General features: G+C 37.6%; 5 protein-coding genes across 7 annotated transcripts; 4 read left to right on the top strand and 1 right to left on the bottom strand.

Annotated features, from left to right (window-relative positions):
• The first annotated feature begins 26,472 nt into the window (after nucleotides 1-26,472).
• LOC111907116 (3-deoxy-manno-octulosonate cytidylyltransferase, mitochondrial) lies at nucleotides 26,473-28,586 on the top strand. The gene is made up of 8 exons (XM_023902911.3): nucleotides 26,473-26,829; nucleotides 27,166-27,211; nucleotides 27,325-27,411; nucleotides 27,493-27,617; nucleotides 27,705-27,844; nucleotides 27,933-27,984; nucleotides 28,058-28,168; nucleotides 28,253-28,586. The coding sequence occupies exons 1-8, from the start codon at nucleotides 26,587-26,589 to the stop codon at nucleotides 28,343-28,345; spliced, it is 897 nt and encodes a 298-aa protein (XP_023758679.1). The 5' UTR covers nucleotides 26,473-26,586; the 3' UTR covers nucleotides 28,346-28,586.
• A 2,051-nt stretch (nucleotides 28,587-30,637) lies between these two features.
• LOC111907114 (uncharacterized) lies at nucleotides 30,638-32,191 on the top strand. The gene is made up of 2 exons (XM_023902909.3): nucleotides 30,638-30,961; nucleotides 31,640-32,191. Exons 1-2 carry the CDS (start codon nucleotides 30,718-30,720, stop codon nucleotides 31,951-31,953), a joined length of 558 nt encoding a protein of 185 aa, XP_023758677.1. The 5' UTR covers nucleotides 30,638-30,717; the 3' UTR covers nucleotides 31,954-32,191.
• Nucleotides 32,192-33,342: 1,151 nt separating this feature from the next.
• LOC111907113 (choline transporter protein 1) lies at nucleotides 33,343-36,949 on the top strand. The gene is made up of 10 exons (XM_023902908.2): nucleotides 33,343-33,666; nucleotides 33,953-34,311; nucleotides 34,398-34,543; nucleotides 34,725-34,908; nucleotides 35,010-35,083; nucleotides 35,161-35,274; nucleotides 35,476-35,832; nucleotides 35,917-36,177; nucleotides 36,250-36,477; nucleotides 36,566-36,949. Exons 1-10 carry the CDS (start codon nucleotides 33,482-33,484, stop codon nucleotides 36,749-36,751), a joined length of 2,094 nt encoding a protein of 697 aa, XP_023758676.1. The 5' UTR covers nucleotides 33,343-33,481; the 3' UTR covers nucleotides 36,752-36,949.
• Nucleotides 36,950-37,472: 523 nt separating this feature from the next.
• Nucleotides 37,473-38,738, top strand: LOC111907112 (uncharacterized). Its single transcript, XM_023902907.3, has 3 exons — nucleotides 37,473-37,643; nucleotides 38,289-38,375; nucleotides 38,459-38,738. Exons 2-3 carry the CDS (start codon nucleotides 38,297-38,299, stop codon nucleotides 38,548-38,550), a joined length of 171 nt encoding a protein of 56 aa, XP_023758675.1. The 5' UTR covers nucleotides 37,473-37,643; nucleotides 38,289-38,296; the 3' UTR covers nucleotides 38,551-38,738.
• A 146-nt stretch (nucleotides 38,739-38,884) lies between these two features.
• LOC111907111 (probable hexosyltransferase MUCI70) lies at nucleotides 38,885-41,968 on the bottom strand. Of its 3 annotated transcripts, none has more exons than XM_023902906.3 (8): nucleotides 41,556-41,968; nucleotides 41,005-41,360; nucleotides 40,653-40,910; nucleotides 40,378-40,591; nucleotides 39,988-40,297; nucleotides 39,612-39,903; nucleotides 39,349-39,548; nucleotides 38,885-39,269 (listed from the first exon to the last, which is right to left on the bottom strand). In XM_023902906.3, the coding sequence occupies exons 2-8, from the start codon at nucleotides 41,255-41,257 to the stop codon at nucleotides 39,060-39,062; spliced, it is 1,737 nt and encodes a 578-aa protein (XP_023758674.1). In that variant the 5' UTR covers nucleotides 41,258-41,360; nucleotides 41,556-41,968; the 3' UTR covers nucleotides 38,885-39,059. The 3 variants fall into 3 exon arrangements, with proteins under 3 accessions (XP_023758674.1, XP_023758673.1, XP_023758672.1); XM_023902905.3 differs by having other exon boundaries at nucleotides 40,653-40,913; nucleotides 41,005-41,378; nucleotides 41,556-41,967; XM_023902904.3 differs by having other exon boundaries at nucleotides 40,653-40,913; nucleotides 41,556-41,967.
• Between the last annotated feature and the right edge of the window lie 25,212 nt (nucleotides 41,969-67,180).

The following is a 67,180-nucleotide window of genomic DNA, read 5'->3' as shown; positions in this document are numbered from 1 at the left end:
TTCAACAAATATATACATATACAGACTTGTAAACAAAACAACTCGATGATTCATCTATCTTACGCCCTTGCGTCACTTCCTGTAATACAAATAAAACTGAGTGGGTCAGGCTTAGGAGCCTGGTGAGCATATAGGGTTTTCAACCCATAATAAATAAATTATATTTAATTTCACCAACCAATCACTATCCCGATTACCCATTCCCGTTATCCTCACTTTACGTCCCTAAAACAACATCTATCTCAAGGGACCTAATCTAGGATTTTCATCGGGACGGACATCACTGCTAAAGGGTTTCCTCAACAATGGATATCCTAAAGGCAACCATGAGGGGGATAGAGTACACCGGTGAACACATCGTTCACAACACCTACAGGTTATGAACCTGCTAGCGTTCCACTGGACTGTCTAGAAAGAGTCCGTGGTTGTTTTCCATACTCCGCTGAATAACTAGATCAACAACAGCAACAACATCGAGGCCTCACATCTGTTTATTACACACCAACTATCTATCCATGTTCTACCCAACATATTAGTAGATAAAAATATATATTTTTATACATAGTTTAAAACCTGTATAGCATTTACATCCGATATATATTCCACATAACAGATGAGGCACACCCACATAACACGTATTTCATAGAAAGCAATTCAGATCTATGAGATGGAAGTGAATGAATATACATTCACACACATAACAACAAAATTACACACATAACGTATTTCGTATAGAATACTTCATAATCATGTGTTAGAAGAAAGTAAATACGCACTCAAACATATAAACAACAATATACTTAATACGCTCGAACCATACTTGTATTATTATCGTGTTTATGAAAGGTAGTATACACTCACTTGATCAGAAGACGATCAGACAGCACTACGACTTGCAGAAGTAGTAATCCTCAGCAGATCTGGAAGATCTCTATAAAAATCGAACTTCTTACGGGCAGAGCTTCGGCTCGGGAACCGCACTTCTCGGGATCTTCGGGATCTCGGGACTTGCTTCGGGGCTTGAGAATATTACCGGGGCTTCGGGGTATTTTTGGCATGCAAATCGATGCAAAACGGGAGAGAGAAGAGAGAAAACGAACAAAAGAACCGGCTGCCCTCACATCCTATTTATAGGAGGCTGGAGCCTCGGAGTACGCGGGGCGTACAGGCGTACGCGTCCGAATTCGTCACTGCATGCGTCATCCGAAGAACTCGAGTGCGAGGTGCGTCATGCTTCGCGGTACGCGGGGCGTACGCTAGTACACTGGGCATACTTCGGATGAGTCCGATGACTCCTCTTCGGATAATGTCGGATTTAAAGATTAAATTTAAATACAAAATATTTAATAAACTTCGGAAATTCATATCTTCTTCATACGAACTTTGTTTTCGACGTTCTTTATATCCACGCGTAGGTGAGACTACGCTCTACAACTTTCGTTTAGACTCCGACGGCTAATTTTAACTTTATTTTTGTTATTTATTTTTAATAGGCCGGGACAGAAAAACTTCGTTATAAATTCATAACTTCTTCATTGACGTCCATTCTCGCCTAACTTTTTATCGCTTCGATACCAACAACGAGACCTTAGATCCTCGTTTAGATTGCTTCGGCTAAAAACCGCTCGATCTCAAATCGAGTATTTCAGGCTGCATACCGCTAAGCCGAAACTTCGATAAATCATAACTTCCTCATATGAAGTCAGATTTGGGCGTTCTATATATATTCGGAAACCTCGTTTCAACTACTACAACATTATCCAAAGATATCAAGTTTATTTTACACTTAAATTTTGATGCTTATTTTTATTCTTAATTAATCAAACCACATAATTAAGCAATTAAACACAAAACACATAAAACTCAAATAATACACTTCTATTATTTCAAAACGGGTTACAAAGGTTAACCTAGACTATTATATCAACATTAATGACAAGCCCATAAACACAGACGTTACATATAGTTATGGACTTAGACACCTTATCCAACAGTCTTCCACTTGGATAAGTCTAATAACTATATTTGTAAGTATGAGTTCAAGATCCGACTAGCAGTTGTGGTTCTTAACTACCTTTTTCGAACTTAGACGTACCGATTTAGATAAGTGATCATAGAATCCTCTGTTCTCAAGATAGCAGCCAGACAAACACATGGAACACAGACAATCTTATTGTCCATCAGTTTGTTTCCCGATTTCTAATTCACTTGACATAGAACTTAATCGAACACATCAATTTAGTTTTGACCAGACCCGACACATAAGTCAAAACAAAATCATCGAAGGGCCAAATATATCGCTTTTAATTTCTAAGGACTAAAAGGAACAGATAAACTTTGACAGTATATGCTTGTACTGACTATTCAATGTACCATGCATGACAACACGTTTTATAACATCGAGTTACCGGTGCGTTTTCGTGCTATCAATGTACGACCAACTAATATTCAACAACTCATATATCTTGGTTTGAAGATTATATGATATTATCGTCTCACGATCACTCGAGATAAATTCCATGAAGTGATACAAGTGAGTGTAGGTTAAATCCAATACTCAGACCTTATGAACATACATGAATGACATAGCAATGTCTAACCATTTCTGACAATCTACAAGCCAAATTCATGACAGTCTTGCTTCAAAACCTACTTCCAAAGTATGATCGATTGTGGATGGTTTGAATAATCAAATTATTCTGGAAGTCAAAACATGCAAAATGGAACAATAGTAAAACAATTGACATGAGACAGTACCATACTAGTAAATAAAAAACACCTTTTATTTAAGCATCAAATGTAAATTACATTTCAACTATTACAAGTTTCGAAAGCTATCTAATAATTAAAACTAATATCATCCCTCGGCCCAATGTGCCTCGCATGTTGTAAATGCTTAACCCTACTCAGTCCCTTTGTGAGGAGAACTTTCGGGTTCTCATCTGATGATACCCTCTTTTCCATGAGGAGTCCTTCTTTCTTGTGTCTTATGGAGTGATATTTCCTGTCGATGTTTCTAGACCTGCCATGATCCCTTGGTTCCTTAGCTAAGGCAGCTGCACTGTCGCTGTCACAGAAAATCTCCATAGGATCCGTTATAGTTGGTACAACTCCAAGGTCTCCGATGAAGTTCTTCATCCATATCGCCTCATTCGTCGCTTTGCTTGCTGCTATGTACTCTGATTTGCACGTTGAATCAGCTACAACCTCATGCTTGGAACTTTTCCAAGTAATTGCTCCTTCATTCAGGGTAAACACCCAGCCCGAATGAGAGCGGAAATTATCTATGTCGGTTTGAAAGCTGGCGTCACTATACCCCACCACTCTCAAGTCATCACTCTCACCAAGTGTAAGGACCCAGTCCTTAGTCCTCCGCAGGTACTTGAGAATGATTTTCACCGCAGTCTAGTGAGCCTTTACAGGATTCCCTTGATATCTGTTGATCACGCTCAAAGAAAATACCACATCAGGGGGAGTACAAGTCATAACATACATGATCGAGCCAACAACGGAAGAATATGGTAATCGACTCATCTCAGCTATCTCAGCCTCTGTACTCGGACTCTGAGCTTTACTCAGTTTGGCATTGCTTTGGATCGGTAAGTCACCTTTCTTTGAATTATGCATGTCGAACAACTTCAACACTTTGTCCAAGTAGGTACTTTGACTAAGTCAAATTAGTCTTTTACTCATGTCTCTTAATATCCTTATCCCTAGGATATAGGCAGCTTCTCCCAGGTCCTTCATAGCGAAACACTTCCCAAGCCAGGATTTCACCTCCTACAAGGTTGGGATGTCATTTCCTATGGGTAGTATGTCATCCACATATAATACCAAAAAGCTAACTATACTCCCACTAGATCTGACATATATACATGACTCATCCTCACTTCTCGAAACAAAACTGTTTGACTTTCTCATCGAAACAAAGATTTCATATGCGAGATGCATGTTTCAATCCATAAATGGATTTCTCAAGCTTACACACTCTATTAGGGTACTTAGCATTGACAAAACCCTCTGGCTGACTCATGTAAACATCCTCATCCAACTTCCCATTAAGGAAAACGGTTTTGACATCTATTTGTCATATTTCATAATCATGAAGTGCAGCAATAGCTAGAATAACCCTAATATATTTAATCTTTGCTACTGGTGAGAAGGTCTCATTATAGTCAACTCCCGTAGTTTGAGTAAATCCCTTCGCAACCAGTCGCGCCTGATAAGTGTGTACTTTCCCATTCATGTCAGTCTTCTTCTTGAAGATCCATCTGCACTCGGCTGTCTTACAACCCGATACATTGTCAACCAAGTTCCAAAATTGATTGTCATACATGGACTGAATCTCGTTGTCCATAACCTCTTCCCATTTAGCAGACTCGGGGCCTGCCATGGCTTCCTTGTAGTTGTTAGGTTCATCCAGATTTATCAGTGTGCTATCACTAATAAATGTATCCCCCTCAAATGTTATATGGAAACCATACAACACAGGTGGAGCACTAACTCTACTGGAACGCCTTAAAGGTACAGACTAGTTAATTGGCTCAACAGGAGTTTCCTCCTCAAGTTGATCGCTAGTGTTTGAGGTTCCATCATCAGTTAACTCTTGAAGTTATTCAAGGTCAATTTGTCTCCCATTATCCCTTTGAAATATGAGTTCCCTCTCTCATAAAACCCCTCTCCTCGCAATGAAGACAACATTGTCACTGGTCTGTAAAAGAGATAACCAAAGGAATTTTGTGGGTAGCTGATGAAAATACATCGCTCACTCCGAGGTTCGAGGTTGTCGTGAGTCTCGCGCCTCATGAAAGCCTCGCAACCCCAAACCATGATGTGTGTTAACGAGGGAACCTTCCTTGTCCACATCTCGTGAGGGGTTTTGGCAACCTTTTTAGTTGGGACTCGATTAAGGATATGGGCGATAGTCTCCAAGGCATAACCCTAGAATTAGATTGGTAACGAATCTCGACTCATCATGGAATGAACCATGTCCAACAGGGTCCGATTGCGCCTCTCAGCCACACCATTAAGTTGTGGTGTGTAACGCCCGCAGATCCGGGCTAGTCAAGTTAGAGGCAATAAGTGTCGAAAACGACTTTTCGACAAAAGATTATTTAGAATAAATAATTTGAACCAAGTTGTAGTATATGTCACAAGGTTTCCGTACATATAAAGAATGCCGAAATCCGAGTTATAACGAAGAAGTTATGGCCCGTCGAAGTTTTACGGCAAAACCGACACGACACCGGGAATCGTAAATAGTGAATTTATGATAGAGCAAGATTTAGCCTTATCAATCTAAACAAAAGTCGTAGAATATGTTAAAATAAGAGTGTCGATAAAAAGAATGCCCAAATCTGACTTCGTATGAGGAAGTTATGATTTTTGTAAGATTCGGCTTAGCAATGCATGGCCCGAAAACTCGAATTTTAGTTCAAGCGGTTTTTGGCTTACGCGACCTAAATGAGAGTTGAAGATCTCATTAATAGGAACTCAATGGTAAAAATATAGACGAAAACAGAGTCCGTATGAAGGAGTTACGAATTCTTCGCGGTCATTTAAGAGTCTAAACGCCTCCTACTGTTAAATTTGAGATCGGTCGAGAATTAGTCGACGGAGTCGAAATGAAAGTTGTAGATCTTGATTTTACCTACGCATTGAAAAAAATAACGTCAAAAACGGAGCTCGTATGCGAGAGTTATGATTTTTCTAAGTTTGAAGGCTGATACGCGATAGGGGGTGACGTGACACCACCAGAATTAGACACGTGGCACCACCAGAAGGCCACCACATGCACCAAATCGGCGAGTAGGTCCCCCTACTCGGCGATTCCATCATATATTTTCACTATAAATAGAGGTGTCGGGCATTCACTTTTCTTCACACCTCCCAAACTCACTTTCTCTCTCTAGTTTCTCTCTCTAGCCTCCCAAACCCCCCTAAAGCCTAGGTAAACCCCCTAGCACCCGAACGAAGCCCCGAGGCTCCCGAAGTCCCAAGAAAAGAGCCTTTTGTCTCGGGAACGCTGCTCCAGCGAAGCTCGGTTTTTGAGAAAACCCGCTGTAAGTGAGCTATGCCTACCCTATCTTTAGTATAGCTTATGTTTTAATATAGTAACGTTATTAGGAACTTATAATGAGTATTTGGGCTATTATTATGAGTTATATTGAGTGTTATTTAACGCTTATATAATAATAATAATATCTAGACTATTAATTTGTCGCGGTTATCATTAGACTAAACCCTAGTGGTATTGATATTAAATTTTATCGAAGGAAAATTGTTTTGAGAGTATCGAAGCGCTGTTCGAGTGCTAAGTCACCACCTTTCAGGTGAGTGTTGTGTTGTAAAACTCGCCGAGTTGGCCGATTACTCGCCCGAGTACTCACTACTCGGCCCTTTACTGAGGCAAGTTACAGAATCCGAGTACTCCTCAATCGGCCACTTATTAAAGCGAGCAATGTTGTAAAACTCGGCTAACTTGGTGATTAATATGTATAATATACTTAATGATTTGTTATTTAACACACACACTTTTGATTATTACTATATATATATATATATAAATTTTTTAGTAATTATTCATGAAGTGAGACCATTATGTGTTTCTCAGTTTTTGTGAACTCACATATATCTAATTTTGTTATATATTTCAATAAAGTTTTGATTTTAACTTATGATTTTGACATATATAATTTCCTTAAAAATATTTCTACATGAATTACCGAATCCGAGTACTCCCCGAGTACTCGCGAGTACTCCCGAGTACTCGCTACTCGGTAGTCGGCCGAACAGGTGCCGAGTAGTGAGTTCTACAACCATGGGTGAGTGCATGGTCCCCTTCAACTTACACATAGATATGAAGTATTTACTACGTGCTATGTGTGCATATTGTCTGTTTACTTGCTGTCTATGCTCGGTGAAAGATTTTATACATGTTTTAAATGATTTAAACTATATATGTATTTTATATCTACGAAAATGTTGGGGTAAAACATGGGTAGATATAATAGATGAAATATGAGTTGGACGATGAGTTGAGAGGTGATATAAACCATGAGGTATGGGTGAGATGTGTACGATGTGAGAAGCCTTTTTCCCAAACGATGTCCCCGTCATTCAGCAGAGTATGGATAACAACCACGAACTATTCTAGACAGTCCAGTGGAACACTAGCAGGCTCGCAACCTGTAGGTGTTGTGAACGATGTGTTCACCCGGTGTACTCTAAACCTTGGTGACCATGCAGACTTAGTGCCTAAACCTTGGTGATCATGCAGACTTGATGCCTAAACCCTGGCGACTATGCAGACTTAGTGCCTAAACCCTGGCGACTATGCAGACTTAGTGCCTAAACCCTGGCGACTATGCAAACTTAGTGCCCGTTGTGTAAACTATGGCAACGATGGACTTCATGCCGATTCCTTTGGATGATCCTTAGGAACGAATGAACGAGGAATAAGTTGATTCTTATGGTAGATCCTTAAGAATAAAGAGTATAATGGGGATGAGTAATGGGGTTTAATTGCTTGATTGTTTAAACATAATAATTATATTATTGTGGGTTGAAAACCCTGTGTACTCACCAGGTTTCCCAACCTGAACCACTCAGTTTATTTATATCACATGTGTTGATATGAAGTCACATTACACTGAGAGATTTAAAGAGATGTAGATCACTAGTGTAAATAAATGTAAGTTCTGTTTATGCTTATGTTTCTGTATTAACGATGACATCCCAAACGTTTTAAAATGAATAAAATACGTTTCTTCAAAAATGTTTTAATAACGTATTTATCATTTTTTCTGGGAACAAATTCCGTAACATTTTTATTAAAAGAAGTACTCTGATTTTTATAAAGCATAAACAAAATCGGTCTTTTCTGGCCGTGAAAATGGGGATGTCACATGGTGTCCTAGGTGGAGTCAACTGTGAAACAATTCCACACTCCTTAAGATAGTCCAGGAATTCGATACTAAAATACTGACCACCCCGATCGGATCAAAACATCTTTATCTTTCTGCCCAGCTGGTTCTCCACTTCTTGTTTAAACTCTTTGAATTTCTCAAAGGTTTCTGACTTATGCTTGATTAAGTAGATATAGCCATATTTGTTGTGATCATCACTAAAAGTCACATAGAAGCGGTTAACATCCCTTGTGGCGGTTCTGAAGGGACCACACACATTGGTGTGTATGAGATCCAACAAACCCTCACCCGTTTCACAAGATCCAGTGAAGGGTGACTTAATCATTTTTCCAAGCAAACAAGACTCGCAAGTATCATCCGACCTTAAGTCGAATGACTCCAAAATTCCAGCCTTTTGGAGTTGGCCTATGCGCTTCTTGTTGACATGTCCAAGACGACAATGTCACAAGGATGCCTTATCCAACTTATTAGAAGAATCGCTATACAACACATTATTTCCTAATTTGTCTACAACTATCACAGTTTCATACACACCATTACAGGGTAATGCTCTAAAATAAAAACACCATTATAATAAGTATTTATTGCAACAATTTCATTATCAAACGAAAATGTGAAACCTTGTTTGTACAAACCACGAAAGGAAATAATATTTGTGACAACCCGAAATTTCCATTCGGTCAAACCCTAAAAGTCAACCACTTCTTATCATAAGTTAATGTCATTATTTCTTATTTTTTAAGAAATTTAAAGTTCGTTTGATTATTTTAATATTATTTTTAAGCAAACGGGTGAAAAAAAGTGTCGTATCGGGTTTTGAATTTTAAAAACCGCAAACACCTCGTGTCTTAGAAGTTCCCGGACAAACTATTATGTTCGGGTCGAAAAATCATCTCAAAAACGTAAACTCATGCCTTAAGCATGAGTTTACTCCCCAAGGCTATCCATCTGTGTTTACTCCCCAAATACCAAAAGAGTAAACTCCAAAATATCCTTTCAAGTATCATCCTAAAACTTATTCAAGATCTTCAAACTTGTAAGTGTTCTAACCATTTCAAGTTGGTATAACACTTAATCTGGTGTTTGTGCATCTATTCATCCATTCCTTTATGTATTTTGTCTAGATTTCCAAAAACACCAAGAACACACACTAAGTGTTCTTGGACTTTTAGCTCAAATCAAGCTTCCTAATAGTAAGTACTTCCATCCTTGAGTCTTATTAAGCTAGTATTACATATAAACATCAAGAAAATATGAAAAGAACACAAGGTTTGAGGTGTTCACGGTCCAAGAATGTTCTTGGGCCGTAAACACCAAGAAAGGCACCAAAGTGTGCCTAAGTCCCTTATTTAGCCCTAGTTTGATGTTTAAGCCTTCCTTGATATGTTTAAACCTTCCATTGATGTGTTTAAGCCTTGAAAAACACCAAAGACCAACATTTTTAGGTGTTTACGGTTTGGGGATCTCCCAAAACCGTAAACACCCTAAAGTGTGTTTAAATGGGTCATATTCCTTCCTTAGGCCTAAAAACTAACCTAGAAAATTACCTTGTTGTGTTAAGGACTTGAAAACATGGCAATACCCTTTTCCATAAGGGTTTATGGTATTAAACCCAAAGGGAAATGACCATGAGGCCGTTAACTCCTCCAAGGAGTGTTTTTGTTGCCCTAGTCCCTTCCAAAGGCCAAACCACCAAGTAGAAGTGCTTCAAAAGACTTGTAAAACCTCAAAACAAAACATGGTTACAAGGAGTAGAGTTTACGACCATAAACCCTTGAGTTTACTGCCGTAAACTCCTTGGGTAAAGGTCATTAAAACCATAAAATCCAAAGGAGTTTACCCTTGAACTCCAAACACCCTAGCTTTGCCCTACCAACACTTGGATGCAATCCTTGTGATCTTTAACACTTGAAACAAAGTGTTTTCATGTTCTAGAGTGTCCTAACTTAATTTATTAGTTATATTTTGACTAATTAGTTATATATATGTTCATTATATGATAACCAGGCTCGTGCGTGTGTACAAGTCTTCATTTGTCACCTAGCACCGTATCCGATACATCAATCCAATCCACTCACTACAAGTGAGTTCATACCCCTTTATCTAACCTTTGAAATACTTTTAAATGTTTTAAATTCTTAAATGGGGGGAATACAAGTTAAATATTTATAGTTATTACATCAATCACATGTGATTAATAACTACAAAACCAATGATTTTATTATTGTTCAAACTGTTTTACTTCAAACTGCATTACAAACTCTTTTACTTATCAAATACTTTTACTTAAACTCTGTTATACTTATTATAAATTGCATGCCCATATATGTATAATTATATAAGTAATGTTTAAAAGGCTTAGGAAGGCCGCCCGCCCTATTTCCTTTTCGCGCTTGAGATGTGGTCTGGTGGGGTATCGGGTATCCGTCCGAAGGTCGTTTAACTATTAATTATATATCATGTGTACATATATAGTCATAAAAGTTCTTCCATATTCATACGTACCAGTTACATCATTAGTAAGTTACCATCGGGGTAGCACAGGATAATACTTATACTATTGCTAGAACAATGAGTCGGTTCATTCATGAGTCAGCACTTATTACTATGAGAGCATATACATTACATTACTATGAGAACATATACAACTATACTAGAAGAAGAACATATACAACTGTAACGACCCAAAAATCATAACTAAAAATTTCTTTTTAAAACATTACTAAAACCATATTTATAAAAACGTATCATAAGTCATAACATAACTTTCGAGTGTTAGATTCAAAACATAATCTCATTATCAGAGTATAACATTTCCCAGGCTAACTGACTATGGTGTGTGCACTGCAATCTCTCCGAGCTCCTCTTTTGAAAACTGAGTACCTGAAACCAAAACTGAAAACCGTAAGCACGAAGCTTAGCGAGCTCCCCCAAACTACCACATACCGAGCAATAACATATAAAACACATACTGGGCCTTGCCCACTGCATCGGACCGAGGTCCGGACTAACTGGGGCCTTGCCCCCTGCATCGGACCGAAGTCCGGACTAACTGACTGGGACCTTGTCCCCTGCATCGGACCGAAGTCCGGACTAACTGGGGCCTTGCCCCCTGCATCGGACCGAAGTCCGGAACTAACTGAACAGAACATAACATAAACATATCAACTAGCATGAACACACATATACTGCATACTGCATCGGGCCGTAACCCGGAACACATAACACATAAATCCTGTCTGAGCCACGAAGGCATCAAACATACTAACTACTGCATCGGACTAAAATCCGGAAACTACTGCTAGCTAAACGGGCCGACATTGTGGCCTTAGACCCGTTCCTACTGGAAGGAAACTCACCTGAACTGCTGAGCTCCGCCGATAATCCTCTTACTGCTGATCGACAATCCCCTGAGCCGCTGCTCCTCCAGCTCTCCGAGCTATCAATATCAATATGACACTTAGTCTGACAGTCCTCTAAAAGTCAACAAGGTTAACTCTGGTCAAAGTCAACCTTCCAGGTCAACCCTACTCGCCGAGTCCACCTAATGACTCGCCGAGTTCATATGTTCAGGGTCTTTTCTATTCGCGACTCGACTCGCCGAGTCAGTCCATGACTCGCCGAGTCCAACTATTTCCGAGTCCTGACCTGTCCAACTCGCTGAGTCTCTACCCGACTCACCGATTCGAAACTCAACTCGAAGGGATTTGGGTTTCGCGATATGACTCGCCGAGTCCACTAATAGACTCGCCGAGTCCAAGGCAATCTTCAACCAACTCGTCGAGTTGTTCTTCCAACTCGCCGAGTTCATGCTTAACTTCATCCGACTCGACGAGTTGTTCATCCTACTCGTCGAGTTCCTACTCATCTTTATGCTACTCGCCGAGTCCACTCGAAGGACTCGCCGAGTCCATTCAGATCTACATACATGCAGAGGACTTTTGAGTCATGCATGGACTCCAAACTGTAGATCCACTCTTCTAAAGCCTATTCCTTACGTAAAGTGGCAAACTTTACGTGTAGCTAACGAGATCTAGGCTCAAATCACTATAAACTAGGGTTTGAGACAAAGGGGCTCAACAATCAACCCATAGACTGATGCTTTATGATTCTCTAGGCCAAGACACACATAGATCTGAAGTAGCAACTTCAGATCTGGGCTTCTAACTCGATATGGTTCATAAACTTGTCCTAAAAGCCCCAAATCCCATGATAAAGGTTGATCTATATGCAAAAGAGGGAAGGTAGCGACTCATTACCTTCAAAAGCTCTGGAAGACCTCACAAACTCTGGATCTACTGCCAATTCTCGAATCCCCAATGTGTGCCTTCCTCCTTCTTCCTTCAAATCACCCAAATTGGTAAGAAAGCTTGATTGAGCAACAATGGAGGCTTAGGGTTTCTGGTTCTGGACTATAGGGCCGCAAATGAGCCCTAGGGAAGAGATTAAGATGTTTAAATAGGGTACCAACCCAGACCTGACTCGCCGAGTCCACTTGCCGACTCGCCGAAGTCGGTAACTTGCTTTACACCCGGATCCCGCTCCGACTCGCCGAGTTCCTCCCTGGACTCGACGAGTCAACCCTCTTTAACTTAGGGTTTTTCCTTTCCTTTCTAGACCTTTCTGATTTCGGGTGTTACAACTCTCCCCCACTTAAACTAAACTTCGTCCTCGAAGTTTGCTATGGCCAACTGCCCTGCGAACTGCCTCCAACTCTCTGTCTGGGAAAACTAACACCCTTTTGCCCATCACTCTAACCACTCCTAGTGCTGGTCACTATTGTTGGAACATACTGAATCCTTCTCTTTTCCATAATTTCCTCAACGTTACTTCCTCCGACTGAAAATCCTGTTGCCCCTCATCCGCCTACCGGATGCACTAAGACTACCCAGATCTAACTAATCTGCCGATATCTGAGTTACCGGACTCCCACCGGTCACTACACTCCATCGTAATCTCCTAGTCGCTCCTAGCGACTCCTGAAGATACTTTGACTATCTATAACTGTTCTATCCATTCTGCCATCCATACTGAATCGATGCTGCTGGAACCATCCTACTTATCTCTCATTTGACTACTCAATTCCTACTAACTCGAGCCTTCCATCCTGAAAGAAAAGCTACCTGGCTGGCTATCCTTACAGATCACTTATACTTGGCAGAAGGCTCAACTAATCCTGCTGAGAGGGACTTGCCATTTCCAAATCAACCAACTATACCGTCAGCACTTGCATTCCAACACAAATACTAATACTGTCCAAAACTCTGAAACTATCCAAACACTGAACTGCCTGCAATACTGAACATGCCTGAAACTCTAAACTGCCTGAAACATTGAACTGACTGAAACACTGAACTGCCTGAAACACTGAACTGCCTGAAACACTGAACTGACATATGGCTACTTCCCAAATATCTCGAGACCCTCCTGGTCTCCAGTCATTCGTCGGTTATTTGCAACACTGAGTTCCAACTCAACTGTGGAGTCAAAGGACTCCTCACTTAGTCGCTCCCACGACTTCTGAATGAAATCTTTTTCTGGAACTAGTTTCCACTATTTATCCTGTCACTGTGGCTCTAACAACCCTCCAATCCAACCGATCGGGTCCATACGTCACATCCTGACATCATCAACACCACGACTAACAACATGATGGCTCCCAGACTAACGGTAGCCCTTAACATACCCAAACCCCAACGGTCCACTGCTACTATGATCTCATAACTGATGTGACGATCTATAGCCAAATTGTTGACTTAGCCATAACTGAACCATTTAGGAAATCCGAAATCTAACCCGTGGATTCCCATATCCTCACTGCTGCACCCGAACGGGTGGGAACTACTGCTTTCTCGCGACCAACAACGTGCTCATGCTGCCTACCAATCTGATAAAGGCCACGGCTACACCCGCGGACTTACAACTCTCTAATACTATCTGGCTACTAATGAATGCTACGGCTACCCCCGTAGACTTACAACACTCCACTACTATCTGACTGCTAGTGAATGCTACGGCTACCCCCGTAGGCTTACAACACTACTACTACTATCTGACTGCTAGTGAATGCTACGACTACCCCCGTAGGCTTACAACACTACTACTACTATCTGATGACATCCTGACTATCCCTAGTCCTGTTAGGGATTCCTCATCCTGATTTCTCAAAACCAGCCCTCAGTCTTTGAATACTGCATCAACCTCGACATCTTATATCCTTGATATACTTAGCGCTTCGTCGAGGAATTCTTCGGCTTGGTTCCCAAACCAACCGTCTACTAATCCGGATACAAGAAGCTATTGTTGGGAAGTTTCCAAACTACCAACTCCTGAATCTACACAATTCTGCATGCTGACTCTGTCACTGGCTACTAATACGAAAGCATCTCTTGCTAACCGTTCTCAGGATCCTCCTTCCGACTCACTTGAGCCTTACAGGTGGCCCTCCAAACCTAGATTCCTAACCAGCTTCTAACCTTCTCGATTACATGAACTAATTGTTGGGAAGGTCCTCGAACTCCCAATTCTAAACTTATCAATCCATCAATCACTATGCTACTATCTTTTCTTCTCAGAGGCCGCACACTCATTCTAGGTCTACGTGGCTCTTATCCTTGTATACCCGGAGGGTTCTCCCCCACTTGGATTCGGCTAATTCCTTACTGCTCACTGGTCGAAAGGATTCCAAACCTTCCTTCCATTAGGCGATATGCTATCCGCCAACGTTTACCCTTGCCAGCGCTCCAACTAACTCTTATAATATCCGCACCCTTCGATCCTTAACTGTATTTGCTTTAGGGACTACATCCCGAGAACCTGCGTTTGGGGTGCGCATCCGCAACCCACTTCCTTACTGACTGCTAGCTACTCCACTAAAAACTCTGGATTATCGCTACTGAGAATATAACTGATCATTACCCGACTAACGCCTTCCGCAAGTAGTAAGGCACTACTGAATCTTACACATACATGATACAGTCACCGCATCTGAAGTAACCTGATCTAGAGGGAACAAACTCCAATTCACCATTCTAATCCCATGGTATGCAGATAGCATAACACTCCGTCACAAGTAGGTAATATAATACCCCCAACACATATACTTATTGATATCAATGCAACAACATAACAAATAATAACATGAATAATAATTGACAGGGAGGTAAAAGATACATACCTCCATCACTCAGCGCTGTTCGAATCCTTGCTGAAATCAACCGGAAAACTCGGCTCCGAGCCGTGGCCGCCCTTGCCCGGCCTCGGCAACCACCGACGGTACTTAAAGTCCCAAGGGCAGGAGCTGGCATCTGCCCTGCTGAATACAAACTCGGACAGTGGGCCTTTTTGTGGCCCCTCTGACTGCAATGGAAACATATCGGATCAAGTCCATGGGCGATGGTAACAGTACAATCTCTGCTAAAATGACCAATCTGGCCGCACTTGAAACATCCAGCATCACAACCACTTCTACGCCTGCATGAACCCATGTGCGTCCTACCACACTTCCCACATCGACTGCGGCTCTGATAGTTCCTCGTCCTCAAATCCGACCCCTTGGGCCTCTTGCCCGAACCTGCGGCTTCCTGAGTCTCATCCGTTTTCCTCTTCCTTTTCGATTCCCTGCCCATCGACTGAACAACAACTGTCTGATCCTGGAGCTTCGCAATCAACCTATCAGTGATCCTCACAACCATGTCGGGCAGATCCTCGCGAATGGCTTGCGTAACCTCTTCAACTATCCAATCATGCAAAGGTCTCTCTTGGAGACAGGGTGCCCCACTCACTCCTGTCCCCTGATGGCAAAAACTAGAAATGGGATCTCCTTTTCCGATGGATCCCTGAACTCCATAAGAATCAAGGTCTAGACGAGCCCCAATCTGTCCTGAAACTATCCCGGCCTTAAAGGCCTCAAGATGACTGTCCATGAGCTCCACAATGGCCTCTTTAACCGAACCGAAAATCACTGGAGTCTGATCAATGATGTTGCACATGATCTCTGTGGAAATGAAATCCCTCATCTGATCCTCAAGCTTCCCGGCTCTAGAGCCTGAGCCAGATCCCTCCCCGGCACCTGAACTGCCAACTGATATCTCACGCAACGTCTCCATGCTGAAAATATAACAATTCCTGATCAATTTACACACTACTGCTGAGGGATCTCTCACACACTCAACTAGATCCATGGTTTTGCCTTGTCCCCTCTTGAATCGAGTACGGATCCTCTGCTTTCAGTAGTACGGGCCCATACTACCTTCCACATCTATCCGTACTTTCCTCAAGAGTTACCTCAACTCCACCAAGTCCCCTTTTCTCCACTACTGATCTCTGCTATTCTCATCCTAGGCTTGCCCTAGGGAACCTCTGATTCCACCCAAACCAATCCTCAGCTGCTGAAGGCCTCCTCGTAATGCCAATTAGCCACCACCTGAATACCATCACATGCAATGAGGCTCGGATAATCCTTCGATTAAAAGTCTCGTCCCTACAACGGTTAGACTCAAACGAGAGTTGCGCAGTAGGGCCAAATCCAGCACTCTAAGATTATTCAACCCTGATCACATGTGATGTGACGTATTCACCTAATGGCTAACTCCCATCACTCAGAGTCCCACAAAGCACAAAGCAAGCAACATTTGGATAAAGGAAACATACTCAGGCAAAACTATTCTGATAACAAGAAACTGTACTAGCATACAATGCTAAGCTCATACTATCAGGCATAACCTACACAGGCTATCCTACTACTGTCTACTCAGTACTAGCATGGAATTCTTATCAAGCTGAAACATATAAAGCAGGCACATAAGGCATCCTCCTAGATCCTTAGTCCTATACTAGCATGCCGTTCTACTGAAACTGAAACTCAAACTGGAACTAAAACTGAAACTGAAACTAATGATCATAAACTTGTATGGGTAATTTGGGAGTACTTACTTGAGCTCGGCTGATTGCATGCACCACACCCTTTTCTCTTTTCAAAATTCTTTTCGCTTTTTCTAAAACTCTTTTCTTCATACTTTTTCTAAAATTGTTTTCTTTTCTCAAAATTCTTTTGTAACCATGGTTTTTCTCTTGAAAACTTTATACCTCTTCCTTAGTTTGAGTTCAAACACACTCGGGAGTGCGCCCGAATCCCTCAAACCCAAGGCTCTGATACCAACTTGTAACGACCCAAAAATCATAACTAAAAATTTCTTTTTAAAACATTACTAAAACCATATTTATAAAAACGTATCATAAGTCATAACATAACTTTCGAGTATTAGATTCAAAACATAATCTCATTATCAGAGTATAACATTTCCCAGGCTAACTGACTATGGTGTGTGCACTGCAATCTCTCCGAGCTCCTCTTTTGAAAACTGAGTACCTGAAACCAAAACTGAAAACCGTAAGCACGAAGCTTAGCGAGCTCCCCCAAACTACCACATACCGAGCAATAACATATAAAACACATACTGGGCCTTGCCCACTGCATCGGACCGAGGTCCGGACTAACTGGAGCCTTGCCCCCTGCATCGGACCGAAGTCCGGACTAACTGACTGGGACCTTGTCCCCTGCATCGGACCGAAGTCCGGACTAACTGGGGCCTTGCCCCCTGCATCGGACCGAAGTCCGGAACTAACTGAACAGAACATAACATAAACATATCAACTAGCATGAACACACATATACTGCATACTGCATCGGGCCGTAACCCGGAACACATAACACATAAATCCTGTCTGAGCCACGAAGGCATCAAACATACTAACTACTGCATCGGACTAAAATCCGGAAACTACTGCTAGCTAAACGGGCCGACATTGTGGCCTTAGACCCGTTCCTACTGGAAGGAAACTCACCTGAACTGCTGAGCTCCGCCGATAATCCTCTGACTGCTGATTGACAATCCCCTGAGCCGCTGCTCCTCCAGCTCTCCGAGCTACCAATATCAATATGACACTTAGTCTGACAGTCCTCTAAAAGTCAACAAGGTCAACTCTGGTCAAAGTCAACCTTCCAGGTCAACCCTACTCGCCGAGTCCACCTAATGACTCGCCGAGTTCATATGTTCAGGGTCTTTTCTATTCGCGACTCGACTCACCGAGTCAGTCCATGACTCGCCGAGTCCAACTATTTCCGAGTCCTGACCTGTCCAACTCGCTGAGTCTCCACCCGACTCACCGATTCGAAACTCAACTTGAAGGGATTGGGGTTTCGCGATATGACTCGCCGAGTCCACTAGTAGACTCGCCGAGTCCAAGGCAATCTTCAACCAACTCGTCGAGTTGTTCCTCCAACTCGCCAAGTTCATGCTTAACTTCATCCGACTCGACGAGTTGTTCATCCCACTCGTCGAGTTCCTACTCATCTTCATGCTACTCGCCGAGTCTACTCAAAGGACTCGCCGAGTCCATTCATATCTACATACATGCAGAGGACTTTTGAGTCATGCATGGACTCCAAACTATAGATCCACTCTTCTAAAGCCTATTCCTTACGTAAAGTGGCAAACTTTACGTGTAGCTAACGAGATCTAGGCTCAAATCACTATAAACTAGGGTTTGAGACAAAGGGGCTCAACAATCAACCCATAGACTGATGCTTTATGATTCTCTAGGCCAAGACACACATAGATCTGAAGCAGCAACTTCAGATCCGGGCTTCTAACTCGAAATGGTTCATAAACTTGTCCTAAAAGCCCCAAATCCCATGATAAAGGTTGATCTATATGCAAAAGAGGGAAGGTAGCGACTCATTACCTTCAAAAGCTCTGGCAGACCTCACAAACTCTGGATCCACTGCCAATTCTCGAATCCCCAATGTGTGCTTTCCTCCTTCTTCCTTCAAATCACCCAAATTGGTAAGAAATCTTGATTGAGCAACAATGGAGGCTTAGGGTTTCTGGTTCTGGACTATAGGGCCTCAAATGAGCCCTAGGGAAGAGATTAAGATGTTTAAATAGGGTACCAAGTCCCGAAATTAGGGTTTCCCAACCCAGACCTGACTCGCCGAGTCGGTAACTTGCTTTACACCCGGATCCCGCTCCGACTCGCCGAGTTCCTCCCTGGACTCGACGAGTCAACCCTCTTTAACTTAGGGTTTTTCCTTTCCTTTCTAGACCTTTCTGATTTCGGGTGTTACAACAACTATACTAGAAAGAGAACATTTACAACTATACTAGAAAGAGAACATATACAACGATACTAGAACGAGTAACAATACATTACATATACATGAATACGTTAACATAATTGTGATCCACTGTAGCGGAGCATGCCTTCAATGTCATGGCCCGAGTTGTAGCCAGAGTCTCTTGGAGGGAGAGCGTGAGTTTGCGTATAGATCTATACTGGATTGACTATCCTACACCTTGCTGCTAGCTACAGCCGGACCTGCAGGTCTGCGGGTGCCAAACGTCACACCTTTTTACGACCTACATTGTCGTGTTACCTAGTCGATAGTATGGTACAATTTATCACATAATACCTTAATATAAATTCGGTTTTAAGGTAGTTAGTACAACAGTAGTTCCTATTATACAACACTACAGTACTACATTAATTTACCCTTTACATATATTTAGTGATCATTTCACTTAAACATAAATGTACAAATTATATTTTGTCAATGATACTTACACTTGGGGAAAATTACACACTTTTACAATAAATGAACGTACAAAACAGTTACGCCTTGGTAGAAGGCTACTTTTAATAGAAAATATAGGTTTTTCTGAGAGATTCAAACTTTTACAAACATTCACATACTTTTATCACCAATGTTTACAAACTTATACTTAAAACCACGTTCAAACGTTTTGATACAAACACCGACACTAAAATACTAATGAACTCACCAGCTTAATGTTGATAAACTCCTTCAAAATAACTTGTATTCTCAGGTCGTCGGTAGACAGGTACCGAGGCCAGCTTTTGAGAAGATGGAGCGCATTCAAGACTCATCTTATTATTTTGGTTTACTTTTTGGTGTCTATAACTGTACGGAACACGCTTGTATTAAACTTATATATTTAATGCAATGGATGATGTTGTTTGCTTGTTTACTGTTATACTGTGTTGTGATACTTTACATGAAGTCCTCCGCCCCAGAACGTTTCCGGCGTTCTCGGTTTTGGGGTGTGACAATATTTCTCGCCATGTCTGTAACATCCCAAAATTTAAGGCAAAAAATTTCATTTATAGATAAGTTATTATAAAACCAATAGTATAAGAAAACATCCATAATATCATGTCATGTCAAAACCAATGTAGAAATAATCAAAACATGTTATCATAAAACAATATCATAGTGTAATCTCAAAGATCTCATGTGCGGAAAACCATAGTGTGATGCGTTGCAATCGAGTCGACTCCTTTCCTTTGAAAACGAGTACCTGAAACCAAAACTGAAAACCGTAAGCACGAAGCTTAGTGAGTTCCCTCATCATACCACATACCATACAAATCACATACTGCCGGGCATATATGGGTGCCCGACCTACCCTGTCAGACATATCTGGGTGCCCGACTGTGACAACCCGATATTTTCGAATCAGTGTAATGACCTAAAAAGTCAAGAATTTGTAATCTCTTTTAATGTAATGAAATTTGCATCAAAATTTGAATGTTCAAAAGTCTCTATTGGGTTACATAAAATGATAAACATCGTATCAAGGGTTTCAGAAATATAAAGAACACTAAAATCCAAGTTATAACGAAGAAGTTATGACCAATCTAAGAGTCACAGTAAAAACCGACAATACTGATAAACGTAAAACGCAAAGTTTCAATACAATTATATTTAGTCCTAAGTATCTAAATGAAAGTTGTAGATATCATTAAAACCGTATGCGTATATAAAAAGAACGTCCAAATCTGACTTCGTATGAGAAAGTTGTGATTTTTCCAAGTTCTGAATATAGCAGCAGACAGCTAAAATACTCGAAATAGAGATCGAGAGATTTTTAGCCGATACAACCTAAATGAGAATCGAAGAGCTCAACAATAGTAGCATAACGGTATAAAGTCTGACGAGAACGGAGCTCACATGAAGAAGTTACGGATTTTTAACGGACTTTTCGTGTCCCGGCCCGTTAAAAATAAATAATAAAAAAAATAAAGTCAAAATTTGTCAACAGAGTCTAAACGAGAGTTGTAGAGTATAATCTCACCTACGCGTGGATATAAAGAACGTTAAAAACAGAGCTCGTACGCGGAAGTTACGAATTTTACAAGTTTGCGACACAAAATCTGAGGCTGTCAGACCTACCATGACGTGGTGAAGAAGCCCACGACGTGGTATTGTGACTGATGGGTGCCAGGTTCGTCAGCAAACGTCTCGTCAACGGAAGAGGATAGAATCCCTCACCACGACGTGGTGCTCAATATAGGGCTATAAATAGCAGTCGGAGGTGTTGGGTTCCATTGCTCATTTCTTCTCTCTCTCTCTCTCTCTCTCTCTCTCTCTCTCTCGTGTCGAAGCTATGAGTTTAAACCCCCCGAAGCCATCCCGAAGCCCCGGTCTTCATATCCAAGTTCCTAAGGAAGGTTTTTCACTCCCGAGATTCCCAAGAATCCCGAGAAATTCAAATTTCCCTAGTTGAAGTTCTGCTTAGTTTTCGTTTCACCTTCTTCTATCTATCAGGTGAGTTCATACCCCTACAACTATGTTTTCAAATACTTTATAAATGCTTTTATACACTTTCAAGGGGGGGGGGGGGGGAATACAAGTAAACACACGGTTACTCTCGTGTGGAAAACATTAAGTTTTTACTACACTTATCTTTATATAACAAATCATATGTGATTCATAACTATCATATTCGCATGCAAACATTTTGTCCTTTGAGTGTAAAAACATGTTGTTATACAAATATCAAACACTTTATTTATATTTTGATGTGTAAATGTTCAATAGTGTTATTACAAATGTTATACCTACATACCAAGCTGATATTGCACTAGGGTTTATCATACAACGAATCATACATTTGAGAAAAACTATAATAGGTATAGTTTACTAGATATTCAAGAGGTTTTACATACTATAAGTACTATATCAAGGAAATACCTTCATATACAAGAACAAATGAACTTTTCATACGTAAATATATTTGATACTAAGTTTTGTGAGACGTTCAGCTTCACGTACTTTCGAGTATGCAGTTAAAGTCCTGTATTATATACCATAATCTCTTGTAGGGCGTGATACTTGTGTATAGATCTATACAGGATTGACAATCCCGCACCTAAACTGTTAGCTATAGTTAGACCGGCAGGTTTGGGGTGACAAACGTCATAACATTCCAACGCTTGAAGAACGTTGTTACAGGCAGTCTGGGTCAATAGTATGGTTATAAAACTCACATGGAGTATTAAAAACACATTGATTTACGGGGTTATCAAATGCCTTAGCGATTTTTTTCATACATAAATCTACTATTCTAGGCATGAAAAACACTATTGCATAATAGTTTTTGGAACTTTTTAACTACCATACACTTATGGAAAAATACTGGAATTTTAGAGACAACTTTCAAATCAGTCGAGTCTTAGTAGAAGACTACTTTTATACTAGTAGGAAATATGGGATTTTCTAGGAGTTTTCAAACATCTACAAACAAATTCATTCAAATTTATACAAACATTGACATTAAATACTTATGAACTCACCAGCTTAAATGCTGATCTACTCTTTCAAATCTACTTGTATTTCTCACGGATTCAGTAATACAGGTAAACTTCAGCTTTTGGAGAAGTGATGCTAAGGCGTCAATTTTAAACTCATTTTGTCATCATATTGTAATTTGTTTTTGAAACAAGTATCATCCAACAATGTAACTCTTAAATTATATATATATATATATATATATATATATATATATATGATGGTTGTGTTTACTTTCTTTACTATGTATTCAATTGTTACGATACTACATGAAGTCATCCACTCTCGAACGATTCCGCCATTCTGGTATAGGGGTGTGACACCGACCTACCCTGCTGAGCATACTGGGGTGCTCAACCTACCCCGCTGTCAGGCATATAGGTGCCCGACCTACCCTCCAGTGTATCACAACCGGTTACAGGGACTATTTCACCCCTACCACTACCACATAATAACACAACATAACATAAACATACTATCTAGCATAGTTGGGTACTAAACTACCCCTTGGCCCTATCGACCGGTAACAAGAGACTATTCCTCGTACTAACACTATCACATAACGTCATATCATGCTAGCACATAAAACATATCAGATAGTAGCAAACACAGATAATTATCACAAAGACAATCATCAATCAAACAACTCCTACCGATGGGCGACGTTGTGGCCTTAGACCCATTTCTACTGGAAGGTAACTCACCTCACACTGTTGAAGTCCTGTAGACATGACCCCACACTGCTGAAGTCCCGCATAATCAACCCCAACTGCTGGATGACAGATTCCCGAACTGTCAACACCAAATTAACACCCAATTAATAATTGGGTCCCAACACATAACCATAAATTCTTGGAGTAACAGGCGACATTACCCCCTCTGGGCTTGATTCAAGCACAATGCCCAATCTAAGGCCCAAAAGTCAAACTATAAGTCAAAGCCCAACACAAAATTAGGCCCAAACCTTTACAAGGTCTTACCATAAGGCCCAACCATTTAGTCCAGTCCAACATTCGACATTCTAATGGCCGAATATCGCATAATCATGAAGGCCCAATTATGGCCCATCTATGGCCCAATTTTCCAAATTAGGCCCAAACCTTCACATGGGCCTTACCCTAAAGCCCATTAAATTATTATAGTCCATATGATCGTTATTGGATGACCCATTAATAACCCAATTACCAAAGCCCAATAGAAAGGCCCAACTCAAGGCCCAATTAAAAATTAGGGTTTCTTACATGAAATGATTATTAGGTTTAAGTGTTCCTACTTAACACATTAAGGACTTAATCCATCAAGTCCAATATTGCTTTAGGTTGATTGCAAATGATTATTAATTAATATATTAAGTTTAGTGAATATTTCAAGTATGGGTCCCTATGAAATTCCCAAAATTAGGGTTTCTCATAAAATGACAATTAGGGTTAAGTGTTTCTCACTTAACCCATTAAGGACTTAATCCATTAAGTCCATCACTCTTCTAAATAAATCATATGGTGTGATTGGGCTTAATACACAATTCCAGAACGTAGGAACTATACAGTTACTATTCATGTTTAAACTTTCACCACTCAGGTCTTAGGGTTAAGACCACACTTTTTCATTATACAGAAAATATCGAATTTTCTGGGAAACTGTCTTTATACACTATCAAACAAAATCACACATGCTCTAATATAAGATTTGAAACAAAACTCTCAAATTACTTTTACAGAAAATATAGGATTGTCTGGTGTTTACAGATTGCTACAAAACTTTTCATACAAACATGCTTATGAACTTACCAACATTTTTATATGCTGACGCTTTTCAAAATGATTTGTATTCTCAGGAACACATTAAAACAGGTTGGTCGATAAGGAATAAAGATTTTTGTTGTATTTTTGTTTCTCGTCATACTTGATGTTTTTGATGTATTGTTATAAACAAATACAATGATGTTAAACTATGATGGTTGATATATTTCATGTATGGTGATGATGTTGTCTTTGATTCATTTATATACAATGTGATGATATTACAAGATGAAGTCACCTGCCCCCGGACGTTTCTGTCGTCCGATTCGGGGGTGTGACAATTGTGGGCCAGGGCAATCAAACTGGGAGGTTGTGGGCCAGGGCAATCCAACCGGGAGGTTGTGGGCCAAGTTAATCTAACCGGGAGGTTGTGGTCCCAGTGTTTTGGCAATCCAACCGGGAGGTTATGGGCCCAACATACATTGTATATGTCTATTTATGTTTTTCATCCATTGACCTAAAGTCTATCAAAGCTGAAATATCAAAGCTGGAAATTTTATGTTTTTCAGCTTTCTTTGTGTTCTATGATAGTTTTAAAACATGTATATCTAATTCGTTTAAAGTCGGAACAACATGTGTTTTTTTCCAAAGTGTAGTATAGAGTTTGTAAATGATTATAGACTATAATTTTGTCATTTTTGGTTTCACATGCATTGATTTATACTCTCCCAAAGTCAGGATATCAAAGCTGCGATTTTTTTTCAGCTTTATTTTTGTATTTTGTGAAATTTTAAAACACGCATATCTAACTTGTTTGAAGTAAAATTATCATGAGGTTTTTTTCAACGTGTAGTTTAGAGTTTATACATGATTTTAGACTATAATTTTTTCATTTTTGGTTTAATATTTAATGACTTACAGACCCCCGAAGTTAGGATATCAAAGTTGGACATTTTCAAAGTTCAACCACTAAGTAATTACAAAAAAATTCCAGTTTTTCCGGTTGTAGACCCACTTTAACCGGTTCTATCTGACTCGTTTTGATATTTTCGGGTTTTCCAGTTCTAGAATCACTTTATCGGGTACCTTATCCGGAACCGAACCGGAATCGGTTCCTATATATCGGTCCGGTTTTCGGTCCTATATATCGGTCCGGAACCGGTTACCTGACTTTTTGGGTTCGGGTTTTGACTCACTCTCATCCCTACCTACCACTAACCACTATAGTGATGAGTGCCACATCATCACCACATCTTTACTACTAAACCATGAAATACCTACCACTACCACACCATTCCACCTCATTTTTTTAATTAAATTTAATTCAAAAATATTTAAAAAGGCAAATATATAGTAAAAAGATATTTTTTAAACTAGTTTTTTATTTAGTTAAAAAACATTACATAATTAAAAAAAAAACAACTAAAATAAAATAGAAAAAAACATAAAAATGCAAGCACAAACAACTTAAACTAGTTTCTAAACCCTATTTTTTTTTTAATTATTCCATTTTGGAGAATTCTTAAATTTTAGTCAAGCTTTGAGGTGTGTAAACAGTCCGTTGTTTATGTCTTCATACTGATGCATGACCATATCAACCAGATCGATATCGTCTTCATGTACATTGTTTATAAGAAAGTTATAAACTCTGTTAAACTCTAGATATTTTGCTCTCATATCACGAAACTTCGAACATATTGCTAGTGCCAAGTCTTCTTCTTCCTCTTCTAACAAATTCATCATTTTGAGAGCCATTATTTTTGAAAGATCAAGTAACACAAGTGTATGATTGTGAATAAAGAGAAAGAAGAACCGTGTAAAATATAAGGAAATATGTTGTGGTATTTATAAGAAAGTTTGTAGGTAAAAGATTTTTAAAAAAATATTGAGTAAATGCCCAAAGTAGCCGTTAGACACCGACCAATTTTGATCGGGCATTTTAGTCCATGGTGTTGACCACGATGGGTCACGAGCACGACGAACCACAAAGGTCCTTGCTAGTGTGCACGGACCATGGCCGTGACCAACTAAACAACGAATCCTTCGTGGTATACATACCGGAAGGCCTTATCAATCTAACTTTAGTCATTTTTTTTGTCTTGATTATATACTCTTATTAATGATTTCATCGTATCAAACACTCTAATGTCATGACTAAAATATAGTTTTGGGGCAAAAAGCAGGGCAAGGTGATATGTAAACCGCCACAAATAAACAAACTTAATACTATTTCAATTTCGGAAACACACGGTGAAACAGATCAGCCATGAGTTGGATGATCCCCAAGTCGACCTGTGCTGAATCTTCTCGTCCGATGTCCACCAAAGCATGGGTTTTGCACGGCGTCGCCGTCGCCGCTGCTCTGGTCGGTGCTCACGCTTACTTCTATTACCGCCGATCTGCCACCGTGTTTCGGAGTCGAGTAGTGGGCATAATTCCAGCCCGGTTCGCTTCTTCTCGATTTCAGGGCAAACCCCTCGTTGAGATCCTCGGAAAACCCATGATCCAGGTAGCGTGATACTCCTTAACTCCTCAACTCCTAAAATTCTTCATTCTCTATAAATGTCGAATTATGATTCTCGCGATCTCTAAACTCTAAGTAATAATTTGTTTTTTTTCGAGTGTATATACTTGTATTATTCGTCAGATTACTAGAATTTAGGGCATAATTGTACTATTTAGGTGCTGAATCCAAGTTCATGAACTTCAATTACAGTAAATTTTCCTAAATGTTCATATGATTTCAACAAATGACAATCGTGGTTGATACTAGTTGCATTGATGCAACCAAATGTTTGATCCATTTCCTCACAAATTAGGGTTCCTTTTATTCAATTTTTAACAGAGAACTTGGGAACGAGCAAAGTTGGCAACGACATTGGATCGCGTTGGTAAGTATTTGAGCTTAATTTGAAATTTACTTCTAGTGTATTCTCGATAATCTCTTCTTCTACATTCTCTCTGAGTTTTACTTTAACCAAATCGGACATCATCCCTGTTGCAGTTGTGGCAACGGACGATGAAAAGATTGCAGAGTGTTGTCGTGGATTTGGCGCCGATGTGATAATGACTGCAGAATCGTGTAGAAATGGTACAAAATCTGTCAATCGAGAGTTCTAATCATCTCAAATATTGATTAAGATTAACCCAATTTTTTTTGCATCAATTGTAGGCGCAGAGAGGTGTAGTGAAGCACTTCAAAAGCTCGACAAGAAATATGACATTGTTGTCAATATTCAAGGAGATGAACCACTAATTGACCCTGAAATCATCGATGGAATTGTCAAAGCCCTTCAGGTATCATATCATAGAATCACATCACTTGCTTTCGAAATTTCTTCATCTATAATTCATAAAATATATTGATTTTGGTGCTGTTTTTAGACTACCCCTGATGCAGTTTTCAGCACAGCAGTTACATCTTTGAAACCAGAAGATGCTTTTGATCCAAATCGTGTGAAATGTGTTGTTGATAATCGTGGTTATGCAATCTATTTTTCTCGAGGACTCATCCCCTTTAACAAGTTTGTGTTTCTTTGACCTAAATATTTGATCATCTCTGACTTTTCCATGTTTATTTATTTATTTAATAAATGGTTCTTTTTGGTGCAGATCTGGGAAGATAAATACTGAATTCCCTTATAATCTTCATCTTGGCATTCAGGTACTCTTGAAAAAGAAACAAAAGTTTAATTTTATTTAAATATTTAATCATTACATGATTTTGGTTTTTTTAGAGCTATGATTCGGAATTTTTAAAGATTTATCCGGATTTGTCTCCAACTCCATTGCAACTTGAAGAAGATTTGGAACAACTTAAAGTTCTTGAAAATGGGTACAAGATGAAGGTACTTTCTTTCTCATTTGGTTTTGTGTATTTTCTTGATATAAAGATTTGAAGAATGATTTTTTTATTTTGTTAATGGTTGTAGGTAATAAAAGTGGAGCATGATGCTCATGGTGTTGATACTCCAGAAGATGTGGCCAAAATTGAAAAATTTATGCTCGAAAGGAACTTGTCTTAGTGTAATTTTGTGATTTTGTCACCAAAAGCTTGAAGAGTTTTTATCAAATTAGTGTTTATTTGTTGTAGAGTTGGAGTTAAAATTTAGACATTATATTTTGTACAAGTTATTAACAAAAACATTTACATGAGTTTGTAAGTTTAGCATGTGATAAAGTGTATCAAATTGTCGGAATACGAAAGTGAAACTTGTAATACTTTTGCTATTTGTACAAACAATATATTTTAACTTTTATTTATCATAGCAATGTATTTATATTTTTTCTTTTACTATAATAAGTGTTGCAAAAGTCGCTACGCCTTTTCAAATTAGTCAACAAGCCAGCAAAGAATATTCGGTCTAGGCAGGGAGTCAGATTGGTAATTGTAAATAATTTAATTTTGGAAAAATTATATATAGTTATATTCTGCATAATAAGTTCATTAAAATTCATAACAAAATAGATAAATATAATAACAATTATAGTTTTTTATTTTAAAAAAGCCAAAATTTCTGAATATGACAGATTTAACTGAGGTCCCGTTTGATAGTTTCTGTCTGAGAAAGTGCTGTCTGGGAAAGTTTTCTGACTGGAAAAGAAACCATGCTATTTGATTGAACATCTGATTGACTGTGCTGAATGATGAAAAAAAAAGTAATAATTCAATATAAAAATAAATTTTAAAAAAGTTATTTAAAAAAATTAATAATCCAATAAAGAAAGAAAAATGCGAGGTTTGGTGTATAATTGTCTTTCCAGCCCATTCAACCAGAAAAATATGATTTTGGGGCTTTCTGGGAAAGACATATCTTACCGGAAAAGACCCGGAAAAGACCCTTCTTTTGTGCAAATCAAACAGTCTTTCCGATCCATTCAGTTAGAAAAATCTGTTTGGACCTGAAAAGATACGTATCAAACGGGGCCAGAGTTTTTCTGTGTAATGACTCTTGAGGGTAATTAACTTTTGCGTTTGTACTCATTTGGTCCCTTTTCTTTTTTTTGTATTCAATATACCATCGAACTTGTTGTCGGTGTTTACCATAGCCCTTTTGACCGGCTTTTGACCTGTGATAGCCGGTCAAAGGGCTATGGTAAACACCAACAACAAGTTCGATGGTATATTGAATACAAAAAAAAGAAAAGGGACCAAATGAGAACAAACGCAACAGTTGGTTACCCTTCTGATTCATTTTCCCTTTACTCATTTACAACAAATCCCACATCATCTCCTACTGATATTAATAACTTTTATGAGATTCATTCTTGCTTCTCTTCAAAACATAACCTACGAAAGGACATTATTCATACATGTACAACTTTGTAATGCACTTGAATATTTATTAGGGGAATCTTGACTAAACAGGCGCATTTCATGACTACATTTACATTTCAATCAAATGATTTATCGTATCATGGATTCTAGACAAGTCTACAAACGAGTGGAATCATAAGTGCTATGATTTTTGAGTTTACTTAGCTTTAAGATCGAACTCATGGGATAAGATACAACATCAATATGTACAATACACCATAATATTGTACATATTGATATTGTATCTTATCCCATGAGTTCGATCTTAAAGCTAAATAAACTCAAAAATCATAGCACTTGTGATTCCACTCGTTTGTAGACTTGTTTAGAATCCATGATATGATAAATCATTTGATTGGATATGTAAATATAGTCATGAAATGCGCTCGCTTAGTCAAGATTCCCCTAATAAATATTCAAGTGCATTACAAAGTTATACATGTATGAATAATGTCCTTTCGTAGGTTATGTTTTGAAGAGAAGCAAGAATAAATCTCATAAAAGTCATTAATATCAGTAGGAGATGATATGAGATTTGTTGTAAATGAGTAAAGGGAAAATGAATCAGGAGGGTAACCAACTGTTGCGTTTGTTCTCATTTGGTCCCTTTCCTTTTTTTTGTACTCAATATACCATCGAACTTGTTGTCTGTGTTCACCATAACCCTTTGACCGGCTATCACAGGTCAAAAGCCGGTCAAAAGGGCTATGGTAAACACCAACAACAAGTTCGATGGTATATTGAATAAAAAAAAAAAGGGACCAAATGAGTACAAACGCAAAAGTTAATTACCCTCAAGAGTCATTTTCCTGCTTGTCATATACTTGATTCCGATTATTCGGTTGATTATTAGTTATGTGTTATATATTAATATTTATATATTGTTATTATCAATAAAAAAAATATAATTATATATTTTTAGAAGAATCGGCATGGGGCAAGCACGTGACACCTAATCTGTCCAACAATCACCTGATCTGATCTTTCCAACGACACAAAACCAAACAAACACTAGCCATTCAGACACCTTCACATCACACTTCAATTTCTTACACCTTCCCTTTGATTTGTTGCGAATTAATGGCCGGCGTTCTCGAAACCCTCACCGTTCCTCGTGCCTCCGGATTTCCGGCAGCTTCTCTAACTCCGATCGCCTCTTCTCCGGTCTGTCAACTCTCCCTCCGTCGGAGCTTTGTGCCGGAATCACGAGGCTTGAAGTTAAACATCCGTTCCTTCCGCTCTTCTGGATCCCTGAGATTGAGGTCGAAGTCCGGCCGTCGTGGTGGAGGAATCGTCTGTGAAGCTCAGGAAACAGCCGTACAAGGTTAGAATCGTTCATTTCTGTTGTATCTCTCATGGATTGGTGGATTAAATCGCTTGTTTTCTACATTGTACTCTCTAAACCTACTGGAGGTATTCTTATACTCGTAGTCGTTTAACATTCTTCGATTTCTGAAAATAGCTAATTATATATATATTTATGTTATGCAAATCCTGCTCTTAGTCTCTCAGTGCTCTAGCATCATTTCCTTGATATTCTCGTGTAGTTGAATGCATCTAACCTTTTGTAGAACACGATTGAATGCAAAAAACATGTGTATCTCGATTCAAAACCACATTTATCTTGTTTTGCTTGTTTTGTTAACTCCGTCCCTTCATAATAAACAACCACGCTTCCAATTTTCTTCCAAATTAATATATCATTTTCAAAGCCAAAACCAAAATTGACATTGATTTTGTTTCAAGTGAAATTAAAATTGACATCTGACTAACAAGTATGAAGTAGATTAATACATTTGTTGTGCAAAAAGGAACTACAATTGTTATACGCCTAGTAAATCATAGATCCTCTCCAACATTCAGTTTCATCAGCTGATTATGATTTGTTGAATCTAACATAAGCGAGTGCCTTTACTCTTTCACATAATTTCATTCATAGATTCATTGTTGATAAGTAATTCAAGCAAATTATGATGTTGTTGTGTTGACATTACAATTGCAGTACTCCCTGTGACTGATAACACATGGCAATCACTTGTTCTTGAATCCAAACTTCCTGTACTGGTTGAATTCTGGGCTCCATGGTGTGGCCCTTGTCGAATGATCCACCCTGTGATTGATGAACTTGCAAAAGAATACACAGGAAAACTCAGTTGCTACAAGGTAAACACAGATGAGAGTCCTTCAGTTGCAACCAAATATGGAATAAGAAGCATCCCAACTGTGATGATCTTCAAAGAAGGAGAGAAGAAAGATGCAGTTATTGGTGCAGTTCCAAAAACAACTTTGTCTGCTTGCATTGAGAAGTTCTTGTAGAGGTACTTATGTATATATAATTATTATATATATACTACTAGATTTGAACCAGTTTAGTTCTCTTATTTGTTTCTATCACAACTACAGATACTGCAAACAGCATAATAAATTTGATATCCAATTGTATGTATGGTTGGATTCAGATTTATTTGCTGATGTGCTTTCCAGAATTAGAATCTCATGTTTTGTGGTATCTTTTTTCTCTAAGGTGAAGATTGGCAAAAGAGAAATTCTTCCATATTGAATGTCATAATTTAGTGACATATTGAATGCAATTAAAAGATAAATGACCTAAAGAACAAACTGCTTACTATTGGTTGTCATTTTATGACATTAACCTTTTTCCTTCTCAATGTGTTGTTGAGGAAGAATGATAAAGAAGTTGTTTGTATGTTGCAACTATGCACAAAGATGCTTATAGAAAAATAGAGTTTCTGATTCACGAAAAAAAAAGAACATACATGGTTGTTTGTTGTATTCAATAGTTCATTTAATCCGAACAACAATCAATTTATACAAACTTAGTAGACAAAAAAAAGAATAAATCTGAGGACTTCTTTTAATAAAAGTCTTGTATGTTGAAAATGTTTTTATACTTCTTGGTTTTTAATCGTCACATTCGTATGAACTCAACATGACCTAAAATAAAACGCGCAAAACTAGAAAAACTCGAGATCTAAAATCTTCTATGATGAAATATGTTGTTGAAAAACTTCAACTTTTACAAAAAGAATGTCCAACGTTAAATCACAAAAAATGGAAAAGGTGTGGAAATTTATTGTTATAAAAAGCATAAGGTTGCCCATTTGATAAGGAAAAAACAATCGCAAACCATTCATTGATATTTTACAATATAGCGACTTAAATGAATTGAATTTATCCATTGGCCCAACTATGAATATCGTGAAACCATAGGGGCTGTTACGCAAAGTTTCAAAAGAATTAAAAATGAAAAAGAAAAGCAGAAAATTATGGGCATGACAATTGACAGGAGCCGACATTAACTCCGGCTCAAGCTGGAAAACCATAGCTTATAATAGATCCTGTTTAACAATAATTAATTCTTTGAAATCCTGTTGACAATAATCAATTCTGTGAAAATCTTTGTCGTAAATCTAAAAGCTGTTTTCCCTAAAGTAACAAAATATAAGCATTTATTATTTTAATACCAAAATCGTCATAACATTAATATCTATCCGTTCTATCAAATCCAGATTTAACCGGAAAGTTAATTATGATTTGATATTTAGTTGATGGCCATAAAAGGCTTATAAAATATTAAACTTTTGAAAAAAATATAAAGTGAAAAAGATTTATTTAATTTAGGATAAAACAAAAAAGTAACATGAAATTATTAAACAAATGATATTCCCATATCTCCTTTGTGAACCCCTTCACACACACACACAGTCCTTTTTCTTCCTTTTTACACTCTTTTCTTTTTCATTCTACTGGTTTCCCTCTTTCCTTCTCTCTCTCATCACACAAACCCTCATTCCCTCTCTACAATCCAAAACCAGACATAGAAATGAGAGGACCGGTGATCGGAAAGTACCCATCAAGCGACGGAAATGGTGAAGTCGGCGCCGGAAACGGAATCATAAAGCACAATCGGAAATGCAGAGATATTGTGTTTCTTGTTTTCTTCATAGCTTTCTGGATCTCCATGATTGTTAACTCCAGCTTCGGTTTCAACCAAGGAAACCCATTAAGGTAAACCAAAAAAGAAAACTTATAAACTCAAAATGTTTCAATCTTTACATTTCTTGAATAAAATGCCTTCAATTTCCCTTTATAAAAAGGAGGGTTTTCAATATTTCTTGCATTTTTAGTGTCTCTTTTACTGTTTTTTCTTTATAAAATGGTTTTTTCACACTTAAAATCACCTTCACCTGTTCTAGCATACGTTCAAGATTTGATTTTTTTTTTGATTTATATATGAATATTGAGAAGTTATATAATTTTGGTTTGTATTTTTATGGGTTTTGTGTTTAACCAGGCTAAATTTCGGGTTGGATTATAAAGGAAATGTATGTGGAGGAAAACATTCCGATTTTGACCTCCGTGAATTGGAACTCAAATATTGGGTTAACCCTAATCAAGTTTACCAAAGTGGCATGAAGAACAGCGGGGTAAAACTGTCAAATGCTCGAACCATATGCTTATTAGACTGTCCAATACCCTCGGAAGATTCTTTAAATTGGGTTTGTGATTATCCAGAGGGAGATATTCGTCTTTCTTTAGATGATTGGATCGATATGAATTATGATTATTTTGCCGATCTTACCCCTGAACTTAGAAACACTTCTCTTCAACTTCAAGGCCCTTGTTACCCTGTCATTTTTCCAAGCGTAAACGGTATATTTCATAATTTATGTAAATAAAAATGATTTATTTCGTTAATTGTTTAATTAGAAGATGTAAGGGTAATTCGGCAAATGCAGTTTATTGGAGTTGCCAGTTTATTGATCGACCATCAAATGTTTCTTTGACTAATTGGAAACGAATGAATGGAGTTACAATCAATGATGATATGATCATAGATAAATCTATTCATAACTCCATTAATGCACGATCTTCTGTATTGAAGGTATGTATGGTATATATATATATATACCTGATTTAGATGTCTTGTGCATTATGTTTTGTTCATAATGCACATAACATCCAGATGTCTAGGCATCTGACTCCACTAGTCATCCGATATTTTATATCAGATGACTGATGCATAAAAATGTAGTATTGATTAATAATTAGTGAAATGAATGCAGAGATATGTCGCGGATGTTGGAAAATCATGGCCCGTGTTGATTGTTTGTGGAGGACTTTTGCCTTTATTTTTATCGCTATTGTGGCTTTTAATGATCCGACATTTTGTGACCGGAATGCCCTGGGTGACTATTTTTCTCTTTAATGGCCTTATCATATCAGTCACAATGTTCTACTACATGAAAGGTTAGATTACATGTGCATTTTCAAACTTCTTACACAACAAGGGCATTTTGGTAATTTCACTGACGATGAATTTCCTTTCCCCATGTTTTGCATTTCTTTAGCTGGATGGATTGGAAACGATGCGATTTCGCCTATCATTGGCGAACATGATCCATACTATCATGTCACTTCAAGGGTAAAGTTTTTGCATCAACAAGGGTATTTTGGTAATTTCACTTATATAAATTCACCGTTTTTCATATTTTTTTTCAGGAGCAACATCATATGCGAGCAGCCGCTTTTCTCATGACATGTGTCATGATCATATCCGTTTTATCATCAATCGCCATTGTTCGCCGGATTCTCATGGCAACATCAGTACTCAAGGCAAGTAATCATAAAATTTAGACTAAATTACATCTCTGGTCCCTGATTTTGTTCAAAAATTGCAGTTTTGATCCCAGATAGTTTCCTCTTGCAATTTTGATGCCTCTACGGACCAAAAAATTCAAAATTTTGAACAACCTCAAGGACCAAAAACGTAACTTACTCTAAATCTTAAAATAAACTACTTTATCCATAATCCAGGTGGCAGCAAAGGTGATCGGAGAAGTTCACGCGTTGATAATTTTTCCGGTGATCCCATACCTAATTCTGGCGGTGTTCTACATGATCTGGGTGTCGGCCGCCCTCCACCTTTTCAGCTCCGGCGAGATAGTCCGCAATGATTGCAGCACAAATTGTTGTGCATACGATTTGAAAGCCAAAAGGGTGAGTTGCGATGATTGTTGTGGATATAGCATTCATTACACCAATCATATTGCAGCTTCGATTCTCTTCCACTTGTTTGGATGCTATTGGGCCACTCAATTTCTCATCGCCTCTTCTTCCACTGTCATTGCTGGCTCCGTGGCTTCTTACTATTGGGCTCGTGGAGAATCATCGGTTAGTAAATACAAAATTTAACTCTCATTCATTCCATTCTTCCCAACAATGGAATGTAATCATCCATTCCATTCCTTTTTTCAGACAACGATTCCGTTTCTTCCGGTTTTCTCATCGATGAAGCTACTCACGCGATACAGCCTCGGCTCAATAGCAATCGGTTCCTTAATTGTGTCTTTTATCGAGTCGACTCGGTTCATACTCGAAGCCATTCGAAGGAGACTCAAAGTCGCTGACATCATGCCCGAAAACTTCATCAAAAGAATGATGTTCCACACTTCTCGTTTTTGCTTAAAGGGCATTGAATTAACCATAAAATCAGTAAACCGAAACGCATACATTATGGTAAAAAAAATTGAAAAACTCACTTTTTTTTTTGGTGTAAAACCCCCCCTTACATTTACCTTATTGTTATAGATTGCAATAACGGGAAAAGGATTCTTCAAAGCTTCAGAAATTGCAACAAATTTGATAATAAGTAACATTTTGCGGATTGGAAGAGTGAATGTGATTGGAGATGTTATTTTATTTCTTGGAAAGCTTTGTGTGAGTCTTGCTAGTGCGCTTTTCGCGTTTCTTATGTTGGACACTCATAAGTACAAATCGTCTCACAACAAGATCACATCCCCGTTATTTCCTGTAATGGTATGTCATATGTCACATAATTTATTTATTTTTAAATCATATGTAATAATATGATATGATATAATAAAATTTGGTTTTGGTGGTGTAGGTGTGTTGGGGATTAGGGTATGTGGTGGCGACATTGTTTTTTGGGGTGGTGGAAATGTCGATAGATACGATTATTTTATCGTATTGTCAAGATGCAGAGGAACATCAAGGGACAGCACATTATGCGCCTCCACTTTTGATTGAGACTTTTGAGGAAGATAATGAGGTGCAAAGGATTGGACAATGAGAAATGTAGGGTTGTTTTGTTTTGTTGTTGGTTTTTTTTATTAGGAAGTGGATTTTCTTATTTCTATAGTAGGTTACTTATGTGTAGAGCAAGTGAAAAGAACCATGCAAAAAAAAGCATTATGATATGATGATATATGTATATGTGGAATATTTGCCCAAGTTTTGGATGAATGATTGAAGTTTCTTCGAGGCACTACATGTTAGTATGTTGTATGGAACATGATGTTTTGTACTGGTAAATCGTTTAGTGCAATGCAATACAATGCAAATTTATTTTTTGTACTACAAAATTGTTTGATTTTTTGTTGGTAATATTATTTTTTGAGGTTTTTGTTTAGTTATGGATTTCAAAGATGATTCTTATAGCAAAAGTAAGTTTTTCATGTTGCGGAAATATGAAATCTTAGGTTGAAAGTCATTTTACAAACTATAAAAATGAAGAAAAATAAATAAATATCTTATATATGGACGACTATTATGGGTCCATTGAGAAGTATGTGACTAATTACTATTCCAAGAAAAAGTAATTTATTTTATTATTTTTAGCAAATAATTAGAAAACAAAAGTCAGCTATTTTAGTTTTTTCTTCAAATTGTATTAGATTAAGTTTATTATTATTATTATTATTTATTTATTTATTTTTTGAATTAACATCAAAGTAATTTTTGGGTTTGGGTTAAATAAATTTTAATGCTTTGAAATAAAACCGGGCAAAGACTTGGGTTTTACAAACCCGATTCCCGGTTCTAAACCCTGCCATTAACTTTTTCATTCTCTCCTTCAAATCTGAAGCTCTGATCTTCTTCTTTCAAAACCCGATTTCAATCCTGCAAATTCACACCTCAAATTCCGCTGTCTGTGTATACAGGGTCGTCGATAACTCCATCTTGTAAGTTTAATTTTCACATGCGATTTCAGTTTTTACCTTATTGTTCATCTTGATATGCGCTCTTTTCGAATATGGCGTTCCTTTATTTGTTTAGTTTATGGACGTTAGGGTTCTTTCTTAGCTGATCATGAAAAATACCAAATCCCACCACTTTGCATCTCCTAATTTTAGGGCTGAATTTAGGATTAAGGATGGTGTATCAGTAGCACACATTTGATTTAAATGTTTTCCATGTAATCGTCGATGATTTTGCTTATAGTTTATGATTTCCAATGATCGCCAGCACAATCTTTTTCTTGGTATTCAGTTCCATTCCATGGCTTTGGATGCCAATGAGTATGGAATTGAATTCCGTCTGTGTTCATAAAATCTCACCAATGAAGGAATTCAAATTTCTTTCCATTAAGTTATAAAATTCAATTCCAATCCTCCGTTATTTGTGTGAATGACTGAATTACTGAAATACCCTTCCTAAACCCCAACCTTGTATAATAACTAAACTAGAGTTGCATCTTTTTGATGAAAAAAGGGTACAAAATGAACAAATGGTGAAGGATTATGTGATTTCTCATTCTTTACATATTCCAAATACAAACGAATATAATTGAATTTCTTTCTATTGTAAATCTGTAATGTATATGACAGAGTTACAAATGGGAACTACTAGAGGAGTGATTAGTGATAAATGGTCCATGAGGGTTCTCTGGCTTACAGCAATTGGAAGTGCTGTAGGTATGATGCTGATGCTACTACAATTACCATTTTACCCTTCACCCCCTTAAATAAATTACATTGCTAATTTCTGAGTTTTGTAGGCTTATACATGGTCGCTGTAGAAAGACAAACACAAAACAGGGAAAAGATGTTAGCTGCAGCAGCTGAAGCAGAAGCCAATAACAGTGTTTGATTGCCTCATTTACCATATTTTTCTTTTTCTTTTTCTTTTAGACAATGATGTAATAAATGAGAATTGTGTTTATTCCCAATATCTTTTTAGGGTTTATGTCATAATTTAACAACCAACTATTCTATATGTGCTCATTTAGTTGTTTTAATGTAATGTATGTGAAGATAATTCAGTTTTGGGATTTTCAACTATTTTGTATGTTCTCATTAAGTCGATTTTGTGATTTTATTATTTATTTTAAGAATAAAATATAAATAGCTTTCATTGAAGGTGAACATATCAAGATTGGTTAAAGGGAGTGAATCAATAAATAAATAGAAAAAAAAGAAAAAGATAAAAAGAAGTCTCAAAGATTTTCTGTAACCAAGTATTTACAACAAAAATTGAATGTATTAACAAAATTGATATTCTATCCATCCATCCATCCATCATATGCTACACACATCCAAAATCATTTCAACAAATTCTATTTCTTTTGTTAAAAAAAAAAACAAAAAAACAAAAAATTATCAAAAGACCATGTTATCCCTGTTACTAGGATTCTTCGAATGCCTCCTTGATCTCGTTCTCCTCTCTCCTTTCCCACGCTTTACCGGACTCTTCTTTACCGGATTCCTACCAATCGGATTCCCTCGCACGGACACAGACACTGGAATGGAATCACGATTCCGCCTTAAATTAGGCGGTGGCATGTGCTCTAACAGATCTCGATGATACGCCTGTGTCAAACAAACAAACAATCAAATTAAAAATAAACCAACAAAATGACCATTTTACCCTTCCAAAAAAAAATGTAACCTGTATGACAAAGTTTCGTCTTTCACAATCCATAAACATGTTAACACTCCAGTCAACTTGTCCCATGATCTTATCCCTTACAGCAGCAAAACTCAACTGATCCCTTGAAGTAAATCGATCAACTTCATTAAACCACAAACACGTGAACAAATTTGTAATTGGAATGTGTTCCCTTATAATCACACAACCTTCCGGAACATCTACAAAAACAACAAACATTAACACACACACAAAAAAAAAAGAAAAAGATAAAAAGCTTTTACCACTGATTATAGGAAGCTTAGCTTCTGAATAAGGAGTCAACCCTTCGTTTCTATAAAAGTCAATCTGATAATCAATCGACTTATTGTCATACTTCCCAGCAGCCTTATTAGCTTCAGCTTCCTCAAACACATCAAACCGCCTATAATGTTTTGAGATTGCAAATGTAGCATTGTGTCGCCATAAAAATCTTTCTAGAAGCTTATATGGGTCCACAACAAGTTGCAGCTTTCCATCAATCCAGATAGAATATTTCACATTTGGAAACAGTCTATGTAGTAAAAGCTTAGGAACCTGTTTATGTATTATATTATTATTATTATTATTATACAAAATGTAATTGAAATAAAATTTGATAAAAGTTATTATTATTATTACCTTTCCATTGCGTCTAGAATCAGTGTAAGGAATGTTATGCACAACGATAATTCTCCATAATCCAACTTTCATTCTGTAGTCCAAAAGACTTGAATTTCTCATGTAACTTTCGGTTTCTTCATCAATAAACATATAAAACGGGATGTTTTTAATCGCATGATCACTGATTTTAGTTGGCTGTTGAATCACATCATAGTTTCCAAAGATTGCTGATGCAACGATGATGTCATGAAACTGCTCTAATTCCACAAGATCTGAAATGTCGATGTCAAATCCAGTTTTGTAACCCGGTCTACATCCTTTCACAAATCTGAAACATTTTTCATTTTATTATTATCAAATAATCATTATAAGAAAGATAATAATGTATATATTAAACATATTACATACCCACAATGTACAGTCATTGATTCTTTGATTTCAAAAGATTCATTCCTTTGTTTTAATGAAGGATACCCACCAAAATCAGATCCTTCATGTGGTTCAGTTTTTGTAGAACGTTCTTCATGGAAATAAGTTAAGTGATTTAACACTGGTGATGGGGAAGGGACACGTGGCATGCTAGCAATGGCTTCCTCAACAGGAAGGTAACATACAGGACAGGCTGGCATTACGAAAAAAGTTAATTTTTTTTTTGATGATTGAAGAAAGATGAAAAAACTTACGTCGAGGTCCAGGGCGTCTTCTGTCACCAGGTGGAGGGGGTGGAAATGCAAAATTCTGACAGAAATTGCTGTGAAAAATGGTGGATTCTGAAGAAAGTGGAGGGGAGAAATGGTGGATAGGAGGGTTTTCTTCACATACAGATAGAGTTGTCTGAATTGATGAATTGTCGTCTTTTTGACTACCGAATTTTCTGGAGAATTGTAAAGAGGTGTTGTATGCATCGTTGAAATGATCAAATATCGTGCTCTCTGATGAATCTTCTGAGAAAACAGAAAAGAGATTATCAGAAACTTGATTACTGAATTGGAAGATCGAAACTGAAACAAATATGGTTGAAATTTGGATACGAACCTCTATTGGTGGTGAAGAACCCTGAAAGGAATGCCATGAGAGCAAACGAAACTAAAATTAGCATTACAACCTTTTTTCTACTGAGATATCTGCACAAAACGAGGAGAAGTTTGTCCTTCTCCCTTGAACCAGAGAGCGACATCCTTGAAGATTTGCGAACAATGAATCCATTTTGAATCTGCAATGAACCGTTTTGTGGTTGCTGTGGTGATCCATAACTCTGTGTTCTTAAATCCAATGACACTCCAGTCATTGTAGTTCGAATCTCACTGTTTTGCTCTTCATCGCCTTGTTCCCACACACCTTCCCCTCATTCACACAATAATCACAATTCGTCTCCCAGAAACAGAATCTAACTGCAAATCAAAATCAATCTGGGATTCAATCAACCGAAGTCCTATCAGATTGCCAAATCAAAGTCTCGATCTTAAGCCCTAGCCGTTAACGCACTACTTAGTGTAATCCGTACGGAAATCTATCAGGTTCGAAGCAAGATCACATAGATTCAATTTGTGTATGCTAGAGACAGAAAAAAGGATATTGGAACTTACCTCTTTTGCAACGTTACAATCAACAGCAGCAAATTCAAACTGGAACCCAGAGCAGTCTTTGTAAGTAACAAATCTAGGGTTTTCCTGTTAAGATCGATTGAAATCTTTGACCAGGCTATGGTTTGTTTCCGTTGAAAATCCGAGATTTCAGTGGATTCTTCCTGTGCAAAACTACTATATATGATATCAAAACTTGGAGCGAGTATCAATCGAAATCCCCACCTCCGAAATTGTTCAAGATGCAAAAATTCTTGGTTGGGTTTTTGTAAAATTGAGATTTGAGAGGGTATCTAACGAGATTTGATCAACTTTCTTCAACACTAATCGCATCAGCCAATGAGATCGGTGATAGTGGAATCGGGTTGCAATATTCCTATTTGTATTAGTATTTAGAGGAACCGTTTTCGTTTTCGCTTTCAGTTATTTGTATTATATCCTTTTTCTTTCTTCTTTTGCTTAATTATCGATCAAGTATTTAATTAAAATAAAGATAATTTTATGAATTATCTTGTTATGTAATACAACGGTTATTGAGAAATTAAGTAAAGGAGTTGCATTGTAAACATATAAAAGGAATGTTTTACTTTGTACATGAATGAATAATATATTCCAATTTTCACACATTTATCTAAAAGGTCATTCATATTTATCAATGATCCTAATACCCAATACCAATCCTAATCTTTGTCTTCGTCGTCATCCATTTTCCCATGCTTGTCCCGAACAGGATCCCAACAGGAAATCATCTTTACAAACTTACATCTTTTATTTACTATAATGACAAAATTATAAACTTTAATCAACCAAATATTATTAATGACACCTAAAGTCATACAATCAGTAGAAAAGTTAATTGACCAAATATAATGATAAACTAAATATAAGACCTATGTAGTACATGAGTTAATTAAAAAAAAATTAAATACGAAGGTCTAAATATTTAAGAACTTTTAATTTATAAGTAAATAAAAAATAATAAATTATTAAAATTAAAATTTTTTCTATCTTTTAAATTTAAACAAACAATTTAAATAAATAAAAAAAAAATTAATGAACTTTAATTTGAACATTTTGAAATTAGAAGGCAAGGTGTTGCCTCCCTCTTAAAGGTTGAGAGTTCAAGTCTCATTGGAGATATATGTGGTATTAAAAGTAATGTAGATTTGCCGTTCTAAAAAAAAGAAGCAAGTCTATTAATAAAATTGATATCAATTTATTACTATATTTATTGTAATTATTACATTAAAATATTATATAGAATTTAATAAAATATAAAAACTTATAAAATGGCATGTGAAAAAAAATTAATTCAAAATAACCATAAAATGACATTTGATAAATTGAATGAGAGTGTGACATTTGACAAAAAAAATCTTCATTTATTAGATTAGACATACAAGCCAAATGATAATATTAAAAAGGAATTCATTAAACTAATACTCTCTAGTAATGTAATGTATATTTAAAGAAAAATAACTTTTTTTTGCAAAGCAACCAACAAGTTCGGAATTGGGCATTCTTGATTGAAGAAAAAATACATTTCGGATTGACATTCTGAATTCCGAAAAAAGAACTCATGGATTTAAAGAACAACTTGTAACGAGATATTTGAAAGAAAGTGGTATTTTTTTTTTCAAAAACTGAAAAACTTATATTATTTTTATATATCAAGTTTTGGTTTGAGGACAAATGATATCTCCATCTATGTCTTCTAATTTGAGAATTCCTCATCCTTATTATAAGTCAACTCAGGAAACCCAGTCAAATCAGATTCATGTAACGAGTTTCGTGTCGAGTACAAGGTTTCTTGCTATCTTTAGGAGTAATCTTCAACTATAGTGTCATAGGATGAGGGCTGGGTCCATGAGAGGTGCAAGATCTAGGTAAGAATGGTACACAAGGGTAGAGAGTTTCATCATATATACGTCTGGGGGAGTAAGTCAACATCTTGTTTGGAGGTGTTCGTTTGGATGGATCGGTTTGATCCGATCCAATCAAGTAAATCCAAATTGATTTCGGTTTTCAAAACATGGACCTGAATTGTCCAAACTAAATTCAAATTCGATCCGATCCAATCCAATTACAATTCGGTTGCATCGGTTTTTATAATTCGGTTTTCAAAAACCGAAACATTTTAAAACGACATATAATTATAATATTACCCAACTTTACACAATAAGCAAAAAAAATAATTTAGTTGTGATTTCAAATTTATAAAAAACTAATAAGAAGATATATTATAGTTAAATATTTTATACATACAAAACTTTCGAGTGAATGCGTATTAATGTTTTTTTTTTATCAGGTGAAACGTTTTGAACCTATTTGAAAATATAAATTACAAAATTAATAAATAATTATAGATATATATTATAAATAGATAAATAATAAATGTTTATTCGGTTTTTTTGGACTATTCGGTTCTTATTTTATAAACCAAAACCAATCCGAAATTCAAAATAATATTTCGGTTTTGTTGAAAACCAATCCAAAAATCCGAATATCCGAACCAAATAGTCCAATTGGATAATTCGGTTATATCCGAATAGTGAACAATCCTAATTTTGTTTAATATGGTGGTTGTTCAGTGCATGCGGGGGAGGACCATTGTGGGGCCTGTAGCCTGTAATATCCCTCAAAATTTTACACATAATATAACTTTTTTCGTAAAATTTTATATGACAATGGTACCTTTGAATAAAAATTAGGCCACCCTTAACTTATAAATCTAAACGCAAAGTAGCCCAAAGTGTTTAGGTAGTCCAAAAATATTAAGCCCAAATTAAATACCCAATTAGTTTAACGAAATAAGAAGCTAGAAGCCCACATTTATTTTGTTATTAATTTTGGTCAAAAAAAAGGAGAGACGGAAAAATAGATCGAAGCCTCATGTCTCCCCTGCCACTGTTGTTGATTCGTTGTTGCAGCCTTAGTCTTGTTGCCGATGACAACCTACACTATGGTGACCTCCTCTTCGACCGACAAATGCCCCAATAATAATGAAACAAGTAAGAAACTTAAATACTCAATCCTATTACTTATTATATTATTTCAAATTTTCATTATTTGTTGAAAAACTTAAAATTAACAATTATGTTTAATTAATAAGGGCCTTAGGGTTAATAGTTAGTTATTATTTATTCTTAAAACTTGAAATCAAGTTTTTAGTTGAAATCTTTTTATTGTATGTAACATTCGGTTTTGAAAGGCTTCTTATTTCGGGAATTATCACCATTAAATGGACCAAGTTAGGGTCATGGACTCCTGAGTTTGGGTTTTAGACCCAATTGGGTATTTTATATATAAAAATTGGGTGATCCAAACTTTCAGTTTGTGTTTTTTGGAATTCAAGGGTATAACTATATATATATATATATATATATATATATATATATATATATATATATATATATATATATATATATATATATATATATATATATATATATATATAAGTTGGGTGTCAAACTTTCAAGGGTATAATTGTAAAAGTGATGCTCCGAACCTCTTCTTGAATTAAGGATTTTAGTTCAGAAGGTTTTAAATCAAAGGAGATTAGATGGGGTTGCGGGACTTCTCATTACCTTTCCGAGCATATAAAGAATGCCCAAAACGAAATTGGGTTGAATAAGCTATGGCCTTCGAAAGTTGAATGGGTGCGTTTTGCTATGTACGTTGGGCGTGTACATCGCACGTATCCTGGGCGTATTGGGATTAAGTGATCGTGATGATTCACCGTAGTACGATTGGCGTACGTGGAGTACACTGACGTACGCAAATCAGAGTCAAAACCTAATTTTTTAGGTCTTGGACCATATTTAAAGACCTTAACTTATTGGAAACCCTTCTTACCTTCCACCTGCACCCTATAAAGTAGTTCTGTCGAAACCCTAGCCCTATTTGTGATGAGACTTTGAGTGATTTGGAGTATTCTTGATGCATATTGAAGAAGAATGAGCTCATTGGAGAAGTGTTGGTTTTCTTGGAGCTTGCAGATCCAGACCTTGTTCACCTTGATCTTTCTTCTGGGGTATACAATTTCAATCTTGATGCTTCTTGTATGTAGATCTAGTTTTGGGTTATGTTATGAGTTTGTTTTGGTACCATGGCTTGGATATTGTGAGTAGAAGTTACTCCAGAACCTTTGAGCTTCATTTATATCCATTTATGAAGTCATGAAGTCATAAAAATTGAATCTTGATGGGTGTATCCCTTCCATGCATGAGTTAGTGGTCTTTTGGTGAAGTTATGAATCTAGGGCTTTGGTTTGGATGCCATTAAGCCATGCAAAGTCATAAAGTCAGGAACTTTATGAATTAAGGCGTCCCTTAGAATCAGATCTGGAAGTTAGACATTTTGTCTTAAGGCATTAAGAGCTTAGAATGAGGATTTGGGCTTCAGCACCTAGTACGCTGGGCATACTCACCAGAATGTCGTTATGGGCCATTCTAGGCCTTGGGTCATTTAAGTTTTGGGCCATGAATTGTTGGAACAAGTATGGGAAGGGTAAAATGGTCTTTTACCCTTAGTATGATAAAATAAGAATTGGACCCTTAGTAATAGGTTATTACCCCAATTATTGATTATGATTGATCTTGGATATGTTCAATGTGAGAAGCAGGGGTAGCAGCAACTCGAGTTGTTTTGTTGACATCAGATTGAGGCGAGTCTCTTCACTATACTCGTGGGTCGAAGACACTAATGTTGACCCACCAGAATGTGTTATGTAGAATGCTATCTGTCTTTGTAACTCTTGCATTATATGTTGGGTTGGGCCCATGGGGATGCATGTAGGGTTAGGCCCATTGCATGAGAGGACGGGATCCATTGTATGTTGGGCTAGGCTCATTGTATGACAGGCTAGATCTAATTGTTTGCTGGGCTGGGCCCATTGATTAGGAAGGGCTAGGCCCATATAAAATCATGGGTTGGGCCCAATGTGCGGGATAGGTCCAATAATATGTATGGTATGTGGTATTTTGGGGAACTCACTAAGCTTTATGCTTACTATTTTATGGTTGTGATTTCAGGTACTTCTAGTTCAAAAGGAAAGGGCCCGACGTGACTGCACAACATCCCCTAGAGTTTTATTCCGCAATAGCTGTTTATGACTATTACTCTGATGTTTTAATATTATTTTTCACCTTGATTGTTTTTAGGAACAAAATTTTGTATGGACTAATGTTTTAAAAATGAAAAATTTTCCATGGATTTTTGGGACGTTACATTGTAGGTTTCCATTAGCATTTTTAAAAAAAAAATACAGTTAGATGTTGGAGATAACAATGGTGAAACACCTTCCAAAAAAAAAGAACTCAAATGAATCCTACAAAGCCAAAGACCACAAGTTCCACAAACTAGTGCATCCACCTTTACAAAATATATTCTAACAAGTTTTGATTTGAATGATCTTCCTTCAGACACGGGGGATAGACCAAAAAATACATCTTATCATCCTAGTAAAATGGATGAAATAAGGAGGGAATATTTAATTAAAAGGCATTCTCAACTAAAGGGGAGTGGTTTTCTATCAAGGGTATTTAGTAAAAAGCTTAGATGTTTAGTTGTGGAATGGTTAAAGTATAACATTAAAAAGAAAGGAAAATGACACTATAGCCCATTGAACTTTCAAATTTTGGTTTAAACGGTCATTTAAATTTTTTGGCTTTATGGGGGCATAAGGTGGGTTTTTTTTTCGGGTCCAAATGGTCATTTTGGACAAAACAAAGGTGTAAACCGGTTACTTCTTATGCTAGGTTATTTATTGTGTTACGTGTAAGATGTTGACTGTACTAGTTTAGGTTTTAAAGGAGATGTCTTAAACAAACCACTTACTCTTTTCCTTTCTCATTTTCCTTTGTCAAAAAGCCCATTCTCCAACTTCTCTCTTCTTCATTTGAAAAATGGAAATATACATCATCGTAGATCTACACTTCCAAGGTATCTTTAGCAGGTACCCTATAAGATATATCGATGGTATACATCATAGGCTGGTTAACATTGATTTCGCCGACATGGACAAGGATGAGTACTTTGCGTTCATTGAAAGATTCACAAAGAAGAAATGCAAGAAGATCTAGTATTGTATCCATTATATTACATTTCTAGAAGGTTTGAGGTTAATTCAAACTGACCTTGACTATGTCTACTTCATAGGTATTAAGTATGAATTTGGTGTTGAAATCCCTATGTATATAGACCATTTTGGTATTACTATCATGAATTGATGGTTGGTAAAAGACAGAGTTGAAGTACCTGATTGATGTGTGTGAAACGAACTAGTTTTATTCCTACTTTTTAAATATAAATTAGTCACACAAAAGGCAGTGTACCTGTCAATTGGTGTTATAGTTTAAGCAAGCAGAGTATCGAACACAAGGAATGACAAATATAAAACTAACTACTAGGATTATCTAAATAAAAACAAGTAATAAAAGAAGGGTTTTCTCTAGTTTTGCAAGACTAGAAACTTAAATACTCAACTAACACGTAAACAAAACAGTTAACAGCTAAGCAAATAAAATTCAACCAAATTCAATGATAAAGGAGACTTCTGTTCAGGTTCAACTAACTTATTCCTATGACTGATGTTATGGCTAGTGCAATGGATTAATTTTTCATTGGCTACCGATTAATGTGATTAGGTTCACGTTCGCTATTACTAATCCTTAGAAAACAGATCAATTCAAGCAGTGGCCAGTTGTCTAAACTAATGAGTTTCCTAGTTTTTTGATTCGGTTTAAGTAAGACTTGTAGTTGGCTAATTAAATTGGTCGTTCAATTAACCTCTTGTTGATGGTTCGTCACACAAGCTCACACATTAACTTACCTATTTTCTAGTTAACCCTAGTTTCACATTCGCCATTCCTAGGAATATAGCAATGTTTTCACATAAATCATATGAGATTAACAATTAAGAGATGTTCATGCAACTTAATTACTAGTTAATTAGCATAAAATAGTTGTAATTAACACATGAGGTTCTTTAACAAGCTTAACAAAACTAAATCACCAAATCAAATCATCCATACCATAAAAATCAAACCATATTAACAAATTAGTCTACCCTAAACAGAAGCTAAAAGTTTTTAGCTCATAATTACAGCAGAAACTAACTCAAAAACAAAATCAATTGGTTCACACATAATTTAACAAGAGATTAAGTAAAGAGTAAGTTTGTTTTGCCTTGATTCTCCTCAAAATCGAATGTAGGGTTGATTCTTCAGTTTCCCACGCTACAGCAGCACCTTCAATCGCAGCTTAGCCTCCAAGGGTTCCAGAGAAGACCTAGATATCGGACAGGAGTGTCCTTTATATAGATTTTCACAAAACAAGGACTTCTATTGCTTCGTGAATGTTCGACGTGACTAGTCGAGTCTGGAATTGACTCGCCGAGTTCTTCAGGATTTTGACTCTTTTCTTCTTTATTTACCCTTTCTTCAATTCCCGAGTTCCCGATCGCATTTCCTGCTTCCTTTTACTTCCGAGCTCATCTTTTAGGCTAAAAGTACAATTTAGACATTATTAAGTACCTTTTGTTCATTAATTGCAATAAAATAGTAAAAAAGCATTAATATTCTACACAAAATATATGACTAAATATACACATATCAAAATACCCCACACTTGGATTTTGCTTGCCCCCAAGCAAAACTAAATTTTAACATATTAGCATCACATAAAACAATTCTAATCAAACCTAGCCATTATGCCAAGACCACAACACATGTATTGTGTCTAAATTTTTCCTAAGGACCCCCCTAATTCTAAATACTCACAATCCTCATAAATACTTGCCCACTTCTTTTAAACAACGCTCATTTTATGCATCCCTACGAATCCATCCGTAGAAAACTTCCTAACCTCAACGTATTTTTGGTTGAGCAACCCAAGCATACATAATCTAGAAAATTACAACTTTTTGATACCACTATGGAGCTTATTTGGAATTCTTCACTTCTTTGATATTTGATATTTGATTTTCGTTGAATTCACCACATTGTTGTTTGATTTTTGGTATCTTCAACTTTTTGAATTCTTTCAGAACCTTGATCTTTTGATCTTCACTTTGATTGCTCCAAAATTCTTACAACTTTTTCTTGTAATTCTCTAGCTTTTTTAAAATGTATCTCATTTTTTTCACTCAAAACCTACATGCTTAAGCAGGGGCGCTCAACTTCAACCTTTATTGGTTAAATATATTAGTCTTCCTGGATACATTTCAAGTAGACGATGCTAAACATATTGCGATCCTCAAACTAAGCGAGATTGTGTTTTTGTCCCATGATTTCACTAGAATAAAGGAGGCCACAAATGCACTATAACGTATATAGGCTCAACTAAACATTCGGGTTCTCATAAAATCATCAAACATAATACTAGCATGAAATCCTAATTGCTTTTACCAAATTTTCTAAATAAATCCCTAGCAATATTATGCAAATTTTCAAAAATTTCAACTAATGTAACCAACCCCCTACCCCACACTTAATTTATGCAATGTCCCCATTGCATGCTATGCATGATAAAAAAAACATAAAAGTAAAGAGGGAATTGGAACAAACTCCATGGGATAGTAGTCGCGAGGTTGATCTTCTTCATGAAAAGCTCCATCTTCAATTGACTTTAGATATGGGAATAGCTCATCCATGCCTTGGGTGTCAAATCTCGTGTGGTAAAGATCCAAATATAGACGGAAAAAGTCTCGAGAATCTTCAGGAATTAACCTTCAAAGAATATGAGTAATGGCCGTATCAAATATAGTCAAATTGTAAACTTGAAAATGGAATATGTTAGGGTGCAAAGTCACGCTTGGATAAGGCTTTACCCACTTGTGTGCGTAATGAGTTGCCTTTCCTTTATAAGGAAGTGAGTGGCACTCATTTTATAAAAAGGAACACTTATGAGAGCATTAGTTTAGAGAGAGAAATATTGCAAGACCCATTTGTACTCTTTCTATGAAACTAATGAGAGCTTAAAAAGAATTATTTACTTCTTGTGTTCTTGATTTTACATGATGATTCACTAGATATTTTCTATTCCGCACATGCCATCATAATCAACACCACTACAATTGGTATCAGAGTAGGTGTTCTTGATTTTCATCAAGAATTGATCCTTGATGGCTATTTTGATTTGGTGATTCTTATTGTTCATTGATCTTCGTGTTTAGAGAGTGTTTCTGTGTTCTAGAAGTCGAATTTTTCTTTGATTTGATCCATAATTCGACTTTCTCTCTCTAGAATACTTGTTTGTATCACTTTATCTCTCTAGAAAACCCATTCAAAATTACTTTCTCTCTCTAGAATTCTTCAAGTTTTTGTGATCATGGTGGGTTTGCCATATGATTCTTGGATTTTGATCGTTAAAGATGTGAAATACAAAGTCAATGAAGATCAATTTTATGGGTTGTTGTTAAGCAAATTGATTTCATGGGGTAATTTGGTTTCTTATGGAGGTTTGAAGGATGATCATGGAAGCTTGGTATTTCAACCAATTTGTAAGATTGCATGGTTGAATAAAATTGCCTTGTCCATATTAGTTTGTAGTAGAAATCAAAAGGAAGGAGAAGAAAGAGATTTGTTCAATAAGAAATATGTTTCTCTTATTGAAGACCCAAATGATCTTCGTGCTCTTAAATTTCTTGAAGTTCTTGATAATGGAGTTCAATGTGATGTTCTTGATGTTCAAGAAAAAGGAGTTCAAGTTGATTCTCAAGATGAAAAAGTTTTTTGCTCAATTGGAGTTCAAACTGATGATATTTTGTGTTCTTGTGATTCGTTTGAAGGAATGATTCCTTATCGGAAGCCGGTGATCCAAGAAAATCACAAGTATCAAACTCCAAAAGATTTGATTCAAACTCAAAATGTTCATGTTGTTGAAAGTGGGTTTGTTCATGGAGTCAAGTCTTCAAGATGCAAAAAGATGAGAAAGAAAAAGAAGAAGAAGATGAATCGGAAGAACAAGCGGGTTTACTCACAAAAATCGTCATATGTTGTGAAGCCAAAATCCGTAAAGCAAATTTGGGTTCCAAAGCAACAATCTCCAAGTGTTGAATTGAATTTGAAGTCAAAACCCAAATGTGTTGGTGGTTCTTTTGAAGATGTTCTTGGTTTGATGAAGAACACGAAGAACGAGTTGTACATCTCGCATGGTGGGTGGTACAATGTTTGATTTGGAGATTTTTTCATTCCAACAAAAGAACCAAGATCTTCCAAATTTGATTCGTTTGTCGAAAACGGAACTCGATTCGTCAAAAAGGTATCTCAAATTCTCAAATGGATTCCAAAACGTCCATGATTTCAATTCGTGCTTTGCATTTTTCATTTTTGATCGATTTGTTTCGTTGGATCTAATCTGTTTCAACCTCATTGATGATCCAATAATTTTTTGTGTTGATCAAAGCCCAATCCAATTCCAAATCCATATGTTTGATGTGATTCAAATTTTTTTTAATACTTTTATTCGAAGCCCAATCAATTAATCTACTTACTGTTCATGACCTCGATTTGAGCCCAATATTTGAGATATTACTGTTCATGATCGTGAGACCAAATTCGTTTACAACGTATGATCTATTAAACTCGTTCCTGATATAATCACTCGCTTCAAATGGTTGTACGATTGATGTTCTTGAATCGACTTTTGATCATTCTATTCTCGTTATCTTCTCATCATTTCTTTTAGTCGAATTAAGCCTGGATGATAATCCGGAACTGTATAATCGATTTCATGTGAGAGTTGTTATATTACAAAAGTTGATTTCAGTTCTTTGTTTAGCATCATACGCATAAAGAAGTTGTACATTCATGGAATTCTTTGAAATCGGAGTTCTTGTGTCTCGAATTTGAGTTCTCACTGTGAATCGAACCTATGATCTTGTTCAATAGGTCGATTATTGAATAATGTTTGAAGTCGATTGATGATTTCATTTTTCGATTTCACTCTTTGACAGATTTTGATTAGGTTACAAGTTCTTTCATCGCTAGTTCTTCAATTTTGTGTTCTTGAGTTTTGATTTCCATTCATCAAACAAATCAATTCAATTGCAAAGTCGATTTCAAAAGTTAAAATTCCGTGTTCTTGGATAATCGATGTTTGGATTGATTTGGTTTCTAACTGTCGATGAAATTTTGATATCGATTTGATCATATCGCAAGTTTTGCTATAAATGATTGATGATGATGATGAACAGTGAAGAACGTCAGATGAATCTGATTGAAATTGGTATTTGGTTTACAGAAAAACTGTTTGATGTTTGTCGGCATGTAGAACGAAGCTTGTGATTTGCGATCATAAGAAAATTTTCGAAAGATCTTGGAGTTGATTTTGAGAATTGGGGAGTAATGTTCGCAAGTTCGGGGTCGATCTTGACTGAAAGGCAAAAGGTCGACGGATAACAAATTCGATTTTCGGTTTGATATCAATTTTGGGTTCGATTTTGTGATTTTGTGATATCAATTTTGATACTTCGTTAAATCGGTGACGAATTTGGTTTCAAGCAGACAGATGAAGTCTTGAGTTTAGATTAAATGTTCAAAGGTTGTTATCAAGAGTCAATAATCGGGATCGATTTTGTGCCTGTGTGTGTTCGTTCGCGTCTAAAGAAAATTTGATTTTGGAATTGGGGCGAATTCTTCGAATGTTTGGAGTCGATTTTGGTCGATGTGGTCCCTGTAATGAAAAGAACGAAGAACTGGAGTGGACGATAGATTTACGAACAGTTAAGTGTTTGAGAAGGAGTGATAAACTGTGTGTTTGGGTTGAACTGAAAAACGAACAAAAATGATCCGACTGTGTTTGTTTTGGATTTAGATTCGAAGACTGTTTGTTTGGGGTTAATGAACGAAGGGTTAAGTATCAATTGGGAACGAGATGATCTGGGAAGATGATTTTCGAAGGGTATATAGCTGAATCTACGAAGGGTATTGGGTATAATTGGGAAAAACGAAGGCAGCAAGAACGAAGGGTATTTTAAAGATCCATACGAAGGGGTGTTTGTGACTTTAAACGAAGAATGAAGAACTGGGTTAATATACGAAGGGGTTTGTGCAAATTGACGCTTTCTACCCAGATTTGAAAAAGGGGGAGAATTTTGCATATTTGGCTGTTTTTTGCGCAACGGGTCCCTGCAAGTTTCAGAAAGTGACAATTTCTACCCGGATTTTGAAAAATCTTGCAACTTTCACCCAAAAAGTCAAAATTTTTCATAAATTGAAAATTTTTTGTGGCTTTTTCGTGATTGTTTTTCCGTGCAAGATTTTTGGTGATTCATTTTTGGTACACATCAAGGGGGAGTATTGTATTGTTCATTCCTCGGGCGCTTCTCATCCTTAATGGGTTTTATAATCATTTTTTTGATTATAAAAAGGGGAGAATGATGGGTATTCGAAGCGGGTTTCTCGGATATTCTTTGCGGATCTTGAAGACCGGTGATAATTCGAGGGGGAGTTTTGTCTTGATCGCGCTAGCTCGTTGGATATTGAAGCAGGACATCCAATCCTAACTTTGAGGGGGAGAATGTTAGGGTGCAAAGTCACGCTTGGATGAGGCTTTACCCACTTGTGTGTGTAATGAGTTGCCTTTCCTTTATAAGGAAGTGAGTGGCACTCATTTTATAAAAAGGAACACTTATGAGAGCATTAGTTTAGAGAGAGAAATATTGCAAGACCCATTTGTACTCTTTCTATGAAACTAATGAGAGCTTAAAAAGAATTATTTACTTCTTGTGTTCTTGATTTTACATGATGATTCACTAGATCTTTTCTATTCCGCACATGCCATCATAATCAACACCACTACAAAATATTGAGTGACTCGTCGAGTCAATATGATAACTCGCCGAGTAGTAGCGTATCTAGCAGAAAATTCGCGAAATTGCACTGGGACTCGTTGATTCCAAGGTGTGCACTCAAAGAGTACAACTCTAAGTCAAAAAAAATTCTTTTGCCTCGAATCCGTTTCTGAGGTGTTTGGCAATGACAAATTAGCAGTCCTCCTTCATTTTTCTTTAGTAAATAACACTCTTTAACCCTTTTCACTACCAGACTCGATCTTAAACTCAAAACTCCACGTTCTCTTCTAGACTCGACTATTCACATTACTCTCTCTCTCTCTCTCTCTCTCTCTCTCTCTCTTTCTCTCTAATCCCTTGCATGCATACCCTTACTCTAATTTCTGAAAAGAACCAACAACAAACACATGTAAAAAAAAGGAAAACAAACAATTAAAATCCTAATTAATCCTACTCATTAATAGTTTAAACAAAACCAACCAACCTGTCACACCCCGAAACCTAAGGCGGAAACGTTCCGGGGCGGAGGACGTCATTTAGTATCGCAACCAATGTACATAGTAAGCGTAGTAAACACAACCATTACATTACATAGAATATTTACATTGTCTGAAAACAAAGTGTTACAAGTGTTATACATATATATCATATGAACAAAAGTTAAGACGAGTCTTCTATACACTCCGTCTTCTCCAAAAGAACGCAGGATACCTGTCTAATGTGGACCTGAGAATACAAGCAGTTTAAAAATCAGCATAAAGCTGGTGAGTTCATAAGCAGTTTGTTTCTGAAAATGAACAAGTTTCTTTTGGTTTTCTGAAAAAGTCGTTATCCAAGAAAATTCCATATTTTCTTAAAAGTAAACTTTAGTTATCCATTTGTTACACAGTTTGGTTAAGAGCAGTTATGTTATCCTAGGAAAAACCTTTATTTTCCTAAAAGTCGTGGTTGGTTATCGATCCGAAATGAAGTGTACAAGTATCTACCATACTTAATGTGTTTGTGTAAAGTTTGATAGAAAGCCTGGTTATCCTTTAAAAAGTACATTAGTTTTAACACGTATATAAAACTAATAAATAAATAGAAAAGTTTTCATAATCTTGATTGCGAGTTCCATAACCATACTACAGACTAGATAAGGCTCGGAATGGGGCCATTATCCTTTTATGACTTTTGTTACCCTTGAACCTTTTGGTTCGGCTGTAGCTAGCAGCCAGATGCGGGGTAGTCAATCCCGTATAGATCTATACACTCAAGTCACGCTCTCCCTCCAGGAGATTTTGGTTACAGGGATAGTCCTCCACTCTCGAATCTAAGGGAAGTGTTACAAAGGACGTGTCTCCAATCTTAAGATTAATGAATTTAAAACTGAAATTACTAATATGAAAAATTCTGTTTTATTAATCCTTTACTCTCGTATCTAGGGGGAGTACTATCATGTCCTTCACTATCGTATCTAGGGGGAGTGTTATCAAGGATGGTTCTAATATTCTAAGTTTAGTGTTATTAGTCCTTCACTCTCGTATCTAGGGGGAGTGTTATCAAGGACGGTTCTAATATTCTAAGTTTAATGTTATTAGTCTTTCACTCTCGTATCTAAGGGGAGTGTTACCAAGGTCGTTTTTAAAGTTCTAAGGTTCATACTTTTAACAATAATAATGTGGAAGTCATTGATGAAATGTAAAATATAACATTTTATAACGGAATTCACAAACGGTTTGAAAACTAACTTTGCAAGTTAAAACGGTTGGTTAATACAGATTTCAGTGTTAAAAGCATACAAAATATGAAACATTTCAATTTAAAATAAAAAGTTTGAGTACAAAATTTCCTTGTACTTTTGTTTGTATCCCCCCCTGAAAACATTGAAAAACACGGAAAAAGGTGTAGGGGTATGAACTCACCAATCAAGGAATGTGTCGGTTTGGATGCTAAACGTCAGTTTGGGGCTTTAAAACGCGCGAGGTTCCTATGTAATATGAAGAGATACACATTTGTATCTAATTAGACCTTGAACCACTAATCAAATATGAATAAACACTTTGAGACGCGAAAACACTTCATTACAAGTGTTTGGAGCGACCCGTGTAGCATCTAAGGGTGTGTATGGCTTGAATAGGGAGTTTTCTCTTTAAGAGTAAACTCCTAATGGATTTTTCGGCCTAATGACCAACTCCCCATGAGTTTACGGCCGTAAACTCATGGTGGGGGTGTTCTTTGGTGCTAAATGTTCTTACAACTCTTGTGGGATAATGCTAGGCTTGGTTTTAAGGCATTGGAATGGAATTTGAACAACATAAGGACCATTTGAGGAGTTTACGACAATAAACTAGGAGTTTACGGCCATCAACTCTCATGTACCCTTTCTTATTGTGTTTTGGTGGTCCTAGGTCAATTACAAGAGTTTCTATTCCAAAGTACAAGCTATAGGATGAAGTTAGGACACCATTTGACCATGTTATAGGAGTTTACGGCCCAGGAACCTTTCCTTGGGGGGGGGGGGTTTACGGACGTGAACTCCTAAGGGAGTGGTTTTTTTTGATGATTAAGGCCCCTAACATACTTGTGGTTGCTTCTAGACATCATTCCAAGGCTTAGGAGGTGTTTAAGGGGCATCTTAACACCTTAAAAGGTGTTTACAGCCTATGAAAGGGTGTTTACGGTCCAAGCATGATCTTGGGCTATAAACTCATGCTTACCCCTTAAATGATGAGTTTTTGATGTTCCAAGTCCGGTCTTGTAAGCCCCTAAGTCATATCTAAGCTCTAATGGTGGTTTGGAAGGGTTTTAAGGCTCCAAAACCCCATTTGTATGTGTTTGCGGCCTAGGGCTGTTCCTGGGCTGTAAACACATGATTATGGTCCTATTTCATGATTTAAACACGAATTTGAAGGCTAAAGATGTTATACTATGAGCTAGGATACTTATCTTACCGATTTGGAGCTTGAATTGGATGGTTTTTGGATCAAGAACTTGGATTTGAGGAGAGAGAGTAGCGAGAGAGTGAAAAAGCTTCAAATGAGGCTCACTCTACTTTATATATGGTTTGAGTTTGAGGCTCGGTGGAAATCTACCCGATACTGTCGTTAGACGGGGCTTTTGATCGTACCCGATTTAATTGTTGTAACCCGACGTGGTCGTAACTAAAATTTCCAAATAATAATTTGGGGCGTTCTCATGTTTTTCTAACGGGTTTGGATACTTACGAGGTCATAATAAAAGTCTTAAATTAATGACCTAATCCAAAAGTCAACGGAAAAATTGGAAATATTAACGGTTTTATTAACAGAAACGAAATATCGTGACAAAATAAATTTCGGGTTGTTACATTATCCCCCGTTAGAGGGAATTTCGTCCCGAAATTTAGAATTAAGACACAATCATGGGTTTGGAAAGAGACGTGGTTATTTCCGTTATATCGAGTCTACATGCTCCCGAGTGAACTCGGGTTCTCGCATGGCATTCCAGCGAACCTTAGCTATTGGGATACGGCTTTGTTTCGTACGTTTAATCTCTCGATCTATGATTTCGATTGGTTCTTTCATGAGGTTCAGACTTTCGTTGGTTTCGGTCGCATCAAAGGGATTACTAGGGTTTTATCGGATAGTCACTACTTAAGAATAGAGGCATGGAAGACAGGGTGAATGTTGCTAAGTTCTGAAGGTAGTCGAAGTTTGTAGGCTACGGGGTCGATCCTAACGACAATTTCGAAAGGTCCTATGTATCTCGGGTTAAGTTTTACGTGCTATCCAAAGTGTATCATGTCTTTTCGGGGTAAAACTTTCAACAGGACACAGTCTCCAACAAAAGAGTACACCTTTCTGTGTCGGAGTGGTTCGGGGTTTGGCGATCTTGGAAAAGTTTTGAGTGAATCTACGATAGTAGTCGACAAGACCCAAGAATTGACAGATTTCTGTGGGTGTCTTTGGTGCCGACTAATTCTCTATCGCCTGGATCTTGGATGGGTCCACGTGTATGCCTTCCTTGCTTAGCACGCGACCAGGGAAAGTGGTTAGACCGAAGGGCATCACTACGATCTCGTAGTGATCATATCGAGTCCTAAATGCCGTTTTGGAAACATCATTCTCGTGAACTCATGTCAGATGGTACTCTGACCGGAGGTCTATCTTCGCAAAGTATTTGGCTCCCTGAAATTGATCGAAAAGGTTGTCTATTCGAGGAAGAGGATATCGGTTCTTGATGGTCAATTTGTTCAACTCACGGTAGTCGATACACATTCGAAAGGAACAAACAATACCGGGGCTCCTCAGGGTGAGGAACTCGGTCCGATGAACCCTTTGCGGAGTAGCTCATTAAGCTGACTGGATAACTTCTGCATTTCTGCTGGAGCTATGTGATATGGGGATTTGGCTACGGGGGGGGGGGGGGGGGGGGTAGCTCCAGGGATTAGGTTGAAAGACATCGGAAAAATTGCAGACTTTGGGGATGCTCTCGAGGTCTTTAACTTCTTGTTTCTCGTTGATCACATGGGCTAGGAATACATGACACTCCTTTCACAGAAGCTTTTGGGCTTTGATGCACGAAATGAGGCGAAGGTTGGAATTAAGTTTATCGCCGTAGATTATGAGAGTCTGACCAGAGGGGAGATTAAGACGGATGACTTTTTCGTAACAAGGATATCTGCATGATTGGGACTTAACCAATCCATGCCAATGATAACATCAAAGTTCTTTATTGAAAAACCGGTATAAGATCGATGGAAAAAGAATGATCACCGAGGGTAAGGGTACAACCTACGAATATATCGCTAGCGTCCTCTTTCTCATTGTTAGTCATCTCGACGGTAGACATTTCGGTTACTAATGGAGGACTAAGATTAAGATGATGTTTGAATGAATAGATAACAAATTCTCTTTCAACAATATAATCGAAAAGGATTGCAAGTATAAGGACTGTCGAGGAGGAATATACCTGTGGCAACGGTGGGATCGGCGGCTGCCTCATCTTGTCCCATAGCTAGGACTCTTCCAGTGTTGCTAGTTATTGCTGTCTTGGGGCAGTTTCGCTTGAAATGCCCGACTTCTCCGCAACCGTAGTAGGCCGGACTGATACCCACTCCGGAAGCTTGATTGGTTGATTGGGTTGGTGTCTTGCAATTTTTCGCAGTGTGACCCTTTTTGCCACAGCTGTTACAAAACATCTCTCGACATGGGCTGGAAGTGAGGTGATGATAGTTGCACTTGTTACACATAGGGAGGATACCAGCATACCTACTGGTAGGAGTTTGAGCTGTGGATTCGATGGCAGAGACAGCAGCAGGGGCAGTAGCAGCGCGGATTGCCACCGTTTGCTGGTTCTTCGAGGACTCCTGAGAAGGCTGACTTTTCTTCTTCTTCCAAAATTTTCTTTTCTCACCACTCCTCTCTGTCAGCTCAGGAGTGGTGGCTGCTTCCTCTAGGTCATCGCTATGGTCGATCAGGGTTTGCGCTAGGCATTTGGCGCTGTCGTAGGTGTCTGTCTTTGCAGCCAAGACATTACCCTTGGTTGGCTGGGTCAACCCCCAGATAAATCTCTCAATCTTTTTACTCTCCGGGGTAACCATTCCCGGACAGAGTAGCGCCAAGTCATCGAATCTGGAAGTGTAAGCGGCGATATCAGAACCCTTCATCTTCAGGTTCCAGAGTTCATGCTCTAGCTTCTGCATTTCGCCCTGCGGGGCAGTACTTCGCAAGCAGAAGTTCCTTCATGGCCTCCCAACCCATAACATTGGCTACAGGTAGGGTTAGGGATTTGACTCGGCCATTCCACCAAGTTAGGGCTTTATCGGTGAACGTGCTGGCGACGAACTTCACCTTATCAGCTTCAGAGAAGACACATATTTCGAAGATAGATTCAATTTTCTTGAACCATCGGGTTAGGGCAATGACACCTCCAGTGCCATCGAAAGATGTGGGTTTCGCGTTCATAAAGTCCTTATAGGAACCCTCCTTCCGGTGTCCCTGGCCACCGTCTTGGTTTTGAGATTGGGTACCACCTCCTGGACCACCGGGGCCATCGGGGTTCATTTGAGACATGGCGGCTGCCACTGCGGCAGTAACAGCTGCCTAAAATATTACGGGATCAAATTGGGGAGGAGGTGGTGACAGAGGGTTGTTGTTCTTTGAGCTGGGTCTCTTTCTTGGAGGCATCTTGATCTAAAAAGATCAGGAAAGAGAGGATGGTAAGTCCTCTGAATTGAATCAAGAGATATGATACAAGGGATATCTCATTATGACAGATATAGAATTCTATTAAGCGATAAAGCAGGAAAGAGTTATCAAAGCAGATAAACTATCGCTAAAGGAATGATTGAGGAGCAACACTGGAATGAGGATTTCTATAACGAAGTTGGATCTAGAAATACTCCCATAGTATTTCATGTTTCGCTGCGACAATGGCTCGTTGTTTGGGTATTGGATAAGTTTTGTGCATGCTGGACACCACAGTCACTCCCAAGCATATGTTGGCCGTGTCTCGAATGAATATAGTTGATCAGACTATATTGACCCTAGACACGATTACGTAACTGCCCAGGTTTAACCGCAGTGTACAACACCCATTTACTTATGTTTTGTTCTACTCGAGGTAAAGGGTTACGGCGATTAGGTATACTTGTATACTTTTGAAAAATACTTATATTTTAAAGTATACTTTTAGTTCAGAGCACTTCGCCCCCTTAGTGTTTATAGTCGTATACCATGTAAGGTTTGGTATACTAGTTCACTATAAATAAGGGCTCTGATACCAATCTGTCACACCCCGAAACCTAAGGCGGAAACGTTCCGGGGCGGAGGACGTCATGTAGTATCGCAACCAATGTACATAGTAAGCGTAGTAAACACAACCATTACATTACATAGAATATTTACATTGTCTGAAAACAAAGTGTTACAAGTGTTATACATATATATATATATATATATATATATATATATATCATATGAACAAAAGTTAAGACGAGTCTTCTATACGCTCCATCTTCTCCAAAAGATCGCAAGGTACCTGTCTAATGTGGACCTGAGAATACAAGCAGTTTAAAAATCAGCATAAAGCTGGTGAGTTCATAAGCGGTTTGTTTCTGAAAACGAACAAGTTTCCTTTGGTTTTCTGAAAAAGTCGTTATCCAAGAAAATCCTATATTTTCTTAAAACTAAACTTTAGTTATCCATTTGTTACACAGTTTGGTTAAGAGCAGTTATGTTATCCCAGGAAAAACCCTTATTTTCCTAAAAGTCGTGGTTGGTTATCGATCCGAAATGAAGTGTACAAGTATCTACCATACTTAATGTGTTTGTGTAAAGTTTGATAGAAAGCCTGGTTATCCTTTAAAAAGTACATTAGTTTTAACACGTATATAAAACTAATAAATAAATAGAAAAGTTTTCATAATCTTGATTGCGAGTTCCATAACCATACTACAGACTAGATACGGCTCGGAACGGGGCCAGTATCCTTTTATGACTTTTGTCACCCTTGAACCTTTCGGTTCGGCTGTAGCTAGCAGCCAGGTGCGGGGTAGTCAATCCCGTATAGATCTATACAATCAAGTCACGCTCTCCCTCCAGGAGATTCTGGTTACAGGGATAGTCCTCCACTCTCGAATCTAGGGGAAGTGTTACAAAGGACGTGTCTCTAATCTTAAGATTAATGAATTTAAAACTGAAATTACTAATATGAAAAATTATGTTTTATTAATCCTTTACTCTCGTATCTAGGGGGAGTACTATCATGTCCTTCACTATCGTATCTAGGGGGAGTGTTATCAAGGACGGTTCTAATATTCTAAGTTTAATGTTATTAGTCCTTCACTCTCGTATCTAGGGGGAGTGTTATCACGGACGGTTCTAATATTCTAAGTTTAATGTTATTAGTCTTTCACTCTCGTATCTAGGGGAGTGTTACCAAGGTCGTTTTTAAAGTTCTAAGGTTCATACTTTTAACAGTAATAATGTGGAAGTCATTGATGAAATGTAAAATATAACATTTTATAACGGAATTCACAAACGGTTTGAAAACTAACTATGCAAGTTAAAACGGTTGGTTAATACGGATTTCAGTGTTAAAAGCATACGAAATATGAAACATTTCAATTTAAAATAATAAGTTTGAGTACAAGATTTCCTTGTACTTTTGCTTGTATTCCCCCTGAAAACATTGAAAAACACGGAAAAAGGTGTAAGGGTATGAACTCACCAATCAAGGAATGTCTCGGTTTGGATGCTAAACGTCAGTTTGGGGCTTTAAAACGCGCGAGGTTCCTATGTAATATGAACAGATACACATTTGTATCTAATTAGACCTTGAACCACTAATCAAATATGAATAAACACTTCGAGACATGAAAACACTTCATTACAAGTGTTTGGAGTGACCCGGGTAGCATCTAAGGGTGTGTATGGCTTGAATAAGGAATTTGCTCTCCAAGAGTAAACTCCTAATGGAGTTTTCGGCCTAATGACCAACTCCCCATGATTTTACGGCCGTAAACTCATGGTGGGGGTGTTCTTGGGTGCTAAATGTTCTTACAACTCTTGTGGGATAATGCTAGGCTTGGTTTTAAGGCATTGGAATGGAATTTGAACAACATAAGGACCATTTGAGGAGTTTACGATAGTAAACTAGGAGTTTACGGCCATAAACTATCATGTACCCTTTCTTATTGTGTTTTGGTGGTCCTACGTCAGTTACAAGAGTTTCTACTTTCTAGTCCAAAGTACAAGCTATAGGTTGAAGTTAGGGCACCATTTGACCATGTTATAGGAGTTTACGGCCCAGGAACCTTTCCTTGGGGGGGGGGGGGTTTACGGATGTGAACTCCTAAGGGAGTGGTTTTCTTGATTATTAAGGCCCCTAACATACTTGTGGTTGCTTCTAGACATCATTCCAAGGCTTAGGAGGTGTTTAAGGGGCATCTTAACACCTTAAAAGGTGTTTACGGCCTATGAAAGGGTGTTTACGGTCCAAGCATGATCTTGGGCCGTAAACTCATGCTTACCCCTTAAATGATGAGTTTTTGATGTTCCAAGTCCGGTCTTGTAAGCCCCTAAGTCATATCTAAGCTCTAATGGTGGTTTGGAAGGGTTTTAAGGCTCAAAAACCCCATTTGTATGTGTTTGCGGCCTAGGGATGTTCCTGGGATGTAAACACATGATTATGGTCCTATTTCATGATTTAAACACGAATTTGAAGGCTAAAGATGTTGTACTATGAGCTAGGATAGTTATCTTACCGATTTGGAGCTTGAATTGGATGGTTTTTGGATCAAGAACTTGGATTTGAGGAGAGAGAGTAGAGAGAGAGTGAAAAAGCATCAAATGAGGCTCACTCTACTTTATATATGGTTTGAGTTTGAGGCTCGGTGGAAATCTACCCGATACTGTCGTTAGACGGGGCTTTTGGTCGTACCCGATTTAATTGCTGTAGCCCGACGTGGTCGTAACTAAAATTTCCAAATAATAATTTGGGGCGTTCTCATGTTTTTCTAACGGGTTTGGATACTTACGAGGTCATAATAAAAGTCTTAAATTAATGACCTAATCCAAAAGTCAACGGAAAAATCGGAAATACTAATGGTTTTATTAACAAAAACAGAATATCGTGACGGAATAAATTTTCGGTTGTCACACAACCAAAAAAATTAAAAATTGTTTTAAACACAAAACCAACAAATGAAAAGGATAGATCTTAATCTTCATCTTCTTCCTCTTCATCATCTTCTCTCACTCCACTCCCCCGGCTTCACTCCTTCGCGCGTTTATCCGCTCTTCCCAAGTAGGCACGTAAGGAAATTCGGGCCCGGGTCTTGGTGAAATATTTATTTGTTCAAAAAAATAGACAAACTACCCATGATGTTAGTTCATGCTTTGGACAAGATCATCTTGGTACCTCCTCTGCTCCACATTGTACGACTCCATAGGCAGCTCGTCTTCCACTGGAATTATCGGTGGGTCTTCTCGTACCGGCATGTGCCTTAGTCAGAATTGCCGACCCGATTGCTCGGGTCCCACCACCTCATCCTCATTCGGTATAGCATAATGGCCCCCTCTATAATCTTCAATAATCCTTGCTCTCTTATAAAGAATGACATTACAAGGAGGGGTAGGAACCTTCGTCAAATCATTTCCGACGCCTCTTTCCATCACACCGTACGATCTTGCCAAGCGAGTCACAAACATCCCGCCATTAATTTTTGAAGTTTTCCGATCCTTGACTGCTCCCTCACTTAAGTATTCAACCATACACTATGGGAGGTTGCAGAAGGTGTTTGGTGTAATGATGCTCCACAAGGAAAATACATCAAGGTTTGGAACCTTGTCATCATCCTTGCGCATGTTGATTGTGCAAGCAATAAGGCAGTGTATAAGCCGATGGATTGGTGATCTAATGTTTCCCTCCTGAGCCAATTTAGGAATGTAAACCTTGTTTGCAATTGTGTTCCACCATGTGGAACCCACGACCCCCTTCGGAAACTCTTTGTGACAATGCTCCAAGAAAGCACCAAAAGCTTGAGTGTTGAGCACATGTTAGTCACAGATGCCCAATCTCCAAGCAAGCTCTGTCATACTACACTAGCGGTACTCCTCGCCAAGGAAAAAAATAATCACCCCCTAATCATAATAATTGTTACCCCCATGGAAATTGATGGCTGAGACAAACTCCCAACACAATTCTTGGTACACCGACTCTTGAATACGGAACAACCGGTTCCACCCATCACATGTCATAATTACCCCATTATGCACAAACATGTTAACCAAATATAGGGTCACTTCCTCTTCTAGTCTAACCTGGCCCAACCATTCCCAACTGATTTCGTTAGGCACGTAATTTTTTTTTTATGTCATCTAACTTCTTTCTCCACCGGTTCATAGTGGACACTGATTCAATTCTTGGAAAAGTTAACCAAGGATGGTCCCCTTGGTTACCCCTTAAGCTTTGGCCTCTTCTGGGAAACATGTTTTGCAAAATAACACAAAACATACAAACAAAGAAAACATAGAAACATCAAAACCAAAAATCTGAGTAAATACGATCAGACTCGTCGAGTCCAAGAACAGACTCGGCGAGTCTGATGAATTGCTCGAGTCCTGATATGATTCAAACTATATTTGGTCATGTAATATCTAAATTTAGTCCAGGGGTTTGTCTAGGAAGGTATTCTAAGTATTAAATCACAACCATTCTCAACAAAAACACTTTAAATATGTTAAAATTTAGAACCCTAAAAATTATGTCTTTTTTCAAAACTGGGTTTTTTCCATAAATTAAGACCATGAAACCTCTAAAGGTTGAACCTTTAACATAATTAAAAGCAAAATATGTTACCTTGTATGAAGAATTTGGAAGAAATTGAAGAGATGAAGATGAATGCTTGAGAGATGCCTTGACCCGTCGAGTGAGGCTGGTGTCGACTGTGTGAAGTGAATGAAAGTGTTTTTACCAATTAGGGTTAAAACCCTAATTTTACAGATTGTAAAAATCTATTTTTTCCGTAAATATCATCGACACGTCGAGTCAGTGTAGCGACTCGGCGAGTCTTTTAATCTGTTTGAATTTTTTTTCTAAAACTTTTCTTCCTTTAAAATAAAAAACACCACACCCCACACTCAGGCCCTACTTGTCCTCAAGTAGTCATTTGTAGCTAAATAAGAAGATTTAGATAGAGCAATCCTAAGAAAACCACAAAAACACGAAAAATAAAACGAAAAAGAAATGTAAAAAGAAAGCAAACTCTATTGACGGGTTGCCTCCCGTTAAGCACTTCTTTTTGAGGAGTCTTTAGCTGGACTCCTTCCCGCTCTACGTCTCTGTGGCTTCCTCCAATGGGATCTCCTTCTTTAGTTTTTGCACTTTATACTTCGTTTTGTAAGTATGGATTCCCCTCTTACACGCCCTTTTCAATTCTTCCATTCTCTTCCTTGTGGCATTTTCTTCAACTTTACGCTTTATCCCTCTATCACGCTTCTTCCTGTTCACTCCTTCCTCTTTACGCCCCATCATTTCCCTTTCTCCTTTATCTACCTCAATTGCCTTTTCAGTCATTATTTCATCATCACTCGAGGTCACAAATTCTTCCTCACTTTCATCACATAATAAAGAATCCGGTGGTTTAAAAGTGAAAACTTCAAATGTAGTAGAGACTAGGGCTCGATACTTGGTTCTTTTGATTGTGGTTGACATTGCTTCTTGATTAGGCATATGTGATTCAATGGAAGAGTTATGCTCATCATTATTCCAAGCCTTAATATTCTCTTTATCTTCCAAGATTTCCTTCTTGTCATCTTAGACTGCTTCATCATATTGCACAATTGTTTCAAGATAAGCCAAGTGTGCATTTTCAAAGTCACTCAAATCTTTAACAACTTCACTTTCCTCAAGTAGATTCTCCAATTGATTAGACAAAATATGTACGCCGGGTCCAGAGAGGGTACTCGTGGTTTGCATACCAAAATCTCCATCAGATCGTGACTTTTTGTATGTACTTGTCGAGTCAATGGATGCTACTCGACGAGTCAGTGAGGTTTCAACACTTTTGATGGTGTCTTGGAAATCAGCTTCCTCGACCAGACTCTCTATCTCCTTCAGGTCTCCTTCAGCATCAAAATTCTCTTCCAAAGATAATATGAATTGATTTGGATTGCTTTCTTGCAAAAGTGAAAGCTCTCTTTCTAACAATTCATCATCCAAATCCATTGAGGAAACTTTATCTTCTCTTGACTCTATGTGCCCATCCTTTTGCTCAGCTTTAAAAATCACCGAACCCCACCCTTAGTGTTAGTGTAGATTCGCGCATATCTACTAAGGCACAAGTGGTATTCAAGAATTGTCGCCC

This window comes from Lactuca sativa, chromosome 7 (genome assembly GCF_002870075.4).
Source record: "Lactuca sativa cultivar Salinas chromosome 7, Lsat_Salinas_v11, whole genome shotgun sequence".
Classification (NCBI taxonomy): Eukaryota; Viridiplantae; Streptophyta; class Magnoliopsida; order Asterales; family Asteraceae; genus Lactuca; species Lactuca sativa.
Note: the sequence above shows the minus strand (reverse complement) of the source record. Positions and strands in the feature narration are given on the sequence as shown.

Excerpts from the sequence above, each read along its gene's own strand:
- LOC111907116 (XM_023902911.3), top strand. The coding sequence starts at position 26,587 with ATGAGTTGGATGATCCCCAAGTCGACCTGTGCTGAATCTTCTCGTCCG. Across the intron at positions 27,618-27,704 it reads GAATTGTCAAAGCCCTTCAG|ACTACCCCTGATGCAGTTTT; the intron begins GTATCATATCAT and ends TGCTGTTTTTAG. Across the intron at positions 28,169-28,252 it reads AAAATGGGTACAAGATGAAG|GTAATAAAAGTGGAGCATGA; the intron begins GTACTTTCTTTC and ends TAATGGTTGTAG.
- LOC111907114 (XM_023902909.3), top strand. The coding sequence starts at position 30,718 with ATGGCCGGCGTTCTCGAAACCCTCACCGTTCCTCGTGCCTCCGGATTT. Across the intron at positions 30,962-31,639 it reads TCAGGAAACAGCCGTACAAG|TACTCCCTGTGACTGATAAC; the intron begins GTTAGAATCGTT and ends TTACAATTGCAG.
- LOC111907113 (XM_023902908.2), top strand. The coding sequence starts at position 33,482 with ATGAGAGGACCGGTGATCGGAAAGTACCCATCAAGCGACGGAAATGGT. Across the intron at positions 34,544-34,724 it reads CACGATCTTCTGTATTGAAG|AGATATGTCGCGGATGTTGG; the intron begins GTATGTATGGTA and ends AAATGAATGCAG. Across the intron at positions 36,478-36,565 it reads CCCCGTTATTTCCTGTAATG|GTGTGTTGGGGATTAGGGTA; the intron begins GTATGTCATATG and ends TTGGTGGTGTAG.
- LOC111907112 (XM_023902907.3), top strand. The coding sequence starts at position 38,297 with ATGGGAACTACTAGAGGAGTGATTAGTGATAAATGGTCCATGAGGGTT. Across the intron at positions 38,376-38,458 it reads AGCAATTGGAAGTGCTGTAG|GCTTATACATGGTCGCTGTA; the intron begins GTATGATGCTGA and ends TGAGTTTTGTAG.
- LOC111907111 (XM_023902905.3), bottom strand. The coding sequence starts at position 41,257 with ATGACTGGAGTGTCATTGGATTTAAGAACACAGAGTTATGGATCACCA. Across the intron at positions 40,914-41,004 it reads GTTCTTCACCACCAATAGAG|AAGATTCATCAGAGAGCACG; the intron begins GTTCGTATCCAA and ends CTGTTTTCTCAG. Across the intron at positions 40,298-40,377 it reads TCAATGACTGTACATTGTGG|ATTTGTGAAAGGATGTAGAC; the intron begins GTATGTAATATG and ends AAAATGTTTCAG.